The sequence below is a fragment of the Epinephelus lanceolatus genome, chromosome 20 (assembly GCF_041903045.1).
Source record: "Epinephelus lanceolatus isolate andai-2023 chromosome 20, ASM4190304v1, whole genome shotgun sequence".
Lineage (NCBI taxonomy): Eukaryota > Metazoa > Chordata > Actinopteri > Perciformes > Serranidae > Epinephelus > Epinephelus lanceolatus.
Window position 1 is genome coordinate 37,736,914 of NC_135753.1, and position 72,089 is coordinate 37,809,002.

Genomic DNA, 72,089 nt, shown 5'->3' on the forward strand with positions numbered 1-72,089 from the left:
GCATGATGGGAACCATGGGTATGTGCAGCAAAATGTTGGCAGTGTACATTCCTGCAACCCATGAATTCATTAACATTTGTCAGGCTGTACCATTTGAACGTTTTCTACAAAAAGTAATGCCCCAAAATTTGTACATATCCCACATAATGATGAGCCGGTAATCCGTGCATAATCCATGTACAGTAGTTTGCAAGGCGGCAATCACGTGATTGGTGCACTGACAGGAGTAAAGAAAGAAGCAGTCCTGATAGGAGGCAGTTCAGGGTGGTGGATGGATCACGAAACAGAGCTTTCCCCCAGGAGACTGGTTTTTGGAACCGTGTGAACTTTGCACGACTGTTGAGTCATTTTAAAGTACGACTTTACCAGGATTTTTTTCCAAAACGTACCCTCCATGAATCTCATTGATTACATAACTTTACATTACGGATATTATGTCATTCATTCGGTGCTAATTCGTAGGATATCATACCAACTGTTGTATGAGGTTACGTTGAATTTGTACGTCTTACACAAATCATATTAGCATTTCTAAAGTGTCATAGTATATGTGTTGACTTTGTCCGGTGGGAGGTGGAGGGGTGAACTAGGTGAGACTTTGTGGGTGCTTTGTGGTGACTCGTCACTAGTTCCAGCAGCATTTTAGCTATGAATCAGGGGTCGCGTTAACCGGATATTCTCGGTCATTGACCGGTTTTTTACAACAATGACCGGAAAATCTGAAGGCCATTGGTCATTTTGAGCGGTTGCAATTACCACCCCTGCCCACTTGGCGGCGGAGTGCACAGTCAGTGGTTTAAGTGGCTGCTGTTTTCACACTGCAGAGAAAAAGTCATTCATCTGCTTCATGTATCGTTGTTGACATAACAGCCTGGACACACCAGATGCGTTAGTGCCACTCGCAGGCGCCTGACTGTCCACACAGGCAGTGCATTTCTCCTGCGCTCTCCACACCGGTTAAACATCGACTCCACTCGTCTGTTCCCATCAGTACTCGTTTTTTCACATCAACAGGTCATTTTAAACATGGGTAAGTCCGTATTTTAATTGTTTTTTATAACGTAATAAGTTAATGATAGTTTGTCATTGCATGTCCATGTATTGAGCGTGTTGGATGAACACTGAATGAATAGGGCATATTGTTCTGACCATTTTATTTATGTAGTTATGCCTGTAGGCTCGGTGACACAAAATTAAAATTGTAATGAAGTGATTATGGTATTGAAAAATGTGTTCGGTTATGTACTGTTGTGTTATTTTAAATTATAAACATGGTATTTTCTCCTCATGTTCCTCAGTGCATGCTGTTGTTATTTTATTTTGAAAATTGGCCGGATTCTCTCGTCTTTTCTGTGTCCGACTTCCTGTTTGGTAAGATCCGCTCTATCCAGCTTGACAGAAGCGCTCGCGGCTCGCGTGAAAAATAGACCAGATGCCGAACTGAAGCGCTGCGGTGTGTGGATGTGACTGTTCATCTTTTCGTTCATGTCCTTATTAATGCACACTTTATAACTTGCTTGTTGGATTTATTAAAAACAAATGAATGAAAACTAAATGTCTTTGAATATCTTTATTATCATTTAAAAACAAAAATTAAAATGACCGGTAAAAATAGATTATGACCGGATTTTTATGACCCTGTCGGTCAAAATGACCGGCGACGAAAAAGTCTAGCGCAACGTCTGCTATGAATAGTGACTGTCTCTTACCGAAACATTGCTGCTTTTCCTGCCAGGATTGTGCCACTGCTGTCATTTTGACACAAACATGATCTTTTGATAACCATAACCAAGCTGTTTTTGTGCCTAAACCTAATCATGTTAAACACAGCATTGTTGAAATGTAAAGTTGTTCCATCAGCATGAAACAATGACACTTTATCCAGTCATATACAGATATTTGTGGTGTAATGAAACCTGTAGACATGCAGGCAAAAAACTCAATTTTTAAATTGTATAGAACAACCTTATCTGCTTAAGATAGCTGCAAGATGCAGCTGAAAAAAGTCAAACTGTGTAAAACGACAAAAAATCTTTCAAGGCTCATTTAGAAGTTCTTCTGGAGCTTTCGATTAAATTACGTGAGCTTCATCAGCAAACACATTTGCTAAGTTGTCATGGAACTGTTCATGTTCAAATATAAGTTGAGTACCAAGGACTTCTTCTACATGTTGGCTTTACAGCTAAATAGACCTTAAACCGTGAATGATTTCAAAACAGCTGTGTGTAAGACTTGTGTTATCATTCAAACTGGTAGTACTCTTAATAACTTCAAGGTCCAGTGTGTAGGATTTAGCAGGATGTATCAGGATAAATAGGGTTACTGAGATCACCATGTTGCACCGCCATGTTTAGTAGCCAGTAGCCAGGTTCAGACAAACCAGACACTGGCTCTAATTAGGGCCATTCATGCTTTCACATTTGCGCATACGGCTCACGGTAAAAATCTCCTGAACAATAAGCACAAAAAGAATTCTGACCAGGAGAAGTTTCAGCTGGTTGCAATCTGTAATCTCACTGCTAGATGCCACTTTATCCGCCAAAGTCTTACACAATGGGCTTTTAATCTTAAGATAACACTGTGTGACTTTCCTAAATAAGATGTGTAATGGATTTGTTACAAACCTGCAAACAGAGTTAAAACTAAGCAAAAACATTCATGGGTTCAAAGGGTTACAAACCACCACTGGCTACCAGTCTGTCCAGTTTTGTCCTGATTGTTGAGAGTAACTTAGTCAAGGTTTCAAAATTAGCCAGACATTGACATATCAATGGTTCAAACCACCATAGCATGTGACTGAAAAGCACAAGACTCAAATATCTGTAATAGGACTCAACATTTCAGTATCAAATCTTTGTTGTTGAGAGAATCAAAGTGAAGAAAGCCTCTCTTTTCTTCCAAACTCTGATTTAGTCAGAAATGTGTTGATGAAGACCTTGCTCCATTTCTGCGTGATGATTCATATCAAAGAGTGAAGCAATATCTCACTCACTACAAAGCCTCTGACAATAACCAAAGCTGAGTAGCTCGACGAACACTCCATTTAATTCAGAATCAAAGCTGATGGTGCAAGGGGAAATCGCCGGCCAAACAGCGAGCCGGCGGATTATCCTCTGAGGATTATTAAATTTGCTGGATGATTCAATTAAATAGGTTTTTATGGTGGAATAAGGGGTGGTGTCAGTACACTTGCAGGCATGAGCAGGCCCTCCTCTGGAGTGGAGTGTTGGCTATAAAATGTTGAACCCCACTTGGCTGATGGTTTCACTGCGCTCTTGTACTCGGGCACTCACAGCTGATTTAACTGCAGAGTGCACAGAGGAAGAACGTGTTGCACGAGTGACTGCACTCCTGCCGGCGGTGCAGAATTAGCAGTGCACACAGTTGTGGAGAGGCTCTCAGTCAGAAAGAGAACTCAAATCAGAGTGAGATAGGTTCAATCACACAAATGTAAACATGTATTCACTTGCACAGGTGCTGTAATGTGAGTATATACACAGATACACATTGGTATTGTAGCTCTGATGCATTTTCACACAGGTCAACAAACCATGTTCAGTCAAATCAACCACTCTCAACTACACTCACATTGTTGACAGAGTGGAGTGAGATTATTGTAATGCTGTTAATCATTTGGAAACTGAAGTGCATCAGCAGTTAGCTCAGTGTAAGACGGCTGGAGATTGTGGAAAGCAAGGACTTTCTCCAAAGTATTGTGCTTAAAGACAAGTTGAAGTATTTCACTTGAGGATTTCTGTTTTGTGCTGCTTTATTCCAGGCCTGCCTTCAGGGGGGTCAAAGGGTACAGATGATCTTGGCCTAAGGCCCAAGGGGGACGCATGCAAACATCTATGGTTGACCCTTAAATGGGATCATGTAGCAACAATTAACTAAATAACTTCCATCACTGATAATAAAGTTATATGTGCTTAGATGATAAATACAGTTACGACCAAAAGCCAGTTTTCGGGACAGCATGATATGACGGGCGGTGTCAGTTTGGATGGCACCTGATATGCAGTGGCATCAGTTCATAACGTGGCTGGTCGGCACCTGTTGCTGTTGTATGACATGCTGCTGGATCAAGTTAAAATGCTGCCAAAAAAAAAAAACAATTTAAGTGGTTGGAAAGAGCAGGTGGGAGGGGAGTTGGATAGGTCCAAAAAACCTGGACTTTCACCTATGAGCCTGGTGTTCACTTCCCGTATGAATGTAGAGCCAAACCATAATGTTTTTTTTCTAACCCTAATCACATGCTTTTGTTGCCCAACCCTAACCAATTGTTTTTGTTGCCCAACTCTAACCACATGCTTTTGTTACCCAACTCTAACCACATGCTTTTTTTGCCCAACCCTAATCATGTGCTTTTGTTGCCTCGACCTAACCACATGCTTTTGTTGACATCCTGGCATTGGTTGCAGTGTCCTTGAATGTCAGCAGCAGACGCAGGAGGACACCTGGTGTGTAATATGTAGACATTATAGGTCATTGCCAAAGCAGCAACATGTGACAACTTGGGATGAAAACATGTTAGCGCCACTGATGTTCCAACTCCACAATCTTCTTGTCTTTTCAGCAGAAACACAAAGTCTGACAGTAGCCGGTCAGACAAGCAGGTCAGTCGCTGCCCATGCCACACTGAGTGGTGGTCAGTCAGCCGTGTCCCCCAGACCCTCCACGCCATGCCTCCTGCAGCTGTTACTCCCTCACTCCTCACTATTTTTGAAATATGCTGGGAGGGAATTTCCTTCACTGTACCTGCATACTTCTTCCACTCCTAACAGTGAAAGCACCTTGGTAAACACTTGGCACAAGCCTCTTTGTATGCACATCACATTTTCCCGCTACATTTCCGCACTTCATCCTCGTATCCTATTAATCTCTAGCAGTGCATTAACAACTTGAATTATTATTTAAAAACGCAATCATTCAGCCACATTTTGAGTGGCCTTCATTAGACCGTAAGTTATTGAACAACTATGAAACGTTGCTGTTTAACCCTATGGAAAAACTGCAGCAGACAAGTTTAGTGCTTACATCAATGAATCTTTGGGTATTTGCTCTCTCTGTGGTGATGAATGATCTACTTTTGGCCACTGATTAAAGGGAAATTCTCAGTTTTAGTTATTTCAAAGGTCAGATTCATTTTTGATTCATTGCCATAAACTAATTAAGAAAAAAGACATGTATCATTCATTATACTTCATCTAGAATGTATGGCTCCAACTTTTAATTCAAACGTCTATATGCCCTACAGCCATCATGAGCCTATAGTCCTGTCAATCATCGCCGCTGCAGTCAAACAAACAACCTGCCTGCTGTACGCCGCTGCCCAGAGGGAAGCTACTGTAGCTCGCCAGCTCAAAAACTCTTGCCAACATGCCTTTTCCCAGTACAGTAATGCACTGTTCAGCAGTGAGTGGACAGACAAAGACTTGTTTCTGCCAGCTGGTACAAACCCTGTGTGTTTATTTAAGTGTGAGACATCCTCTGTGATGAGGGATTACATTTTAAAAGAGCACTTCAAGACAACACACTAAAATTTTGACACGCGTCTCTGATCACGATCAAACCTCTTGGTGCGAACAGATTTCCTGGATTTCCACCAAGCATGTTACGCACCTGATGGTATACCATCATTCAGGTCACTTTTAACAAAAGTGAGATCACAAAAGCGTTCGTGCATCCTTCTCAAACAACTCAGGGTGAGTTCAGTGCAAGTATTAGCGTTTTTATATGTTTATTTATTCAAGAAATTAAATGTTAGTTAAGTATAGCAAATTAGCACGATGTTTCCAGATGAAGTCTAAAAGTTTTTTTTAGGAGCAGATAATGTGCAGTGACTCTGCTGTTCTCACTTAGTAGGGAGTTCATTCCACCATGTTCAACCAGGGTTTGGCAGCTGGTTTGGCTGTTACCAGGCCATTCAATGACTGTTATCACTGTGGATAAGCCTCACAGATATATGGGTTAGTGGGGGCCTGCAACACCTACTATTAGGTTCAGAAGGCCATTGTCAGGCCGTGAAATTCACTTTTCATGGGACTTTCTACAATGCGTGAGAAAGCCAGAGGTGGTGGAAGGCTTTAACACCAGACTCTCACCCAAGAGACTGAGGGTTGAGTCCCATCTAAAACCAATATTTATGCCTAACCATGATCTTTTTCTGAGACTAACGAGGTTGTTTTGAACCCTGAATCTGAGGAAAGTAAAAGTGAAACCTAAGAATTGATGCGTTCTCATCCCAACTCATCAAAAATCGCCCAGTGCTGTTCCGTCTACATATTATGTGCTCGGTATCCTTCTTTGTTTGTTGTTGACATTACCGGATGTCGTGTCAATTTACGCCTGTTAGACGGTCCATGTCTTTTACTCTCTCTAAATACACTTCAGTTTTCACAGGAAATGTACAGTCATTATTTATTTATTTATTTATTTATTTTTATTTCATTTATTGAATAAAAAAGAAAAAAACAATACAATATAAACACAACATTCCCAAATCTGAATGAAAGGGAGCAGAAAGAAGAATAATCTTATTTAATCTGCCCCTTTATCCCAAAAAATCAATTTACAAAGCACTTAAATTAAAACGGTATGTCATTAGATGCATACCGTCTTTTAAAGTAAATTTAAAACTTAAGAGTAACACCTCATATTTATGTTAATTTCCTAACAACACAAGCATGTGGTTAGGTCTAAAAAAAATCATGTTTTGGCTCTGCATCCACACAGGAAGCAAACACCAGGCTCCCAGGTGAAAGTCAGGGTGTGTTTGACCCATCAAGCACCCCCTACTGCTCACCCAATAGGAACTTTCCAGCTCCTGATATTCTGTTGTTTCTGTCAGCGTTTCAAACTGAAGCTGTCCACCTACCAAGAAGTGTCGCAGGCCCCTACTAACCCACATCTCTGAGGCTTTTAAGAACAGATAATGGTCATTTAATTGGCTAACATACCAATCTAGCCAGCAGTGTGGAGGTAGCAAGGTGCCGTGTCCTTCACAGCTCTGTAGGCTAACGCCAGGTTTGTCGTTTTGTCTGCTTTTAGTGTTCCATGCATATTAGGCCATATGGAAACTCATACCTGTGGGGTTATAGTGGCTAAGGTTGCTAACCCACTGCAAGACGCTGATAACAGACGAGAGCAGAGTGTCATCTGCATAGAAATTAGTCATTTCAGATCAAGAGCATATCATTTTTGAATGTAATTGATCATTTTTGTTACATAAAAGGGGTTAAAAGCCAAAAACAAGTATGTTTCAGAGAGGGTTCCAGATCCAGACACAATGCGTGGCTGAAACAATGGACTCTGACTTCATAATATAAGAATGAACCTCTGTGCTGGGGGTGGATAAATTCAGCGGGAGTTTATTTGTTAGTTTTATTCTGGAAATGTCAGATAATGCCTTTCTGATTACTCAAAGTTTGTAGCGTCAGCTAGATAAATAGAGCTACACTTAGACATGGGTGTAAAAGTGAGCTTCTTGTTTTTAGTGTTACTTTATTTAGCTGTTAAAAGCTTTCTTAAATGACTTTGGTTTATATTTGCCTCCTTGGTCATCAGTTCTGTTGGTAATGATGAACACCATGGATATCTCTGGGTGAGGTGACAAAGCTTAAAAACAGGTCTGACAAGGAAACAAACATGAGCAGTTAGACAGTCATAAAGGTTGTGAACAAGCCAACTGTTTAGTCAGATAAGGTACCATTATAATAATAATCCCTTATTGAGCGGAGCAGTGTCACCTGTACAACCTCTTCTGACTGCCTGCTTTTCACCACACTTATTGTATCCTCAGGCCTCTTGCCAGAAGCTTGTGAAAAGGCCATTATGCACAAAATAACAAGTTTTATATGCATGGATGTGTGACCCCTTGGCATTGTTTCGGGAGAGGATTTTCTGGATAATGACACAACTGAAGCCACAATATAAAATGATTTTATATATATATTGTAGGTCACAGTTGAGACAGGAAGTCAGGCCCGAAGCTCTGGTGAATGATTAAACCTGACAGTTTGGATTGTAAGTTGATCAACAAACTTAATTGAGGGCAGTTTTCTTTTTTATCAAGACATGTTGTACTATCAGTCTAGCATACGGCTGCCTCAAGCCCTAGGGAAGGGAAGGCACTGTAACAGGAACATAAGGCTTGTAAACAGAAGCAGAAAACATAGAGGCTGAGCGGTCCAGGATCTGTGCAGCCATGGATTTAGTTCGATTCAAAACAACAGATTGAAGCAAACATGAAGACAAGGAAAAGACCCAAAAGTTGAAATACATATCTTACAAATTACTGGTTCATGATGCTTGTTTGATCATTGATTATTGATTATCCTGGTTTGTGTGTGTGTGTGTGTGTGTGTGTGTGTGTGTGTGTGAGCAGTAGTAATAACAGCAGCAGCATTATTAGTCGTAGTAAACATGAGGACATCTGTGCCTGCATCAGTTTCTGATGATATAGGAACTGTAATACATTATGTTTTACCTAAACTTGGCTAAATCCTGAAATACCAGACAGCCTTACACCAGGTGACTCTTTTTCAATATGCTAATCTGATAGAGCAGAGGATTCTGGTGAGATAAGGGGAGGAGGTGTCACTGATGACATCAATGAATTCACTGAGTCTGTGGTGGACTCAATCTGTAAAACAACAGAAGCAGAAAAGGAAAGTCTTGGAACGAACAATCTGGCAATGAGAGTCTGCCAAGCTGGAGTCTTTATAGGGGCAGGGAGTGATGAGCCACAGGTGAGTGGAGTTGGCTTGATGAGGTGGGTGTGGCGGACCGGCAGAAGGGGGAGATGTGTGGACAGGAGATAGGAAATGCAGTTAAATCATCCCACAACCAAAAATCCATGAACCACCCAGGAACATGGAGAATTACAAAGCAGCAGCCAACAATGTAAGAAGATGCAAACGGGACTAAATTGCAATGCAAAAGTTGAAGGAGCTGATGGGATCGTGTTTTACTGGAGCTGTACCTGGTATAACTTCATGTAACAATTGACTGATTGATCGATTGTGAACGTAAAGAGATCGTGAAGGCAGTGTAGCGTAACTTAAGATGCGGACACACCAAACCGACATCAAAGAACTAGCAGTGACTAAAGCCAACTGTTGCGTCGTCTACGTCGCCTCACGTCGCCCTGTGTCAGTTGCATTTGAACACACTACTCGGACTACATCCGACGGCCAAGTAGCACGTACGTTCTGCGCCTGCGTGAGAGAGAGCAGAGTGAGAGAGTGGTACATCCTGTCAGCCGAGGGGTTTCCTATCTGTGCAGCCGAGCACCGCAGCACCTCCACGGACTATTACATCCAGACGGTCCCGGTGTTTCCTCCGCAGGCTCCACTTCACTCAGCTGCCCGATAAACCCGCTGCTTCTTCCCACTTTAACCTGAATAACAAACCAGGGCTCGGTGCTCCGGTTGGATCCACACGGAGAGCCGGGGCTAGCTCAGAGACTAGCGGAGGCTAACTGGCTGTGCTTCCCTCCGGTCATGCTGCGGCTAACGCTCCGCTAGCCGCTCCCAGCTAGCTCCGGTTTGTTATTCAGGTTAAAGTGTGAAGAAGCAGCGGGTCTGTGGGGCAGCTGAGTGAAGTGGAGCCTGAGGAGGAAGCACCGGTTAGCCCCGGTTTCACTACAGGCAGATTCACTCGCTACAGGGGCGAGGAAATAAAACCTGAACAGCCAATCAGAGTGATCTCTCTCTCACTGACAAAGTGCGTGGTGTGTCAGGGCCTTTAAGCGAGATATGCTCATAGGAGATGACGAAGAAATTGAAACAACGGTGGAACGGAACAAATCGGTAATATAGTGAAAAGAATTCTCTGATTACGTGTCATGTATTCAATGGCCGCACAGACCACCACCGCCTTTGTTTAGAAGTACAACATTACGACCTCCTCCATTGTCATCTTGTTTGTTGTGAAACTTTTGACTCTGCCCTCTAGAGCCATCCAACGGCTGCATCTGTGCTATCGCAAAGAATGCATTGAAGTATGAAATTTGAAACATTTTTGTGTCTAAAGAGAGTATAAATGAGCCTTAAAGCAACGTGGATTATGAGACATCCACATTTATGCATGTGTTTTACATGCAGGTTTAAGCAGCTGTTTAATTCACAGGAACCCAGGATGCTTGGGGTAGAAGTGCTGCTTCTTTATGGTGAACTGAGCCAGCTGAGGTAGTTCAGCATCTGATCAGCAGACCCTCTGGACAACTCCCTGTGGAGGTATTCCCAGGATGTCTAGCATGGAGGAGACCCCAGGGCAGACCCAGTACATGCTAGAGGGATTACATATTCTATCTGTCATGGGAGCACCTTGGCTTCCCAAAGGTGGAGTTAGGCATGGTCAGGGAGAAGGACTACCGCTGGGTTACTTTTGTTAGCATGCTGAAGATCAAATATATTAACCATTATTATTTGAAAACTATTTCCTGGAGAACTGACATCACCTTGTCCAAGTTTTTTCTGTGTCTATAAAAGCATTAGAGTGTATGAGAGCATCATGTTTCCTCCAAAAGACACTTGACAGGCAGTTACACGAGGGGATTGAAACAATTAGATGAGAAAAAAAGGCAAAGAGCAGGTGAAGAGGAATGAGCATGAAAGTACAACACAGAAAGAAAATGTTGCATAAGTAATCTGTATGTGGAGTGGTGAGCTGAGGGCTGGGGCCAGGGCGAGCAGCGCGCTCCATCATGCACTCATCACTATCTGCTGCTGGGCGGCTGTGAGGGATTAACAGGAAGATTTCATGCTCCATTAGAGAGGCCGAAGCAGGTTCAAGAATACGGACACAGACTGTGATGCAATCTAGAAAACCACCTTCTAGAGCCAATTATCAAATCTGTCTCATTCCTCTACTCCTCTGCCTCAGCTTTGAAAGGGAAATAAGGGAAGTATTCAGAGTCATCCAAGTGGCCTTTCACACCTTACTGGTCACAAAAACACGATGGCTCATTAACGTCATTGACAATCCTTTCTCCTAAATGTTACTTTCATACACAACTTGCTTTGGCAACTTTGCCTGAACTGTTTTTGATTGATGTTATGCAGGAACATTTATATTGATCATGTCTGTGAGCTGTTTATTACCAACACAACACATTTCAGCATGATCAGTAGTTTTGGTTCCAACTTGGTTATGGTTAGAGACAATGGTGGTTTTGGTTTGGGAAAAGTCAACCCGACTTCAAGTCCTGAGACTGGATGCTTTGACTTTTCCAATGCTGAACTACAGCCACCATTAACACCACATCTGTCATTAACTGTTCTGGTACCTTAAGGAGTTTTCCTGTAACAATTTACATTCAGTGTTTCACATCCTTAAAGGAGCTATATGTAAGAAATCTAAAGCAAATTGTAATGTTCATATAACATACTGATCTCACCGACAACAATAGTACAGCCAGAATATTTGCATTTAAAAAAAATTTTTACGGTCTGCAAATCATGTTTATGTTTTGAATTTGTGTTTTGGCCTGTAGCGCTACCCACCGCCGTCTACCAGTCACGCAGTCAGTAGAGTCTCAACATCAGTTACAGTTACGACTGAGCTACAGCAGCACGGCAAGCAGCATTAGCAGTGTCCCAGTACATAGCATTAGCAGTCTCCTCAGCCGTACCCCGGCAGCAGCGTTAGCAGCAGAGAAGCCGGACTTACTCGAACAGTCCGCTGGAAAACCGAAGATCACGGACGCGGCGACGCAGCAGCCGCCCGCGGGCAGACAAATCAGTCTCCAGCATGCCGCTGTCCAGCAACCTCGAATCTGTAGGGGAGGGGGGGCGGACATGACTCGCGGCAGTATTTTGAATTTGAGTGCAGTAACCGTTTTGGCTACATTCTTACATACAGCGCCTTGAAGGCCAACAAACACACTGAATGCACCTCATGAAAGCATCTACAATGAACTGAAAACTACATTTCTTTAAATTCACGTTTGAACTCTGAAAATGTCAGCAGGAATCTGTATCTCACAAGGATGCATACTGGAGATGCAAAATAGGGACCTGCTCATAAGGCATTGCTCCAGAGCACTAACAGTGATTAAAACTCCATGGTTTGCTAAAATGAAGTGCCTAAACAACAAAACCCAACAACACCATCGCCTTTGCCTGCTTCCTCATGGTACCGTTGCACGTGATTAAACTGTTTGCTGTGTGTGTGCGTCTGGTGGACACCGGTTCCTCATCTAGAACCCTGGACTGAACCTGCTTCTCAGAAGGCTCCAAACCAGGATATTGACTCTCCCAGTTGTTTCCCCTGTCTGCTCACTCTGTTTATCAAAACGGTGCATTCAAGTTCATTATAAACTGTCCTGCTAGTCATGAGTGCAGCTCTTGGGTCCTACACTCAACTGTTACAAAAAGAAACGTGTGGAATTCTAGCAAAGAGGAAAACCTTATGAGATTGTGGCAGCAGAAGCCTTGCGTATATGACGTGTCCTCCAGCTCTTACCATGATTGACGAAGGACGAAGCATGGAGGGAAATACTGGCAGAGTTGCAGCTGCCAGGTGAGCAAACACACAGGGACACAGCACAGTATATAGCGCCCACAAAACTAACTACTTATTTAATAATGAGCCCCTCGATGTTGTGCTTCACAGTTGGAGAAGTCATAACACAACAGCATCCTTGCACACTCAGAATGTTAAGCTACTGCATTGAATGTTGTAGCCTGTGATTCAGAAACATTCCAGATCAACTTGTTTATTCAAACCAGTATAAATGCTATAATTTAGGGACTGACTGAACAAGAGCTATCATCAGAGATAGTTGGCTTCAGCCTCAACAACTTTTTTCATCACTTATTCCCATCTGGTGTGTGTGGCACGAACATTTGAGTTTTTAGCCCTGAATGGTGTAAAATCAGTCCTTACACCTTTTTTTCGCAAAAGCCTCCTGGCGCTCCGTTAGGTCAGGAGAGCCACAAACATTAAAACTCTCAAGCCTGGAAACCCAGACAGGACAAGATGGCTGCCTCAAATGTCTACAGCCCTTGATCCACGCATCAACAGCTATCAAGTAATCAAGCTCCATTTTGAAAACCATGCCAGTAAGCCAAATGACAGAGAGGCCAGTGTTGTCATGGAGGGCAGAGCTGGGTCTATCCATTGTGATCTCTTGGGACATCCAAATAACAGTAAAAGTACACCATTATATACTTAGTGGATCAAGATAAATTCAAGGCTTGAATTTGGGGCCATTATGTCACAGCATCACACAAAGAAGTGCATAGCTCTGCTTCTGAACATGATAAATCATATAATTTATGTGTAAACATTAGTTTTTTAGGATGTTCCCTCACATATAACCATCAGATATGACCTTACCTGACTGGATATGTACAATTAGAGGGAACCCTTAGCCCAAAATGACCTACAGTTAGGTTATAAAGCATATTATCATTTTATTTTCTGCACATACAAATTTGTTTGTCCATGAAAACCAGGATGCACATCAGCATTCAGACTGAGGCCTTAAATGAGACCAAACATGAAACATGCCTTCGCTTTTTCATTCTTTGGTTTCACTGTTAGTGCCACTGACGGTTCTGTGACTAAGCAGGGAAGGGTTATTTTGTTGAAATACCATCTGTAGAAAGAGTTTTTCAGAATACCAAACTAGAAAATGCCACTAAATTCTGACCTTAACTGGACCCATCAAACACGATCACCACCGATTTCTAGTGATGGCCAAATGAAGCCTCATGAAGCATTTTCTTTATTTTCTGAACCCACTAGATGGCACTCATGGTTTAAAGAGAGAGGCTCAAAGAATGGCAATTCAGTGTGCTTTTAACCTTTTGTTGAACAAAAAGCGCCATCTAGTGGGCTCATAAAATTAAGTAAGTGCTTCATGAGGCTTCATTTGGCCATCACTACTGATTTCCCATAATGTTTTTGACCATAACAAATAGAAGTTTTCAGGATTGCATCATATGCGTTCCCTATCCCATCTGAGACGTACAGGATCCCCATGAGGCACAGCATTTCATATTGCTTTTGCAATTTATTTAAATTTAAATAAATTGTTTTAAGTGAATGAAAAAAACAAGATGATGACAATAAGGGTAAAGATGCTAATAGAATAGAATAGTTACTGAGAGAACCAGTCTGCTCACACACACCCTCTGTATCTACATGTCAAATCAACCCTTCACCTCCCCCGCACTACAGTCCTCTGCATAATTCTCAAACTTTCAATGAATGATGGTGTTATAGATACTAAATATATACCGAATAATTTATACCTAGCTTCGATGCAGATACACCCATAGGAGCCCATAGGAGAAGTGTGGCACAAACTGTAGGTGAAAAATTTTAAAAAAAAATTGGTTGTTGGGTAGAAGTACCCCAAATATAGGTCATTTTTTGAAAAGATTGACCCCAAAAACTAAAGACACCAAATATGTTGGAAAGGTGGCTTTTGACCTTGAAAAAATTATGTTCCACTAAATCCATGAAGGTAAACTTTTAACATATGATGCAGGAAGGTATTAGAACCAACAGGAACTATGACACATTATTAGTACAGTTTCTCCTCTGTTTGGCCCATTTTCGAGTTGAACTGACTGGACTCATGGCTCCGTGTCAGATGAGCCCCGTCACCGACCCTGACAGGAGGCTCAGCACATTTATCAGTCACATAGGGGGATTTAGGGGGATTAAGGGGGATTTATACTTGTGCGGCAGACCCTACACACGTGGCCTAGGCTGAGCATTTATACTTGTGCGTTGGTGTGTCTGTGTCACTCTGCAGTTACACCTCCAAAACACTAGTTGGCGACAGAGTTTCTGTGAAGTGCTGTAAAGTTTAGTTGATTCAAAGCACATATTAAACACACATTAAACACACACTAAACACACATTAACACACATTAAACACACACTAAACATGGCTTAATAGAGACAGTTTCAAACACAAGTACACAAATCAGCTTCACTATAACTCGCAGCATTCACAGACAAACACTTGTCTTTATCTGGACACATCTTCCCCACAAATACAACATGCTAACGTTATTAGCACAAGCCTATGGCATTTTACATTGTATAAATTAGCCCAGTGACTAGCAAATGTGTCCTTAACTCATATTTCAGCCAGGATAAATCACACACAGTGTGTGGAGGCTTTATTGTCTTCACAATCTATTGTTTCTTATCTGTGAAATTAAAGTAAATCAAAGCTTTGTTTCCACTGAGGGAAATGGTTTCAGCTTACAGAGACAGCAAAGCGTAGTTAAATTTCTGGGGGTGGGCATGTCAGGTTACAGCGTAGGCTCTATGTCGACGATTCGACACAGAAATCAAATTCTGCTATAGTCTTCTTTCTTTTCTTCAAAATCTGAACTGAATAAAATCCGAGCATCTCACAGCAGGAGGTGAAGCCACACACCGAAGTTATGATGCAACACGTGTTCACAACGCAGGATAATGTTGTTTTTATTAGTACGAGTAGTAGATAACATCTAAATGGTTGAATGTGTGGAGATAAACTGGGAGTGTTGCTCTGGTATCACAGGTTTCAGCTCTCTTATGTCAAAGATTTGAATTAAACGAGATGGCAGGAGGTACAGGGAGGAGAGACACAATAAAAGACAGACCGATTGAGCGAACGTCGTAGGAACTGAGCAGGAGAGAGAAACAGAAAGAGAAGAAAAGAGCTGGTGGACTGGAGTGGCAGCCGAAAGCCGGAATGTTTCACTTCAGATTGACACTTCAGTGAGGGCAAGCGAGGTAGAGAGACAGCACGAGGGGGGGAGAGAGAGACTTTTAAAGTAGTATCCTTAGGCGAAGAACAGAGTTAAGTGTTCCCTTGCAGTCTTCAGTGTGGAAATGAATGGTTGACTCTCCTTGAAAAACAGAGTTGCTATGACAACCGGCCCTTTTCTCCATTTCTCTTTAACCCCCCCCCCCCTACACACACACTTCTCTCCCTCTGTCTCTCACACGCACACACACACATAATACTACAGACACACACATGGCCATACAGGTAGAGTTTTAAGTGTCATTGTGTTTAAAGTGCAGCAGAAGGAACAGGCTTACTGGGTTTCATTCAAACCAGAACCAGTTTTTATCAGACGGCCGAGGGCTCAGATCCCTCATATACAAACAGAGCTGATATGGCGTCAGCACCAGGCATGGGCATTATCAGTCATTTCCATATTAGAGTACTTATAATAAGTGATTATCAGTAGTTGTGGAAAAAAATATCTATCAAAGTAACAAAATAGAAAATGCTTCGGACATAGAAATACATAGATACTGGGATAAAACTGGAATAAAATCCTCTTTGACTCATACGTGGAAATGTATTAAAGTGAGAGTATACATTTTATTTAGGAAATGTAGTAACAAAAAACTTGTTAACACTAATCAGCCAATCAAACGGAGCATCAGAGTGATGAAGAAAGGTGATTGAAGTGACTTGAACGTGAACGTGGCATGGTTGATGGTGCCAGACGGGCTGGTCTGAGTATTTACTGGGATTTTCAGCACAACCATCTCTAGGGTTTACAGAGGATGGTCCCAAAAAGAGCAAATATCCAGTGAGCCAAAATGCCTTGTTGATGCCAGAGGTCAGAGGAGAATGGCCAGACTGGTTCAAGATGATAGAAAGGCAACAGGAAGTCAAATAAGCACTGGTTCCAACCAAGGTGTGCAGAAGAGCATCTCTGAAGCAACAACACCTTGTCCAACCTTGAAGCAGATGGGCTACAGCAGCAGAAGACCACACCAGGTGCCACTCCTGTCAGCTAACAACAGGAAACTGAGGCTACAATTCACCAAAACTGGACAATAGAAGATTGGAAAAACCACATTCAGATGGAAGCATGGATCCATCCTGCCTTGTATCAACGCTTCAGGCTGCTGCTGGTGGTGTAATGGTGTGGGGGAGATTTTCTTAGTACCAACTGAGCATGGTTTAAACACCACAGCCTACCTGAGTATTGTTGCTGAGCGTGTCCATCCCTTTATGACCACAGTGTACCCATCTTCTGATGGCTACTTCCAGCAGGATAACGCACCATGTCACAAAGCTCACATCATCTCAAACATGACAATGAGTTCACTGTACTCCAATGGCCTCCACAGTCACCAGATCTCAGTCTAATAGAGCACCTTTGGGATGTGCTGGAACGGGAGATTCTCATCATGGATCAACTGTGTGATGTCATCATGTCAATATGGACCAAACTCTCTGAGGAATGTTTCCAGCACCTTGTTGTATTTATGTCAAAGAAAAAAAAGTGATTTCTCTAAACGAATACTGACGTCCAGGATGAGTGCCCGAGTGATTGTGCCCGTCTCTCGTCAGCACCACAGCTGCTTGCTTCTTAGTTTAACTGCATATGCTTTAACAAGTAAAATATTTATTTTGTACATTTTGCTACTGTCTCAGATAGTAATTCAGTTCATTACAAATTTTCTCTTATCAAACAGCTGTAGCATACACTGGATGGATCATTTCATAACTGAGCTTAATGACTGATAACAGGTTCAAATGTGGACTTTCTGATGATATAAGTTTTAGTCACTTACTCCGAAAAGAAGAAATCCTTATGCAACCCCGAGCGTGGGTGTGTGGTTGTGGTCTGGGACGTCGGCTCTAATGAGCTGAGAGAGTGAATGGCGCATCAATGGAATCAATAGCAGAATTAACACATTGACATGTTAGACTCATTTGCTTTTTGACATTTCCCTCCATGCAATTAAGCGGCTCAGATATGCAAGTCGGATCTGATTAATGCACAGCGACCGACCGCTCTCGGCTTGCTTTAGCATTCAGAGGGTGAGGCGCCTTAGAGCCTCTCTGACCAGAGGAAGACAGTGTCTGGGTGGCTGCTGGTTTGCTGTGACCGCTGGGAACAGACTGGAGGGTCACATCTGTGGAGGTAGTAATGAGCTTAATACAGAAAACACACTTTAAAATACAAGTTCGGTTGGAGATCGTGCAGTTGATGACCGGTTGGATTATGGAAGCTGGATTTGGGTAAAACATTTACAACCAACAAATTTTAAATACACCAGTTCTAAATCAGGTGGAAACACTCTTTTATACAACAGCAACCTAAAAATACAGTCATCCACGAGCAGTACTGCGGAGTAACTAGTTACATGTTACATGTAATGGTGTTTCATAATCAAATTAAATGCGAGAATACATAATTAAATTTCCATCATGAGGGACTGTTTTTTTATTTTGGATGTGTATCTTCAGGCTGCTCTCACAAATCTTTTTTCCTACGAAAAGTAATGCACCCAAAGTCATACATATCCCACACATTTTGAAAAGCTGCGATCACATGACCAACACACTGACGGCATTAAACAAGGAAGCAGTCCCGAGCAGTCTGTACGGAGGCAGGTTAGGGTGGTGGAACGGTCATAAAAAACCCAACTGTCATTGGGACGTTTTCTCTGGAGTCGAATGTTCCGTGTGAACTTAGAGTGAACTCTGAGCCATTTTAAGGCACGTCCTCACCATGTTTCTTTCCTTAAACCGAACCTGGATCTTTTCTCGGCAGACACTGTGGGGGCCAGACTCTGAAACTTTATATAATCACAATTTTATCATAATTTCATAATTTGAAATTTATGTACACATTTTATATATTTTTTTGAAGTTATATAAATAAAAGTTACGAGTTTATCCCCATTCTGGCATGAAGTAACGTATAGACGTAATAGAGTGGTTTGTTTGATTACAAATTAGCACGCCACAACGTTTCATTCTCAACGTACAGTTACGTAATTAATGTAAAGTTACGGAGGTCAGGTTTAGGAAAAGGAACATGGTGAGGAAGTACCTTAAAATGACTCAGATTTCACTCAAAGAACACATGTCTCGAGGGGAAAGTTGCGGGTGAAGTCTGTGTTTTTGTGACCCATCCACCATCGCCTTCCTGTTTCCTCCCATCAGCACACTGGTCACAGGAGTGCAGCCTTTTTAAAATACGTGGAATATGTACAAATTCAGGTGTTTTACTTTTCGTAGGAAAACGTACAAACAGTTTTTGAGCACAGCCTGCATGAAGATCTGACCCAGGCAGCATTCCATTTATAAAAGACGGGAATTTGTTTCAGCTTCACTCACCCAACCTACAGAATACAGGTTAATCAACCACCCAAACCCGACCCGACCTGCAAACCACAAACTTCCAGCATTATAGCAGCACAACTGTCAGAACTGAGGACAGCGATACAGAAGGTGGAGGGTAAAATACTGCATGCAGTGTTTTTGTAAGTTATTAATAACTCATTTAGGACCCTGTTTATCACTGTTTTGTGTAAGCTAACCTGAACATGCCACATTAGTACTGCCAATAACAGGCTGACAGATGGGCTTACAATGTCTTTAGTTGCCGTGGGTCAAATGCATATATTCGGGGTTGGTTAGTCATTCCTAATAAAATTATTTCCATCTCAATTGTTTTGCTGGTTGCTTCATAAGAAAAATATACGACCAAAATATGAATGCTTGTTTTTAGTCCCTCACATTTTTTAGAATTAATAATCTGCAGGCCGGATGGAAAGCTTTGGCGGACGACATGTGACAGCCACTGGCCTGGACTGATGTTACAATAAAGTGGAATTATCCTTTAAGTATTTCGATTTTAATTTGTTTGATTGTGTTCAATGGAACAATGAAACAAAGTGGGAGATTAAAATATGGAATGAGGTAGTGTTGCAAATATTGTAATCTTCAAAGGAAAAAGTAGGACTGATTAGAGATGTGATGCTGGGTAAAGGGGTTAAGGGTTGTCAGAGTTAGAATACACACGAACTGTTGGTTTAGAGTGGCAGTTTGGCGTGGGCCAGGTGTGTGTGTGTGGCGCAGGTGGCTGAACCACCTTGTCCTTGTCACAGCAGGAAGTGCTCAGGGATGAGTTTGAGGGCTTTTTGGGAGGCAGCCTGAAGTCTTTTGGAGCCCCACGAGAGCACATATGGGCCCAGCCAGAAAACGTCTGGCCATGAAAGCAGCTCCAGCAATCTCTCCATGGCTCTGCTTGGCCTGTGCACTGATCCATCCTTCCATGAATGACTCTTTTCAACAGCCACCGCCTCATTCCTCTCACTCTGTCTACCCAGCCCTCTCATCCAAATGCCCCACCACACTCCCACTCTCGATTGTTCCAGCCCAGTGGTATCATCTGTCTCAGTGCCACTTGGCGACGCCCTACACGATTTGTGGCTGGGCAAACATTTAACTAAATGTATCCCATTCCAAATCTAGGATTACATCCTGCTGTTTCAATATTTGGGCGCTTCTGAGTAGCCATGGCTTCTGAGACAACAGGTCAAGTTGGCCAAACATCCCCCTCCATCGAAGGGGAGCACAGGCCAGGGCTGCTACAGAAACCCACTGAAAGGCAGCACAGCAAAGGCAAAGCAGGTCAAGTGCCTCAGATTGTGGTTTGCACAGTTCTGTCTGTACAGCAGATTATGTCAATAAGCCTCTGGACATAGAGGGAAGACTTCCTCCTGTAGTCAAAGGAGAGGACAGACATTAGATGGACCCAGTCCTGTCTTGATTTGAGTGTCAATGCATATTACGTGAGCAACAAGTTTCCTAAAGCCCTGTGACGCAAATTGTGATTTCTGATATTGGGCTTTATAAATAAAATTAAATTGAACTGAATTGAATTAAAATGTCATCTGGTCAGTATCATCCATCTGATAGATACAATGCAATTTGACCGATTATATATTATTCAAGCAATCACTCGTGGTCTCTGGGAAACCCCAGATTAGTGCTAATTCAAACTTTTAATTGGATTTCATACAGAAGAATTAATATGCATTAATATTGTATTTTATTTTTATAGTTTCTGTGGTGAATATGAGTTTCCTATGATGGTGAAAGTAAGAAAAGTAAGAAATACTACCCTGACAGCAGTAAATTATGACAGGAAACCACTTGATGATACTATTACAGCCTGCTTTTACATTTAAAAAGTCTTTCTTATTTTCATCTGCACATTTTAAAGCAGATTAATGATTATTAGAAGGACTAATCACCCCAAAATCCCACTTACAACAAGTGTCTGTATCACATTTTGAACCACAGATCTGTTTGGAATTTTTAAAAAGGCTATCTGACATTAATAAATAGGTGATTTATTCTTAATTGATGTTTCAGAGAGCAGGGAGAGTGCTCATGTACGGAAAAAAAACATCTACTATCACACAATATCACGTCCTATTTCACCTAAGACATGAAAACATAAAAGCCATATTGATTTAAATATATTCTGTTGAAAATGACAATGGCAGGAACATTGTGGAATTGTTGAGTTTATAATATAGTCATTTATAACCATTACCAATATCAAACACCGTCCTCACTGCTACCATAAACTGTAATTACCGCCTTGTGATGAAGTTGCACCTACAGTTAACATCCATGTCTGTAAAAACATGGATGCTTCACACACATCTTCCTCTCGACAACACGGAAGATCTATACGAGCAGCACAGCGAGGTCAAAGTGATCTTAACCTTCAACCACCAAATTCTAATCAGTTTATTCTGGAGTCCACGTGGATGTTTGTGCCAAATTTGAGGGAACAACCTCAAGCCGTTCTTGAAATATATTGGGTTCACGAGAACAAGCATGTGCAAGATCACAGTGACGTTGACCTATCACCACCACAATCTATTCAGTTCATTGTTAAGTCCACGTGGATGTTTGTACCAAATTTGAGGGAACGCCCTCAAGCGGTTCTTGAAATATATTGGGTTCACGAGAACAAGCATGTGCAAGATCACAGTGACCTTGACCTATCACCACCACAATCTATTCAGTTCATTGTTAAGTCCACGTGGATGTTTGTGCCAAATTTGAGGGAACACCCTCAAGCCGTTCTTGAAATATATTGGGTTCACGAGAACAAGCATGTGCAAGATCACAGTCACCTTGACCTATGACCACCAAAACCTTTTCAGTTAATTGTTAAGTCCACGTGGATGTTTGTGCCAAATTTGAGGGAACACCCTCAAGCCGTTCTTGAAATATATTGGGTTCACGAGAACAAGCATGTGCAAGATCACAGTGACCTTGACCTATCACCACCACAATCTATTCAGTTCATTGTTAAGTCCACGTGGATGTTTGTGCCAAATTTGAGGGAACACCCTCAAGCCGTTCTTGAAATATATTGGGTTCACGAGAACAAGCATGTGCAAGATCACAGTGACCTTGACCTATGACCACCAAAACCTTTTCAGTTCATTGTTAAGTCCACGTGGATGTTTGTACCAAATTTGAGGGAACGCCCTCAAGCGGTTCTTGAAATATATTGGGTTCACGAGAACAAGCATGTGCAAGATCACAGTGACCTTGACCTATCACCACCACAATCTATTCAGTTCATTGTTAAGTCCACGTGGATGTTTGTGCCAAATTTGAGGGAACACCCTCAAGCCGTTCTTGAAATATATTGGGTTCACGAGAACAAGCATGTGCAAGATCACAGTCACCTTGACCTATGACCACCAAAACCTTTTCAGTTCATTGTTAAGTCCACGTGGATGTTTGTACCAAATTTGAGGGAACGCCCTCAAGCGGTTCTTGAAATATATTGGGTTCACGAGAACAAGCATGTGCAAGATCACAGTGACCTTGACCTATCACCACCACAATCTATTCAGTTCATTGTTAAGTCCACGTGGATGTTTGTGCCAAATTTGAGGGAACACCCTCAAGCCGTTCTTGAAATATATTGGGTTCACGAGAACATGAATGTGCAAGATCACAGTGACCTTGACCTATGACCACCAAAACCTTTTCAGTTAATTGTTAAGTCCACGTGGATGTTTGTGCCAAATTTGAGGGAACGCCCTCAAGCCGCTCTTGAAATATACTGGGTTCACGAGAACAAGCATATGCAAGATCACAGTGACTTTGACCTATCACCACCACAATCTATTCAGTTCATTGTTAAGTCCACGTGGATGTTTGTACCAAATTGGCCGACAAATGAAATACTGCATGAAAACTATGTGAGTCACTGAACTTCACAACGAGCTCCCGCAAATGTTTCACAATAAAAGCCTGTTTAGAAAATGGAGGGATTCTCTCAACCGAAGTTATAAGGGGAGTAATAAATAACGACTATTTCTAATGTAGTGTGTTTCCTTTATATCCTCCATTATGAAGAAATAACATTCTTTGCTAGCTTGATGCTAATAGCAGTATTCACCAGGGTTGCTAAAGTGCCTCTGCTGTTTCACTCCATCATTTTTCCAGTTTTACTCTGTGCACAGTTTCCACGGCAGCAGATCGCTCTGTGTTCCTATTGCTCAAAGTGATGGCTGTGACGGGAGAAGTCATGGAAGAAAGAAAGAAACTCAGACATGCTAGACTTCCTGTCAGGATGTCATGAGGCGTCCCAGACGTGGTGTCAGTTGTCGTCTATTATGACACACTACACGAGATAAAATAATGGATTAATAGCATACAACACATCGTCATTCACAAACTGAGCTGACACCAAACAACGCTGCATTGGGCTGTAATCGGGCTGACACCATGTGTGAACCTGGCAGGAATTAAAACATTATATCTTTTTGTTTAATCTGTGTGAAGCAGATTAACCAAAGAAGATAAAATATGTTAATGAAAGAGATTCAGAGGAGCTGGCAGGTAGATTTTGTGTCCGTTGGTAAGGGCCAGGCTTACTCTTGCCTGTTGTCAGTCATTGTGCTAAGCTAAGCTAACCAACTACTTGCTCTGGCTTCTTATTTCATTATATGATGTCACAGTTTTTGGTGGGGCATTTCACAAAAAGTGAAACCATTTCTGTAAGGGGTGTGTTTATTTTCATGATGTGGCTCTTTCTTTGCAAAACTAATCTGGTAACATCTGACTTTATGCCAACAACAATGACAAAGCAGTCTGAACAGAGCCCCTATCACAGAGCAGGAGATAAGACAGACAAAAGCCAGTGTACTACATTAAACAGAGTCCACAGAAAGCTGGATAGCTTCCTTTTCCTCAGAGGCTGGGGGAGAAAATTCAGTATCAACACTGATCCACACTTCCATCAACATGCTCTGTTATGGTGGCTTTCAGAAAGAGATGGCTTTCCCCCTCTCCCATCACAAAAATCAATATTTATAATTTTACAAGATCAGGACAAATCCGCTGCAATGCCGGCGTTATTATCACAATAAAAACATCACAGAGACAGGTATTTGCTGGGAGCCCCGACTGGATTAAAGGTCCTGTTTTCTCCTTATCTCTCTCTTCCTTCCTTTTCCTTCCTCCCCCTCTTTCTAATTCCCACTTTCTCCTCCCAGCCATACAATAAGCCCCGCTGTAAAATAGGTTATATAGGCCCTGCTTCTTAATATCACCGGCTGGTTTTAAGTAATGACATAAATAAAAAGGATTGTGATGTATGAAGGGGTTTGCACAGGGGTGGGTGGGTGGAAGGGCTCATGTCAACCCTCCCCCAGGGAAGGAGCAGAGAATCATGGGAGAGAGCACAACCAATTGAGAGCATCTATCTGCTGGAGGCTACTTGCTAGGATTCCCTATAGAGGTTTGGCTTCTCTGCAGATGAACTGATTTTATTTACAGGAGCCCTTCTGAGGCCCTTTCAGTGTTTTGTGGTGCTGCAAATTGAGAGCTTTTTCCCCTCAAATTCTAATTTTAGTCATTGTTTTAACTTTTTACTTTCTGCCTTCTCTTTAGACTCAACATGCTGGATATTGGAGCTGTAGGTTTTGATCAGTGCTGTGTGAAGGCGCAGAAACTAAGGCCCAATCCCAATACCCCCCTTGCCCACTACCCCTTAGCCCTCGAAATGAAGCAACGAGGGGTAGGAGTTGAACTCTTTCCCTAGGAATTGGGACACCACTCACTACGTCACCGCGTCGGTTACGTTCACGCATACGTAACTATTTTAAACAGGAAGCTGCGAGCCATCTACATTTCCAACCGGCATCTACAATGGAGTCTCCAGTTGAGTTCATCCTACCGATCACGTTTGCCGCATTCATCATGCTTCGTTTGATGAACGACAGACAACAGGGGACTTCTGCTAGCTAGCTAGCTAACCAGCTAACCTTACAAGGCAGCATAGTTATACTAGCTGGCGTGTTATCGTAATGTGAAAAGTCCAACAAATTTGCAGAACAGGACAGATGACAGACGCCAGATAGCGCGAGCTAGCTAGCTAGCTGACAAGCAACCTGACGACGGTAACATTAGCTATGTATGAACTTTTTTCCCCATCTCTTGCTCGGTGGTAGCCATGGTGATGTCTACCCCTCGCTGGCAAGTCAGCATCTGAAATCCCTCGCTCCAAAGGGCTAGTTTCATACCCACTACCCCTCGTTATGCCCCCTACCCCTACACGCAAAAAGAAATTGGGACACCACTACCCCTCGCGGGAACGTGCAAATGTAGTGGTAGGGCCAAGGGGGGGTATTGGGATGGGCCCTAATTCTGTCAGACTTCTACAACTGCTGCTGACACTGGTTTTTATTCCTCATCGTCTTTTTGATGAGTAACTTATAGCCTAAGTTGCCAGAAGAAAATGTTATCATCATACATTTCTACAACTGAAAACATAACCTTTACACATTTTATACATTCATACTGAAGTTTCTAAAGTGACATAATACATGAGTTGACTTTGTCATCGAGAGGTTGAGGGGATGGTGGATGGCATGATGCCTAGGTGAGACTCCTGCCAAGCTGCAGACCACTGTTCCCCAACAACAAACAACAGAACCAGTTGTGTTGTAGGGACCCATCACTGTGTTTCCAGCAGCTTTTTAGGCACCAAATGTGGGTGTCGATGTTTTTACACTGGGGATGATGTCACAAAGTGCGATTGTTTTTTAAATGTGTTACCAGGCAGAACTGTGCCCCCAAAACTGGGTATTTTAACCCTTTAAACTCTGCAATAGAAACGGTTCCCCAGGGCCTACATTGGTATTTTTGCTTTTTGTGATGTCATTTCTTTGAGTGTCTTCAAATGTTCTATAGCTCTGTGATCTGTACAACTCAAGCTAAAAGGTTATGTAAAGCATTAAGCCATAATAATTGATAAAAGTACTGAACATGGCAACGTGACATAGTGCAATGACGCCATTACAAGTTTACAGCGGGATGACACAGAAGACAGGAGCTTTGCCTTTCTGCTGCAAAAAAGAATGAAATTTTTAGCTGTTCTGTTTCTTATTTTATATCAATATATACAGAATTATGCAAACTTCCATCTCCCATGGCCATCACGGGGAAAGCGTAATTCCGTTGATATACGACATCTGCACCACATATACTGTAAGGTAAGGTTACGTAAGGTATTGACATGATGATGGGGAAGGCAGGGGCCTTAGCTTTCTGCTGCAAAAAGAATGAATGCTCAAGCTGCTATGCTTTTCATTTTAGATTGATATATATACAGGATTATGCAAACAATGATATCCTGCGACCTTTACAGGGAAATACTGGTGTAATTACAGTGAAATACCATGTTTGCATAGCATGTAAGGTAAGGTAATGTGAGGTTATGATGTGATGATGAAGAAGACAGAAACCTAAGTTATATTCTGCTGAAAGAATGAATGCTCTGGCTATTATGCTTCTTACTTTAAGTCTATTTTAACATGGTCACGCAACTGTCTGCGGGACATTTGTTTTTAAAGGGTTAAGGCAAAACCAAGTGTTGTTATACCTTAACCTGACCACACATTAATCTCAGAGCTGTTGAAATGTAAAGTTTCAATTAGGTACAAATGTAACGTGTCCATGGTTTGCAGAAATGTACAATGCTAACATTTATTCTGGTGGTTGGGTTAATGGACTTTAGCATTTAACAAGTGATGGTATCCCTGGGGCGGATCCTTGGGTTGCAGCCACGCGCATCGTTGTCGACCCACAGTGCAATTTTGGCGCTCATTGCTGGGTGTGTAAACTAAAAGACGAAGCTCAACAGAGGGGCATTTGTTGTTCAGAACTCGTCCAGCTGAACTGGAACTTTGGGGGTTGAAATCAAAAATCAAATTAAATATATATATACACATTTTACCCATTACACAGCTTTTTGTTGGTGACCCGACCTGGTGCAGGACTCTGCCTCATGGAGTGATGAGCAATTTTAATTCTTAAACCAGAATATTGTCGCTCAGTGTGTGACATGGAGTGCTGATAAAATGCAACAAAGACCGTCTGCATCTAGTTCAAGGTAGCTGCTGTAAATACATCTCTGTGGGTTGTTTATTGTTATAGGCCATAATAACAGCTTCTAACATACAATGTCAAAAGCTTAGAAATATTATTATAGTTTCCTGCAGCCCTGAAGCAAATGTTCTGAGGCCTTGTACCAGTCTGAAGTTTGAGGTTCGGGAACAGAGGTTGGAAAGAGTACTGAGCAATTCTTATAAATAATGTCGTCCATGTGTCCCTCAACATAATCTAGTGTTTTGCAAAGTTGAAAATGTTTAAGGTACAGTGTGTTATGTTGTGTATTCCCAGGTCATCAAAGACCAGTGCTTTGGGTTGGTAGTCAGACTGTACGACCAACGCAAAGTGTTGGTATTTGGCGACCTGGGAATGAGACGCAACAAATATCTTTGATACACATATTCATGTTCCCTGGAGGATGCTTTTCCTCTAGTGCCATCAGCAGAATCATTTGTCAGTTATCCTTTGAGGGGTCGTCACATGAACGACACTGAATGGCCCAAAATTTGTGCAGACATTCACGGTTTCCAGGCAATGTACCCTCATGACTTTGGTTATTTTCTGACTTTTCATGTAGAGCGACCAGCATACTAACAAGCTAAAATAACATGAAGGGAACATGGTGAACATTATCCCTGCTAGATATCAGCATGTGGGCGCTGACAAAGCAACCATGGACAGCCTCATAGAGCTGCAAGCATTGGACTTGTTCCCTTTAGGGTCTTTTAAGGACCAAACCAAGGTTCAAACTAAAGTTTGCACTTTGCTAAAGTCGGTTCATTGTCTCCCCATATGTGCTACCACCACTCATTTTGTTATATTGCATTGTTCACAGACAAACCACTGGACATTGACTACCACTGAACAGCTTTACTGCTGAATTCTCTTCTGCTCCAATGGTGAATACCTGTCCACTCTGAGCACTGCTTCCATCATTCTTTCTGTCACACACACACACACACACACACACACACACACTACATACTGAGGCGCTACACTACTCTCATCATTTGACGATAGCTTGCCAAACTTCCTGTAATTGCTCCAAAAGTCTCAACCATCCAAAAAATGTTTTAACACCAAAAACAAACAGAACCATGGATCATTTTGATCCTGACTGAGACTGCCTCTTTTCATCGGACCAGAGTTCAGCTGTGTGGTCCAGACAGTGGCCTGGGCGAGGCTGCAGACCTGGAACTTTGGATTGGATCAAAACAAAAAGTCCAAAATCCTGACCACATGAGGTCGGTGTCAGAGGGTAATGTTTGATGATTTTTAGTCACATGATAAAGACCCCCAGCTGCAGGTGACAGCTCTTTGGGCAAGCACAAACAGAACAACTTCACAAGTAAGGAAAAGGGCTTTTTCTTCTGTCTGAGCTTTTTATCGTGCCTGAATAGTGGTGCAGAGATTTGGCCACTTGTTTCTGTCTCTGCTGCCAGCTTTTAAAGACAGTTAAATGATCTGCAGGAAATGAAGAGAGTGTTCCTGACAGAACTGCAGGAATGTTCAAAATGTTCACTCGCTACCACAGAAACTGATCAGTCTTTTCAAATGTCTTGGTCTTGTGAGTCATGCGTGCTTGAGTAAATTGGGTGCTTCAGTGCAGGAACTTCATGACAGAAAAGGCTTGTCATTGAAGTGTGGGTGGTATATATGAATGAACTGTTGTAAACTTTCCTCCATCAAACCAGTACCTTTATCCCCCCCTAGTCATTTGCTTCATCCGGCAGACTTTCACGGACTCTCTGAATAACAGGCTGTACGTCCGCATTTTCATATCGCCCCCCACCAATGGCACCACCATGGACACAAAGTGCATAAAGTAGATCAAGAGATGACCCTGCCCCTCTTTCTCTTAAACTCAGACCAAATTCCACTCAAACAATAAAACTAAGCAGTGCTGATCGAATTCCACCACAGAGAGTGTCTTGGTATGTCATTGTCTGACGCCAACATCCACTGACAAGGCAGCAGTATTTGACCACTGCGCTTGTTGCTGGCAGAGTTAGAAATAGCCGCTGTCAGCTGTGAACGGTGCCTCAATGTGTTGCTATCTGTGACTGAAATCATCTGACTAAAGGGGAACTAATGTTTTTTTCAACCTGGGCCCTATTTTCAGATCTCCTTTTGTCTAAATGAGTGACAGGATGTTCAATATGTGACATGTCTCCAGTATGAAGCTAGGGCTGACCTGCCTGCAGCCTGTGAGCGCGCGCTATATTAAATAATAGGGCACTCAGACGGCGTCAAACAACGTCAAAATACGTCCACTAAAAATGCATTTTTTTCACACAGATAGGCTCGGATTGTTAGTATAATTATCCGATGACATAACGGAAAGGAGAAATGAACGTGTGTGTTTACCTTTAGCTGGATTCAGACATGTTCCTCTGCCTGTTGCTGCTCCCTCTCTCTCCTCGTCCGCTCTTCAGTTTCAATGAGCTCTGCGTCCGTCAAATGGCTCATCCAGATCCAGTTGGTCAAAATCGGGTATAAATTCGGACATGACAACTCCAAACAGAGTAACTCCTCGCGTTTGTAAGGTCACTCCAGCGGTAACTTCCTGCAACAACTCAAGTCTCGCGAGACGTGAGATTTCAGAGCCAGACTTTCACTCTCTGAGTGAGTGTTTTGACTTGCCACAACAAACATGTCTGAAATTTTACCTGATTTTGACCAACTGGATCTGGATGAGCCATTTGAATTTGATGAGCGCCCGTATTTATTTGAGCACGGAGTACACGGACGTACACGGACGCAGAGCTCATTGAAACTGAAGAGCGGACGAGGAGAGAGAGGGAGCAGCAACAGGCAGAGGAACATGTCTGAATCCAGCTAAAGGTAAACACACACGTTCATTTCTCCTTTCCGTTATGTTGTCAGATAATTATACTAACAATCCGAGCCTATCTGTGTGGAAAAAATGCACTTTTAGTGGACGTATTTTGACGTTGTTTGACGCTGTCTGAGTGCCCTATTATTTAATATAGTGCGTGCTCACAGGCTGCAGGCAGGTCAGCCCTAGCTTCATACTGGAGACATGTCACATATTGAACATCCTATCACTCATTTAGACAAAAGTAGATCGGAAAATAGGGCCCAGGTTGAAAAAAACATGAGTTCCCCTTTAATCACGTCCACCATAACATGAAACGTTGCCTGTTATGTGACGCCTCACAGAGGAGATAACGACACATACTGTGATGTCTTTTAGTGAAAAACCCTGTTTTCTCTCTCCACATGTCAACACTGAGATTCTAAAAGTTTTCAGTGACCTAAAACACAGTTAACATGTGATCGAAAGGCCAAAACACATAGAAAAAGCTACATCTTTCAACATACCCATGGACAAGGCCGCAGTGTAAACCTGGTGTTGGTTTGTTTGCTGTGACCCTCTGAAAGCTTCTCTCGACTCTCTTTGGGTCTCAACCCCGCCATTTGAGAAGCACTACATTAGACCATCCAGGCCGTTATGTCAGCCTTATGTCGTTATCTCCACACAGAGACATTGGCTAACAGGAACCTAACGACTTCCCTTAACGACACGTTTCCATGGAGATAACTGGACATCACCTGGAAACCATGACTGCAGCGCCTGATGGCCGGGAGGACAATTTAAGGCCATTTCATGTCCACACAATTACACACTCGCACAAACTCTTGTGTGGGCAAAGTGTCTCTGGGTTATACATTCTTGGAGGCTTGCTAAGGCACACATACACACACACACACACACACACACACACACACACACACACAGAAGCACGTATCTCTCCACCCTCTTGCCTCAGAGGTAATGACCACACACTTTGCAGTGCAGACAGCCACAATTGGGACTATTTGTGCAGGGCTCTCTCAGCTAATCTGTCGGCTGATATTGAAGAGTAATCTGCAGAAATGAATAGCACGGTGTCTTCACGGTTCATCCTGTCATTTCCCCTTTTACTGTAATTGAGAGGTGGCACTCTCCCACGTGTAAAACATGCTCAGCAGGCCTGAGTCGCTGCCAAGCCACCGAAAACGGACCGTAAAATGCCTAAATTGTGCCAGTGTCTGTCTGGGGAAAAAAATCAGTTCTGCTAAATCTCTGAAAGTTGATTGTTGAGGGCAAGTGGATGCTGGCATTTTCAGAGTGCAGTGAAACAAGTGACCTGGCAAAGTATGAGCCTTTGCCTCACAGTGCCTCCCCAGAAATCACCGGTTGTTTTCTGATTCTGATTCCTGATCCGCCTCCTCTGGTTAAGGGTTAGTTAAATGCTGAAGACTAAAACTCACTGGTTAAAGGAGCAATATGCCACATTCACAGCATTATTATGTACACAAAATGTGATGGTGTCCTGAGCAGAGAATGTTAGTTGTTCTCTAACCAATCAGAGGCTAGGAGGACTTTGACTAGGTAAATGTTAGGTAGATTATTTATGATTATTGTCACTGATGATATTGATTAAAGTATTCAAACATGTCAATATATAAATAATTAACAACATAACACCTTTAACCTTTAACACTGGCCACATTGGTACTTTTGCTTATTGTGATGTCATTTTTTAGAGTATCTTCAAATGCTTCGCTATCGCTAACCTAAACTGAAAGATTAATAAAATATAAAAGTTGAAAATATTTTTAAATGTACAAACATGAATATTTCGTAACACTTCAGAAGTTATTTGACCTACATTATTTATTTTGATGAGTACAGCTGATAGTAAACTCAAGATTAAACAAACATTAACTGAACTTTAACAACAGCTTTGTTGTCAGTCTTGATTTAACTCAAACATGATGTAACTGATAAACATAATGTTAAAAACAAGAAAGCCTGACATAGCATGTTCTTGTCATGCTACAGATTAACACGGTATACTAGCTACACAAAATGGCTGTCAATGGTGAGCCCGGTCTCACTCCGAAGTCGTCGAAATCCGGCGCTTGGGCAGTGACTTGCAGCATCAGAAGTTTAACGGCGGGAAACGTTGCTCAAGTGATAGTCAAGCAGATTGACACAAAACTTTTTCATTGTATTTGGAGAAATAAACCCCTTTATTAGATTCTACAAAATCCAAAACTACATTTAAAGTCAAGTGGATAAAAAATGATAATCAAGAAAAGGATAAGCTGTGGATCATTACTCCAGAACTTGTTTTTGAAAAAGTAAGCAGTACTGATATTAATAAGAACTGTCTAACTACCGTAAACGCACATTATTATCCTGCTTAAGTTTTTATAAACACATTTTTTTCTCCACGGCGTTAGCTGTCCGGGGAGCCACACACAGAGGCCGCAGGTTGCGCAGATTCACCCTGCGCCAGCGGGAACGAGGAAAGCAGAGGCCGTGGGGCTGGAACACCTCATCCAGGCCGACAACAGGTACCAGCCAGGCATCGACAGGGTCCAACGAGTGCCGAGAAATAAAGAGGCGAGGCACCACTCCATACTCAGTCCAAGAAGCCGTGGAAGTGCTCGCCAAACAGGCCTTCAGCCTTACTAGCCAACCGCTGCGTTTACCACGGCGGCGGTGGAGCTGGGGCGCAGCAGAGGTGAGCTGGGATCCCCGATAGGAGCGGGGGCAAAGTTTTCCCATCTTGTTGTTTCATTCATCCCCAAAACAAACACATGCGCGAGCCAGGTAAGCATCTTTACGACAATACGCGCTAGAGCTCATGGAAAATGTAGGCTTCATTCTGGCAAAACACTACCGCTTTTGTCCACAGGGTCGCCAAAATCAACTCAAAATGAAAGTTCCTTGTAGGGGCTTTAATGTGGACTTGTACTCACTCACACAGAATTTCTCAATAAATACAGAGTTCCAGTTGCTCCTGCAGTTTTTTTAATGCAGTACTTTCTGCTCTGTTGAGAGTAACATGCTTGATGTAAATCCGCATTTTAGATGTAACTTTATTTTAAATGGTGAACAGGAATGTGTCACTAACAAAAAATGAACCAATAGTCAGAAGACCCTCGCTGCCAAACTGTTTTGGAAGAGTTAAGGTTTGATCATTAAAAATTCAAAATAATATATTTGATTTATCCTGTTAATCAGGTGTTCTCAACATTTAGGGATGACAGTGATGGAAAATGTGTGCTTTGTAATAACAGAATTGAAACTATTTGTCGCTTATTTTATGAATGCTTATGTACATGGCTAGATCTTGAATATTTCTTTCAGACATTGGCTCAATTATTATTTAGAAAGAAGAGGCATTCTTTATGATGAGAATGATACTAATTGCAAAGAAAGTTCATTTTGAACCTCTTTATTTAATATGTCAAAGTTTCCATTCATAAATGCAAACAGACTAAAACCATGTCGCACATACACCTGAAAGTAGAGAACAGAATAGAACAGAAGAGAATAAAAAACTGTACAGACTCTAATATTTTTCATGATACGTATGTATATAGTTTTTTGTCTTTTCCTTTTTTCGTTTTCTTGTCAAATTGTATAATTATCTTAGTTTATGGACTGAACACAACAGAATATTTGGGGGAGTTGTAGGGATGCATCAGAGCAGGAATCGGAAACCAAATTCGAAAATGAGGACACAACAGGATTTAAAAAGTAAAGAAAGAGGACTAGCAATTTAAGCGATTGAGGAAACATATCGTGTTGAAAGAGATGATGGGATTTTCCAGGATCCACGTGTAGTCGGAAAGTTTGTAATAGCAAAACTTGTATTTGGAGAGTATAACTTTGTGAAATGCTTCCCACTCGGATCAGAGGTGAAGAGGAAGAGAGCAATGAATGAAGTGTCTCTGTCAATAAAGGCCGAGTTATTCCTGGATGTTGTAAATGTATGTAAATCACCAAGACTGACAAGATTGTGACAAGAAAAGAAAGAGGACAGTAATTCAGTGTGTTTGACATCTGAAGGGGAATTACCATAATGAGTGTACTGTGAATATGTGTGTTACAGATCGAGGCTGTGTGAGAAGCCCCTCCCAGATGTTTCAGCTGTCAGGGATACGGACATGTTGCTGCAGTAGAGCAGGATAGGAGGTTGGAGATGGGAGAAGGAAAACTGTTGTGAGTGCAATGAAGGCAAAGAGAAATCAAAGTGCCTGCACTGTGAGGGATATCATGATGCAGGGTCAGCACAGAGTGAGAGGGAAAAGAGTCATCGTAGAAAGAGGATTATCATGTGATGAAGCTACCAAGAGACAAAATGACAAAATGGTGGGAGGAAAAAAGGAGCCGTAGAAAGACTTTTATTTTGGACGCCGCTGTTGGCTGTCATTGTGAATGTTGAGCCAAACCATGATGTTTTTTTTGATGCCATGTCCGGGACGCCTTATGATGTTCCAACAGAAAGTCTGGCATGTTTGATTTTCTTTTTGTCGTACACGACTGCTCCCGTCACATCCGTCACTTTGACCACTCGAAACATTGTACGACAACAACAGCGCAGCCTTTTAGACATTTCCTGTAGGGACGTTAGCACACAGAGTAAAAAGGAAACAGCAGAGGCACTTTATCAACCCGCTGAGTACTGCCATTAGCATCAAGCTAGCAAAGAATGTTCTTTCTTCATAATGGAGGATATCAAGTAAGAAAATTAAAAAATAGTGGCTTTTACTGACCACAGCTGCAGAGGCTCCCAGCAGATTACATTATAAACAGGTCGTTATTTATTATTCACTCTGTATTTTGCTATTTTTACTTTTTATCCTCTCCAGCTTGCCTTTATAAAGTTAATGCATTATGCCGTCATTCCAAACTCAACACTTCCTGTTTCTGTTTCAAATTAAAAGCCCCTTATATCTCTGTTAGGGAGACTCCCTTCATTTTCTAAAAAGGATTTTATTGTGAAACTTTTGCAGGAACTTGTTGTGGAGGATTCAGTAACTGTCATAGTTTGCATACGGTACTTCAAATGTAGCTCCTGCTGTCTGCTGACACTTTTTAAGTTACTACAGCAACAGTTCAGCTGGCACATGAACACACACAGTGACTGAAATAATAGTAAATGTAATAAAAATAGGACAAGAATAACCTGATGACATCACACGCATCGTGAAAGATGACCAGGGATGATTGGACGTGAGCTATGGTGTAGTGTGTCATGTCTGTCGGCCAAGTCACGACACGATTTTATGACTCCACAATCGTGTAATGTGACATAGTGACTGTTGGAACGGACAGAAATCTTGTGTCATGTGAAGCAGTCATAACTTAACCCAACCCAATCTAACCTAAACTATCCTAACCAAGTGCCTTTAATCCCAAAACCTACTAACCTACGTACCTGCCTAACCTAACCTAACCCAAACCTAAAAGACTATATGCATCTAACAAGTAGTGATGGCCAAACGAAGCCTCATGAAGCATTGTCTTTATTTTCTGAGCCCACTAGATGGCGCTCATGGTTTAAAGAGAGAGGCTCAAAGAATGGCAATTCAGTGTGCTTTCAACCTTTTGTTGAACAAAAAGCGCCATCTAGTGGGCTCAGGAAATAAAGAAAACGCTTCATGAGGCTTCATTTGGCCATCACTACTAACAAGCAGAAGATGTACATTACATTTATAAAGCATACTAAGCTTATTTAATAAATATCAGTCTCCAGTCACATCACACTGGCACTCGTCTGAAGTGTTACAGTAATTATTAGGTATTACTTAGTATCACTGTCAAGTTTGATTAATTACTTTATGGATGCTGGATTTTGAGTGAGGTTCTGGGTAAAACAGCTGATTGCAACATGGGCTGATTTGGGTAAGTGCATTTGGGAGTGCTTGTGTAACTGGGAGGTGTGTTTGGGGAGAGACAGAACAAAAATTATCCTTCACTCTTTGGGCTTTTTGGATATTACCTCCCCTGCTTCAGAGACTTCCTCAGAAGGAACAGAGTCGGCTGGTGTACACAAAAACTGTGGTGCCAACTGATAGAGATGAGGGTAAACATGTTTTGTGTGTTCCAGTATTTAGGGGGATCTTGTAGTTTGTTTGCTTTAGCTAAGTAGCATTGCAGTTCAGCACTGGCATTTGTACCTGAACAAAAATGACACAAGTGATCGACAACGACTGTACTTCACATTGCTGCATTTTATGAAGGAGAAAGGAAACTGGGAAAATATGGTAATACAACTAAATTTCAGTTTCAGATAATACAGTATTCTGACGAGACAAACATAAGCACACGTGGTAGATACATAAATTCATCCCTCCACAATGTTTAGCAGATTTTCATTAGTGACCTTTATTTGTTCCTGTTGGCCATCATTTGCATACCAGACCATCCAACACATTCTCATCCTGACTCATCAGATACTGCCATTTGTCAGTGGATATACACCTCAAATTGTGATGCCCTACGTACTCTCCTGCAGCTGTTACATGCATTATGTCTTTTCAAAATACACCGCAGTTTTTACAGGAAATTTACAATTTCTGACTGTTACGTGCATACGGTGTTTTTCCAAATTGAACTTGCAGTGTTTGTAAAACCAACACGTCGTCACATACTGTCTCTTTGTCAGTGCACTCTTACATCTACACATTACATGCTAGGTATCCTGCTGCATCTGCTGTTGACGTTCTGGGATGCCACAACCAACGCTGGGACATCACAGAAGCACATGGTTAGGTTTCGGCAACAAAAGCAAGTGATTAGTTTTAAGGAAAAAAGAACAGGGTGTGGCTTTAGGATCGCGAACACCGCTCGCTCAGGTGAAAGTCGGTGTTTGTTGGACCCGTGCATCACACCTCGTATGCTCCTCACTCGGACATTTGCTGCCTTAACTTTCATCCTTGGCCCAACATGTTTCCCCCAGCGCTGCCAGGTGCCGTTAAACTGTAGCCCTTTTTAAACAGGAGTTGTGCAAATTTGCAGGAAAGCCCAATCAGTCTTTTTTCAGCATTGGCAGTATAAAAACAAAATCGAGGAGTGCAGCAAAATGCCGCCTACCTACTTTTGTTTATACAGAATGTGCCTTTTTCGGGGCAATGGGGGGCGTGAGCAAGTAACAAAACGTGTAGCTCAGCGTGTGACGTAAACAGTGACGTGGGAGGGAAGCCGCGGCTGGTCAGTCCTTCGGCGATTCTCTCGTAAGTCGGCCCGTTCTTCACCGTCCCCGTCATCTGACGGTTAATGGCCTCTTCGTTTGCGAGGACAAGGAGGGCGCGCAATTCCTTGTCTCCGCAGTTGCTCATCTTTACAGTGTCTGTCAGGTTTGTGTTTCCCTCTTGCTACTAGCTGCTCGCTAATTCCTGCTATCAGCTGTTTCCTGTTTATCCACTGCCTCTGTGTGTCTAAACGCTCGCAGCTTGCTGGCAAAATGGCCCAACATTCGCCGAAATCTGGCAGTGTAAAAGGGGCTGATAACAGCAAGCAGCTGTGTGTCATGCCAGCGTTAAAGGATGCCTTTTTTCATTGGTTTATGACGCTGCAAGTCACTGCCCATGCGCCGGATTTCGATGACTTCAGAGTGAGACCGGGCTCGATTCTACAAGGCATCTAACATTGCAAACCAACCCTCACTTTTCCAGTTTGGAGAATTACTTTATGACACAAAAGGCGTGTTGAACGCAGGTGGCAGGACTAAAAGACAGACGGAAAAAAGGACTGTTAACATGTTTATCCTTTTGAAAAGCCAAACGTAGGACAGGAAGCAACCACACCAATGAGAATATGCCACTTCCATTTCAGCACGGCGTCACTGGTTTACAGTAATTACAGAGAGGAGTCATGGTTAATTTGACGAGGATACACTGATGTCTAACAGTGACACATGTAGCGGCTTTAAGCTGCAGGTTTGTCTCAGGGCATGGATGGAGCCAGTGCCTTGTGAGGGAATTGGTTTGGAGAGCTGTGCTGAATGTGACAAACACCCCCACACCCCCCTCAGGGGTATGAGGCAGCCATAGCTGCTCATGCATCACACATACACACACACACAGACACACACACACACACACACACACAGTAGTCAGCCTTAGTTCATAGCACCCCATGCTTTTTGTGTTCAAATGAGACACATCCAAAGGCTGCTAATTTACAAGGAAACGGCGCACCCAGCTCTTTGTCCTGCTTCCATTAAGAGTGTATGAGAAGGTGGCGAGGAAGAGGGAACAGGCTTGCAGGCTGATCTGAAAACCACAGCTCTTTCATGCTCAGTCTGACAAAGTAGCACTCTCGCCGCTCAAGCAAATGGAAGATATCACAGGCATTATATTGCTGATGCTCATTAACAGCAGACAGCCAAGAGAAAAATCAATTGGCTCTCTGATACACAGTCGCACGTCTGTCTTCAGGAAGAGCAGAAAAACAAATCCTGGCAGAGAGATGTAATTTCAATGTGCCTTTGTTATTTGGGTTTGCCAAGCTTAAGCCAGGATGATAAAAACATGTCTGCGTGCATTAGTAGATATAGTGCACATTGGAAATATTTGTTAGCGCTGGAATGTCTGTCAGAGCACTAATAGGAATGTCACAGTCATTTAAAGTGAAATATTCCAATCTGTAGGAGTTATAAAAGCAAAGAGGGGGGTTGGGTCTGATTGATGGTCAGTCAGTTGGTTTATTTAACCCTTTGAGAACAGACCTCCCACGGACGGCCACAGGAGATTGTGCTTTGCATCATTATATTTAAAAAGATCTAAAATAAGAATCATAATAGATCGAGCATTCATCCTTTTTGCAGCAGCTGAACAAAAGCTTCTGTCTTCCCTGTCATCACATCATAACCTTATGTTAGCTCATCTTACATCCTGTGCAAACGAAGTTTTTCACTGTAATTACACCACAATTTCCTTGTCGTTGTTTGTATAATCCTGCATATATACTGCTCTGAAATAAAAAACCATAAGAGCTGGAGCGTTCATCCTTTTTGCAGCAGAAAACTGAGGCGTCAGTCTTCCCCATCATCATGGCATGACTAGGGGTGCAGCAATATACTGGTCTGAAGGTAAATGTGATATATGGGTTGGACAGTTTACTTGTCTACTATGTTGAAAAATGTCGCTGGACGGAGAATCACTTTTGTTTTAGTTATTTTCTGAGGGGAGATTTTTAACACAAACTTCCATCAACAAAATGGTTTCAAGTTTCAGTTATACTAATAAAAGGTTTGTTCAACCAACATCCAACATTGTTTCCATTCTTTTATGGTTGACTGATAATAACATAAATTAAAGATATCATACTGTGAAAATCTCTTACCATTGCAACCTTAGCCATGGCTTTATGTTACCCTACCCTGCGGTGTAGATTTGCTGTAATTTCCCTGTAACGGCTGTGGGAAATTGTTGTTTGCATACTCCTGTTAATATCTATCTATAATAAAAACCATAATAACTAGAACATTAGTTATTTTTGTAGCAGACATCAAAGGCTTCTGTCTTCCATGTCATCTCATGGCACACTCCCAATGACGTCACTGCACTACTTTAAATGTGGTGTAAAACTGCACGATAAAACGCAGCAGCGCCACAGGAAAAAATAAACGCATTTTCACTCTACTCATGAAAACTAGCATATCTCAAAAATTAAATAATGTTCATAGTTCAAATAACTGAGGGAGTGTTTGTTTAAGAAATATGTCCTTTATGTTTCTACATTTAAAAATATTTTGGATCAATATGTTTTGTGTTTTTATTTTTGTAGAATCTGATGAAAAAACATCTAATTTTTGTAATTTTTTTATAATGACACAATTTCAAGACTTTTATCAATCATTATGGTTTATTCACTAACATGACCTTCTAGCTTACGTTCTTCAAATTTTAGTGATGTGAAGCATTTGAAGATACACCAAGAAATGACATCACAATTAGAAAAAACAGCAACATAGGCACCGGCAGACCATTTCTACTGCAGAGTTCAAAGAGTTAAAAATATGATTAAAGTTCATCAACAATCCAAAAACCTCAGAGCTGCCAAAATTCTGCGAAATCTCAACAGTTTTGTTGACAGCAAGTTTCTCAGTCGAGTATTATTAGGGATGGGTAATATATCGCATATACTCAATGGCATGAGACTCTCACACACACACACACACAAAGAAAGACAAAAGTAATACGTTACACACAGACACACTTCTCCACCCATTCAGACTACGTTCTCCCAAGCGACAGTGTGTGAGCAGGGTGACCCATGTTTCTCATCTGCAGCACTCCAGACCTCTAACTTTACTATTTAGTCACATTTTGTGACCATGGAGCACCACTGGCACTTGCAACCGGAGAGCTGTTAGTCATGTCTAACAGCGTCACAACAACAGTTTAACTTAATGGAATTAACGATAGCGTGAGCAGAGGAAGCTTCTGTCTTTGTACCTGTAGAGCTCCATACTGACTATTCAGTCACATTTTGTGACCATGGAGCACTAGTGCGGCTTGAAAAATACTATTAATATAAGAACTGGAGAGCTGTAAATGTGTCTCCAGCTCACACTGAAGAACTCTTCACGTATAAATTATCAAATAGCACAAATAATGTTTAGGGCAAAAAATCATTTACTAGCAGCAAATATTCAAAACATGTTTACACAAAAAGAGGGAATTTATAATTTAAGAGGGCTATTCAATTTTAAAACCCCAAGTTTTCATACTACCAAGAAAAGTTTTTGTATTTCTGTTTGGGGAGTAAAGTTATGGAACAGTCTTGATGGGAAGCTCAAGAAATGTCCAAACATGAAGCAATTTAAAAAAAGATATAAAGATATGATTTTCAAAGGGTACAGTCACGACAATCCTTAGCAGTATATTTGTATATTGTTGCCTTATTTATTTATGGTGCTAGTTATTTTCTTAGATTACCTCACATTTCTTTTGTAAAATTGTATTTTGGTATATGTTGACTGTGAATTTATGTTTTTGAAATATTTTGTAAAACTTTGTTAATTGAAGGGAAAAGTTTATGTTGTTAATTATTGTAATGGGAAGCTAGTTAATTAACAAAAAATGGATTTATGGATAGGGGGTGGGATTAGATAAGTATGTACTTCCTCCCACTCCTTTTCGGAAATGTAAACCAAATTACGAAATTGTGTTGAGAATCTTTTGTTTGCTTTTTTTCTTATGACATTTCTGTTTACACGTTCGAAATGAATACGAAATCAATCAAATCAAAGCTATAAAGGCGCAGCAGCAACAACTTAGCTTTGTGGAAACTGCTAACATCTAACTGTGGACCCGAAGCTTCAAATTCACAGCAAAAACACTTCTGGCCAGAGATTAGCTGAAAACTTCATAATAAAGAGGGAGGTTGGGCGCTATACTTCTGATTCAATGCTGTAACTGCCATATGAGCACAAAATTGGGCTGATGATGGATGTAACTCCTTTAACCTTGGCAAAAGACAAGTGTGATGACGGCAAACATTTGTACACTGATCTCTAACACTCAGCTCTAATTCCCAACTCGTCAAATCTATATCCTCATATTGTATGGCGGGCAGGAGCCAGTTCTGGTGTTCTCTGGTGAATGATGGAGCTGCACGGTACTGGGCTGTGAGCACAGGTCCCACTAGAGGACGTGGGGCCCTCATGCCACCATCATGGAGTCTGTTTCTGACAGTGTGGTCAGAAACATGCACACCAGTAGCCTGCTGGAGGTCATGTTGTAGGGCTCTGGCAGTGCTCCTCCTGTTCCTCCTCACACAAAGGAGCAGATACTGGTCCTGCACAGCAAACCTTGTTGCGATCACACGTATGGATGTGTCATCCTGGAGGAGCTGGACTACCTGTGCAACCTGATTGGGCTGCAGGTACGGCCTCATGCTACCAGAAGTGACAAGGACACTAGCAGGAGACCAAACTAGAGAAGAATCAGTCAGGAAGGATAAGGAGAGAGCAGCTGTCTGTGGACACCACATGTAAAACCATTCCCTTTTTGGGGCTTGTCTTGCTTTTGCCTCTCCATTGCACCTGTTGTCACTTTGATTTGCACCAAAGCAGCTGAAACTGATTCACAGCTCTGATTTTAACTTGAAAAGGTTCCACATAGACACAAAGACATTTTCTGTAGTAAAACACGAGTCATCAAGCTGTGAGTCGGAGACAGCTGCCCTGTAAGCAGCAGTAATAAATGGCTGACAGGCAGTGTCTGTTAAACTGTGCATTGGTATCACTGTCTGCAGCTTTGGGAATGAAAGGCACCTCCACAAAGATATTTCTCAGGTCTCCGTCTGAGTAATTCTTTATTTGACCTGTGCTACCTCTCTGTGCACAGCTTTGTCCCAGTGGCTCTGCTCTCTAAATATAATAATTACACCTACGTACAGGATGATAAATGTAGTTATGTGGTGGGAGTAAACCCCGCAGCAGTGAGTGGTCTTGTTAAATGGATCTCAGCCAAGGCACAGGGAGGCCCTCTAACCAGGACATTAGGGCTTTCGACTTCATTATTTCTCTGTAGAACACCATAAAAAAATACGGCAGCAGTCATATTTTACCAAAACACCAGACGCAAACTCAATCAAAGCCGCTCTCCCTCTCTCGTCTCACTGCGAGGCAACTTTGAAGCTCAACTCTAAATGAGTTCTTTTCAAATTTAAGCTCACCAAAGGGAAAATTACTGTAAGTTGTGTCAAGTCACGTAAAAACAATTTTAAATTTCTAAGGAAAATGAAAAAAGAAAGAACGAAATGAAAAATTCAGTCAATACAACAGACTGTATTAAAAAAAAAGAAAAAGAACTAGTGCAGAGAGTCTGCACAGTTGGGCACTGGAGCCATTGTATCAAGGTCCCACCCATACAGCCGCCTGACCCTATTGCCAATCAGTCCCAGCAGTCAATCATGACGTCACAACCTCTTTTTATAGCATCAAATTACTAATTAAAAACAAACTTATCAGACTGGAACGCTTTAACACTATTACGCCCCACACCACCCCTGTGGGACGCACAAAACTCCAACACTGACCAAAATAACCACATAGACACCTTTAAAACACTCAAATCCATGGGATGTGTTAGAATGAAAACAAGCAAACAAGACAACACTTCCAGGCTGAGAGGCAGCAGGACCAGCAGTCCCCACACCAGAGGCCTCTCTCCTCTGCTGCTGCCACAGGAGCTCTGAACCACCTCCTCCATGCCAGGTGTGCTGCACCTCGTTAACTAATGCAGCACACCTGGGCAGACCTGCAAGGGAGGGAAAAGGGACAGCAGCAGAGAACACACACTGCTGTAACAAACACACATCAAGATCTACCTAAAATGATAGGAACCCAGGGGCGGCTGTCAGTGAGAGGGTGATGGGGCGCTGCCCTCTTTGAGCCAATATATATAATCACACAAAGTTTCAAGACAGTTTGTTCTACCTCTGAATATTGTTGTCCAATCACCTGCAGCGTCACGTCGTGTTCCACGAAGTACCGACCCTTTGGGGTAACTTTTGTCTGCTTAAGAAATCGCCCAGATCGCGCTCATACACTTTCATGTTGAGGCAGTGTTTTTTTTGAGCTGCAGGCACCACATCTTGGTAATCTTGGTATCTTTGGTAAAAAAAAAATTAATTGTTGTGTACTCTGAGTTTTTAGTTCGGCCCATGACCCATCCACTTACAAAAAGGGGGCGGGGTTTATGCCATATTCTGCAGCCAGCCAACAGGGGGCAGTCAAGATGTTTTGGCTTCACTGTTGGGGCACTGTCGTGTCTTCCATCTTTATATACAGTCATATGAGTGTGTCTCAAATCACATGCATATTTTACTACACTTCAACTTTGTAAACTATATAAACTATGCATTCATTGCGTGGTGCACTAATTTCAACGGGGCAGTGTTTTGTTTTGTTTTTTGTTACCGCCCTCTTCTTCATCATCTTTTTAAATGGTGAATTGCAAACAAACAATGGCTCATTATCAATATTTGACCGCTATCTCTGCCCACACATAAACCAAACTTATGCTGATTAAGGCCTAGTCCACACGGACCCGTATACTTGCCTGTGGATATTCTCATTCATCCAGGTCATAGTTATCTCAAGGCAATTGAATCGAACGCAACTGGACTTGGTTTTGTCTTAGAAGACGTTTCACCTCTTATCCAAGAGGCTTCATCAGTTCATGTTTGTCTGACTAGGCTGGAACTAGTCTGACAAACTGGTGTGGAAACAACCCAGGTATTTAACCTCTGAGGAGGTCTTCACAAGGCCAATGATGTCACTGGTTTGTTAGTGCTCCAATGGTGTGTCAACGACGGTCGTTGAAACTGCTGCAACGGTTGTCACTGGAGTCGTTAGAGTCACATGAGGCCATTTGTGAACGACCAGTCTTTTTAGAGGTTAAGTTGTTAAACCTCCTTCTGAAACCGAAGTTTTCTGGGCTCCAGTATCCCAAAAATATTCGTCCACACGAGTGGTGTGATAAAAAAAATATGATATCCACACAAAAATGCAAAACCCGCTACCAAGTGATGTAATACACATGCCAAAGCAGTAGGAGACGATGTAACTTCTAACGGGAGCAGCCTCCTTCGTTGGTCGTTAGGTCGAGCAGCTGGATATGCCATTCAATGAGAGCAGATAGCATGCTCACAAATAAAGCTAGTACCAGCATGTTTGTTTGGTCTGCCATTTCACTAGCTATATACCGTCGCTCTGACGTCAAACAATGGAGACAGGTAATAAAATACTGAGCTTATCCTATCTATGCACATTTTTACTTTCTGTCACTCTTGTCTGTTGTTTTTATTTATTTTAATTATGACTTTAATTGTGTTTTTAATGCTCTGTAAAGTGTCCTTGAGTGTTGAGAAAGGCGCTTTTAAATAAAATGTATTATTATTATTATTGTTAGCTAGCAAGCTAGGGTTGAGAGAATTTGAGAAATTGCGCTACGTCACAAACATGGCGATCATTTAGGGTGAGAGGTGGCGTCACTGCATTTCTCCACACTTTGCAATTGGAATGCCCTTAGCGCACTTGTGCACTCAAAATATAGAGTGTTTAGTACAGGAGTGTGCAATGTGAGACAGAATTCATGGTTAATACACTAAGAAAGTACACTATTGCTCAGGTTTCAGTGACGTCTGTAAAACCTGCAGGCATGATGCATTTTACTTTCCCCAAGAATTTCTTTGCATCTCTCATCAGTGGGGAGGGGGCATGTTGGTGACTTGCCATGTGCTGCAGGTGTGAGTCGAGGCACAGGGGTGAGAGTGTCACCAACAATCCAGCAACATGCAAATTCAAGATTGTGTTTCATGGTATCCACCTTCTACCTTCTTAGACCTAAGACTTAATTCACAAAAGGAACTGTGGGCTTACAGTTTTTTACAGTGCAGTTTCTCTGTAATTTTGCCTCTTGTGCATACTTTGAGTCTTGACTCTAACACAGTCTTTTAATAAAAGTTGTGTCATTGCTAAATATTAAATTCTGTTTTTTACAAGTGCAGTATTGAGTTGTTTCAATGTTTCATTTGTACAACGGAAGAAAACTGACTACAAGTCCACTTCAGGTCTAACAAGAGGGAAACTTTGATTAAAAGATGCATTCTTTTCTGTCTGACACAATGACGCAGGAGGGTGTGTGCTGAGGGTGCTGCAGCAGCCCCTGTTGACAAAGGGTCGAACAACACAGTCTGTAAATAGTAGTGATGGCCAAATGAAGCCTCATGAAGCACTTGCTTTATTTTCTGGGCCCACTAGATGGCGCTTTTTGTTCAACAAAAGGTTGAAAGCACACTGAATTGCCATTCTTTGAGCCTCTCTCTTTAAACCATGAGCGCCATCTAGTGGGCTCAGAAAATAAAGAAAATGCTTCATGAGGCTTCATTTGGCCATCACTAGTAAATAGGCTATTTTACCATAACCCCAGGCTCCCTCTGAATATCGGAGCTCCTACGCCTGTCTGTAAAGTGGAGCCCACACATTCTGTGAAGAAAACCGAATTTGCCCGCTTGTATCTGTGATCATGTTCTTTTGGTCACTAGAGTTCATGATCACAGTTAAGGTTCTGGATGAACATCAACACATAAGTCCATCAGTTTGACAGCTGCATCACTTCGAACGTTGCACCAAATGAAATCACCAGCTTATAATAGAGAGTAAATTCTGCATTTGCTAATGTTTCTGCATTCAGTTATCTGAGGTAAATGTTCCTGTACTCCCATTTACAATTTCAAACACCTGTGTCTTAAAACAGCCTCGTTGAGGAAACTGAGGTGACATTATTACATTTCTACATTACATTTTTATATAACTCGGAAGACAGGGAGCCATAATTAGTGCTAATTACTACTCATTTGCATGTCTGTGATACGGCCCAGCATGACCACAGTGTGAGTTCAGTGTGAGTTCGGGCTTTTATCTGGGAACATGGTGCCTCGTGTGTGCTTTGGCAGTTAGGCTACACACCGTGTCAGTGATACTGCATCAGTAATATGTGGTGGTAGATGCTTTCAGCAACTAATGATTATATCAGCTCTTAAAAGATAATTGTTATTTAGGAAACTCAAGGTTTGTCTGACCTCCTGAAATTAAATGGCGAGATAGATTCATTTCAAAATCAACAAAAACCTGGTGAAATACTTGAAACAATATGTTATAAAGAAGAGTGAAACTATTTTATGGCTTTAATATAATATGTGTTTAACAATTTGACATTATAAATACTGTGTAATACTCTAAGTCTCTCCTGAGTAAACTAATGGATTAAAGATTGAAGCGCTGTTTGTGCGAGACACTACAGTACAGGTCTCTGTCGATGGCGCATGAGCTGGCTCCACCAGGTCCAAACAAGTTATCATAAATAAAAGACAGTTTGTTCAAACCACCAAACTCAGTAGATCTTTCAAAGGAAGCACTTAGAGCATCACCACAAAATGTTTCCATAATCAACTAACAGGAAGCAACAGTGTTCTTAAGAGAGAATTTCTGACTGTTTCTACAGCCCAGGAACCTTTTGTTGCTCTGAGGAACACTTAAATATGAGATGGAAAGTAACTGATCTGCACAGTGCTTTGAAAGGTTACCAAAGATTTTATCAGGGCCAGGGTTCTTATTAGTCTGGGTTTGATAGTGTATTTGCCCGACACCCTGCACATCCATTTGTAGCTGCTGAGTGGATGAACTTTTCAATCTCATCTCTTTAACTTGTTCTTTAAAATCATTTCTCAGATAAAAACATATTAAAATGATCAGCTACGTCCTTGTCTGATATGAAATCATTCAATTATATAATTCTATTACTTTTCTTCTGCGTACCTGTCATGATTGACTTACCACTCCAGACACTTTTTAAATCCTTACTTTTTCACTTTTCCTCAATTTTCTTCGAATACACAAGTTTGGTTTCTTCAACCTCGGCTCTGACAGGTCGTTTTGCCTCTTGATTCCCTTCATCACCGACTCTTTTTGTTTATTACGGTTTATCTGGACACAGTTTACAGTTCATCAGTGTCCTCGTTGCTTGTACACGACCCCTCTGATCCATTTGACTGTGTACTCCAGACTGCCTTGTAGACATTTTTAATACAATCTTTTTCAGATGTATGGTGTTGTGGTCTGATGATCCCATGAGAACTTTCATCGTTGATCTGTATGCTCCTTTGATGGACCTGTAACAAACCCCACTTCCATGCTCTGATGTGCGTAGAATTTCCATCAGGTCTATGACTTAAGTTTATTTCAGTTATTTTGCAGGTGATGAACCAGTCAGTCAGGTTGATTTAAATGTAGTAGGAATTCCCATGTGCATCGGAGTGTGATGGAATGATGCCAGAGTGAATTCAGACCCAGTCAGATGGTGATTGTTTTCCACTGCACAAGTACGAAAAACAGTTCCATTTGCTGTCGTCACTTGATGAAGCCTACACAAATAGAGTCAATCAAAAGACACTGGCACTGTCCGTCTGCCTAGATCCCCACTGTTGTTGACTTTTTCCCCCCGAGTAAAGCAGGCCAGCATGTTCTCAGCCCAACGCAACAAATATCACGGTGTGGTCAGTGGACTTTCACGTCTACATATGACGTGCTCATGGGAAACATAGAGTCTTTTTAAAAATTAAACTTGCAAGTAAAACACCTCATATTGAAGTTAATTTCCCTGAGCAACGAAAGCATGTGGCTTGGTTCAGAAAAACACATTATGGTTTGGCTCAACATTGACGTACAGTAGGAGGCAGCTGGAGGGACTTTCCAGCTCCTCATATTACGATGTTACCATCGCCGTTCCAAACCGATGCCGTTACACTGCCCTGTGGCTTTTCATACCACCACAAAAGGTGTTTTTTTGTGTCGGTGTCTGATGCCAAAATCACTAAACAAATGACAGTTTTTAACGAGTTGGGACTGAGAAGGCAGGAGCTGCGTAGACGGACTTTTGGTCAGTAGCTGTTGCAGCTCAAATTCAGCCAGCGCAAACCCCAGTCTAATCAGTGTAAAGGCAGCAACATAAAGTTTATTAAACCAGTGCGGGAAGACTGTTGCTGACTGCGGGTCCATCTCCAAAGCTGCTGGCCACCCTTCTCCCAGTGAGGTGGTTTGCAGCAGCAGGGACTGAGGTGGATACACTGTGATTCTAGGCTCTAGCTAGCTACATAATTAAATTAAACCAAACATGTCTATAGTCAGACTCTTCTTCAGACTCTCTTTATGATAAGTCTGTCTTCCTTTTTTGGGATGCTTTGCAGTGTAGGCAGTCATTGCCAGCGCTGGAATAGCAACTTTCTCTGCAGGAATCTCTGCAATTGAATCACTTTTACCATCTGATGGAACGTGCATGCACATCTGCATTCGGAGAACAACCAGGAGGAATGCCCTCACTGTAAATAAATATCATAAAATAATAGAAAAAATATGTAAAGGATGATTTGAGTGTGTAACTGACACTATATGAAACTGTCTGAGGAGGTTTCATTTTTAAAAGATCTGTCTCTTGTTAGCCCCCCAACTTTATTGATGTGCAACACATGCATTGAGCGGAACAACCCTTTAAACTTCTGCACTTAATGTGCTATGACTTCTCCATATTTTCAACTGTGAATCCTTAGAATTATTTGAAAAATGATACTTTGCAACACAACTGAAGGGGACGGAGCAGTTTCTCAAAAATTAAATGTCAAGTTCACCTCTCCCGTGTCAGCGCAACAATTACCCCCATACTTTGTGAAAATAGACTCAAACCTGCTTGCAGTCTGCACAGCTCAGGCACTAATAGGGGCTCTGTCATATTCTGTCTTGTTGATCCCACCATCAAGGTTTTTGAACCTCATCTCTATTTGTTCAGGAGGGTTGACTGAGCAGCTGATGAGGCCTGAAGTTGACTGCTCTATTTCACACAGTTAAGACATATTCACACTAGGGAGCTTCCACAGTACTCTACTCCGGCTATATAGGGCACATATAAACTCACACACACACACACACACACACACACACAGAGCAACACAAATTATGAAGTTCACCCAAAGTGGTAGAAAATCCAATATGGCGTTTGCTTAACATCAAAAACCTGTCATTGTTCCAGCTTTTGGGCCATTTTTTTTCCAATGACTGGAAAGTTGCCCTTCAGGGAAATTACTGTATTTCCTGTTAACTTTGAGTTTATGTGCAGATGAACAGGCCGTCAGCCAACAGTAATGGATGACGTTTTCTGATCCTTTATCTAGTTAGTCCATTACAAGTAAAGGTCCTGAATCAAACTCCTCATTTTAAGTCAAAGTACAGAAGTACGTTGCAGTGTGCACCTATTTTTCAGGGTGCTTGAGATAAACAGTGTTCAACTTTTGTTCATGTAACAAGAACCAACCGATCACAGCCAACAGATATCCGTCCCTCCATTTGGAAATATCAGTCGATCATTTTAGTGCAGAGCTGTCAGAGCTTTACATCTGTCCCACATACAACAGGCTGCACACAAACAGCACCTGGAAGAAGATCAGCTCTGCACTCAGGATTTGAGATGCAACCTTCTGCCACGCTCTTGAAAGCTGGCACAGAAAAGGCCCAAAAGTAGCGCCCAGCGCCCAGTCTTGCATTTCCAGGTGCCATGTGTACAGCAGTGGCGGCTGCTGGTCTTTCAAACAGGGGAAGCTCACTTTAAGTTTGCATCATAAAAGTTGTCATATTGTAGCGAGGCAGTAACTTATAAAAGGAGCATTTAATTGAAGCTGTTTTTCAACCACACTCATGCCATAGAACCACAGCAAAACACACCTCCACAAGATTTTCAGATGGGTGAAAAGACCTGTTACTTTTCCCCACCCTTTGCACCAAATCAGTCTGAGGTGTTGATCTGCCCTGCTGTTTAACTCTAAGTTTCTCCTTCTAAGGAAGACTATCAAGTGGCTTCGCGAAATCCGGTCGACAATATTCAAATTGTCTGCCATTATGTGCAGCTTGCTAGCTCGCTCGCTAGCTGGGGCTGCTGCGCGAGGCTAGTGTGACCGCCGGTGAGTGCTTTGGGACGGTGGAGGGGCTCCCAGCAGCACCCACTGCTCGTTGGGGACAGTAACTGCAGAGCGACAGAAGTCAGAGTCTCCAAACACGAGCACAGTCTCCAATAACACCAGAAAAAGATGCTAGATTTGTCGCTAGTCGTTTTTAACAAAGAAAAAGTCACTAAGAGGATTGGAAAAGTCTCCAGATCAACTCGGAACAACGGAATGAAACTTGGAAAAATGCTCCGGTGGTGGTTTATATTTCAAGATCGCTGATTCGCTCATTTCACTGTCAATCAAAAAGGGAATCAGCCTCAGACAGATCATCCAATCATCATGCAGAAGCCCAGCGTCCAGGCCAGCCGAGGCCAGCCCACTGCCCCATAGACCCCCAGAGACGCTGAGCGTCCGATGGGCGGGACAAAACCCAGCATTTATCCAATGACTGTGTAGTTTCGCTGCAGTGGATCAACCCACTCTATGCTTCCCCATTGAAGTCTTTGAGCTTCGACACTGTTAAATGCACTGTGACGCTACAGGAATGAATGGGAAGAAAGTCGCGTCAGTGACCTGTGATAAGTAGCTGATTCTGAACAAAAGTTGAACGTCTTCTAGTGCATATTTAGTCAATGAAATGTAAACACAACAGTACATATTTGACCACTTATTTTTTGACATTTTAGGGGAAGCTGAGCTTCCCTTGCAGTCTTACAGCAATCGCCACTGGTGTACAGTGAAAATATCAGCAAAATGTAATGAAAGTACCAAAAGTTAAATAAAGTGCAACACACACCGCCGCCATACGCTGCGCGTCAAAACACCCGCCTCCATTATATTCTATGAACCAACCCACACTGGCGCCGGCCGACGCGCCGTGCCGCTCTGCTTCAGCCCACCGCTCTATTTCCAGCGTGGCCGGCGCTCATGGCGGCGCTGCGAGAAAAGCCTTTTATGTACTTTTCGGCCGCCGTAGTATCAACTCCGGTTGTTTCAAATTTTTAATAAGACGACTTTGATAAGAAACTCGAACTCACCCGTGAAATCCAAGTTGTTGTTGCCTCAAAGTTTTTCCTCTTCTTTTTCCGTTACTAGCAGTTGGCAACCGTTGGCAACTAGTGTAGGTACAGCCACCTAGCGGGCTGGGGTGGGAAATAACAACAACCCCAATTCCAAAAAAGTTGGGACAGGGTCATGTTGACCACTGAATGACATCACCTTTCTTTCAGCAACACACAGTAAGTGTTTGGAAACTGAGAACTCTAGTTGTTGAAGTTACGAAAGTGAATTTCTTTCCCATTCTTGCTTGATATACAACTTCAGTTGCTCAACAGTCAGCCATTGTTGTATTTTGCGCTTTACAATGTTCCACACATGTTGAATGGGAGACAGATCTGAACTGCAGGGAGGTCAGTCTAGTACCGTCACCCTTGTGCTACGAAGCAACACTGTTGTAACACGAGCACAATGTGTCTCGTTGTCTCACTGGGTTAAGAAGGGATGTCACTGAAAAAGATGTCTGGATGGCAGCATATGTTGCTCCAAAACAATATTTATTTACAAGACCTTTTCCCTTATTTCGCATCTTTATTTTTATTCATTTATTTATTTATTTTTTTACTGTTATTTATTTTCTTATGTGGAATCAGTGTCACTGTGTGTTGAGCTTCTATCTGTATGGACTTTCAAGGAAGATGCGGGAGGAGATGGTTAGGAGGTGGGGAGAGATCAGGCCCACAGAAGGCGCGCCAGGCTTAAGGTGCGGACACACCAAATCGACATCAAAGAACTAGCGGCGACAAAAGCCAAATGTTGTGTCGTCTACGTCACCTCACGTCACCCTGTGTCAGTTGCATTTGAACACACTACACGGACTACATCCGACGGCCAAGTAGCACGTACGTTCTGTGCCTGCGTGAGAGAGAGCGGAGTGAGAGAGTGGTACATCCTGTCAGCCGAGGGGTTTCCTATCTGTGCAGCCGAGCACCGCAGCACCTCCACGGACTATTACATCCAGACGGTCCCGGTGTTTCCTCCGCAGGCTCCACTTCACTCAGCTGCCCGATAAACCCGCTGCTTCTTCCCACTTTAACCTGAATAACAAACCAGGGCTCGGTGCTCCGGTTGGATCCAAACGGAGAGCCGGGGCTAGCTCAGAGACTAGCGGAGGCTAACTGGCTGTGCTTCCCTCCGGTCATGCTGCGGCTAACGCTCCGCTAGCCGCTCCCAGCTAGCTCCGGTTTGTTATTCAGGTTAAAGTGTGAAGAAGCAGCGGGTCTGTGGGGCAGCTGAGTGAAGTGGAGCCTGAGGAGGAAGCACCGGTTAGCCCCGGTTTCACTACAGGCAGATTCACTCGCTACAGGGGCGAGGAAATAAAACCTGAACAGCCAATCAGAGTGATCTCTCTCACCAACAAGCTCCACCGCCAATTCAACGTGCTCAATTGGCCGAAAAAGCCACCGACACCAAAGTGCCAACAGTGTGGGACACACCGCAAAAACTAGGGCGACAGACACTCACCGACGACCCGACAATTGGTCGACGGCCGACAGTCGGCTTGGTGTGTCAGGGCCTTTAGAAGCCAATTTTTGTAGTGGCCAAACAGTGGTAATGCAATTTCCGGAGTCCGTCATTTGATGCCATTGGGCCCAAAAATACTTTTTCCATGACTTGCATTTGGAAAGAGACATCTATAAACCAGATGAAACATTTTGTTTGAGTGTCACCAGCCCTGCAAAATCAACCTGGTCTCACTCCAAAGTCGTCTAAATCCAGCATTTGGTCAGTGGGTTCTAGCATCAGACACTGACGAGAAAAGCTGTCCTTTCACGTCAGCATGATACACAGCTAGCACTGGCGTCAAGGGGGAACGTGGCAGGACTTTCATAGGTATGAACAGAGCCTCACCGTCAATGCCCTGTCCAGGTCTCTTTCTACATTCATGGGACGGATGCTTGTTAAAGGAAAGAAACGGAAGGAAAAATAGTGCTTTAATTGTAACCTTGTCTGACTTGCAGCTGCCCTTAAAAACACATTTAAAAAACGCACACAGTGGATTGAAAAGTGGAAGGAGAAGCTGCAGGGCACATTATCACACACCTCTGAGTTAAAATGACATGTTGGATCGGCCTAGCTGTTTTTGTCATCTTTCCTGCCACCTTAGGAAGTGCCTGGTTTCTCTCATCACCATGCGCCCTTCCTCCCTCTCCTTCTTTCTTCATCTTATCCTTAATTACCTTCACCACTCTCTCCTCCCACCTTTCCAGTCTGCTGCCCCTCTTCTTTCTTATTCTCTCTTTGTCCTTGATTTCCTTCCTCCGATCCCCACTCCATCCTCCATCCACCCCCTCTCCCTGTGTCTCTCTCCTTTCTTCCTCCATCTCTCTGACTCTCAGTGATCAGGGGAGGTCAAGAGCGTTACATAGAAGTGAAGAGGAGATAATCCTTCATATTAAAGCCTGTAAAAGCTGCTAATGCCAGATCAAATAGTGAGGTATTCACAGCCGGAGAGGCATGGCCGACTACCGCTGATCACTATCGCAGACATGCTCAAAAGATGGGCACACTGCTCGCAGAGTCTTTGTCAGTCACAAAGAGACAGCACAGTCCTCCCATACAGAGCATTGTGTCTGGATTGAAATGTATCAGATAGCTGGTCTCAGTGCTGTTAATGAGTGTTTACAAGTTGTGTCCACAACATGACATGTGAATTACACCAAAATGTTTGGGGGAAAGAACAGAGAGACTACTCAGGTTAAACAGTGTAGGTGTTTGATGACCAACACCGATTGGCTTTGTGAAAATGATTAAGAATTCTGTTATTAAATTCCGAAATATTACATATTCAATATTTCTCCATATTTGGCTAACTTTGTCTAGAGCATTCGTGGGGTTGTCAAACCTCTCTAATCTAGGACCACTCCTGACTGTGAACATGAAGCCTAATGCATATAGCTATATCTATCTTGTGATTCAATCTGATTTTGATTCTCAACGTCACAATTTGATTCAAAATCATTCTTAAGCTCCTTTTACACTGCCAGATTTTCGGCGAATGTTGGGCCGTTTTTCCGGCAAGCTGCGAGCGTTTAGACACACAGAGCCAGATTGGTGAGTTGATCCAAGGTGCCCAATTTTCCGCCTCGTAGGGTAGACATATTGGAGGAACCCTTTTAGTTTAAACAGACGGAGGCGGCCTTCTGCAACGGGAGGAGCTGTTGATGACTTGTGGGAGGAGCTGTTGATGACGCCGCACGTGTGACCCACTGGCGGTGGATAAACAGGAAACAGCTGATAGCAGGAATTAGCGAGCAGCTAGTAGCAAGAGGGAAACACAAACCTGACAGACACTGTAAAGATGAGCAACTGGGGAGACAAGGAATTGCGCGCCCTCCTTGTCCTCGCAAACGAAGAGGCCATTAACCGTCAGATGACGGGGACGGTGAAGAACGGGCCGACTTACGAGAGAATCACCGAAGGACTGACCAGCCGCGGCTTCCCTCCCACGTCACTGTTTACGTCACACGCTGAGCTACACGTTTTGTTACTTGCTCACGCCCCCCATTGCCCCGAAAAAGGCACATTCTGTATAAACAAAAGTAGGTAGGCGGCATTTTGCTGCACTCCCCGATTTTGTTTTTATACTGCCAATGCTGAAAAAAGACTGATTGGGCTTTCCTGCAAATTTGCACAATTCCTGTTTAAAAAGGGCTTTTGATTCAAAGATCAACTCTCCAGTCAGAACATAGGAGTGCTTATGTCAGGATCTACTCCGACCAAACACATTCTGAGCCCAATTCGTCGAATACCACCACTTTGTCAGTTGGTCTACACGTCTAATTATGACGTGCTAGGTTCCCTCGTGCATCGGTTTTTGACCATCAGGGACAGTGTTTCAGTTTATGCTTGTTACATGCTTTGTGTCTTTTCAAAATACACTTCTGTTTTCACAAGAAATGCACAGCTTGTTGCGTGCATGCAGACTTTTTCAGAATAAATTTACAACAGAGGTAAAACACCATTTTTAGGTTGATTTGCTTGGGTTAAGGCAACAAAAGCACGTGGCTAGGTTTAGGAAAAAAAACATGGTTTGACTTAAAATTCGCGGGAGAACCAAGCAGCGGGGCCTCAGGTGGCAGTCGAGAGCTTGTGTGACCCATCCAGCGCTCCTCCCGCTCGCTCCCTAAGTACTGGGTTAATATTTAAGTAGTTGCCAGCGGTATCACAAACTGATGCCACCTGGTGTGTATCATACCCTTAAGACGGGTGCCTCTGTATCTGAGGCTGATATCCACTGACAAAGCGGAGGCATTTGAGGAGATGGGTTGTAGCCCGCTGCCTCTAAAACTAAAGTGTCCAGTGTGTATCTCACCATTGCAAAAGATGTCTGTGCATCGGTGTCTGACACCGACATCTGTGACAAAGCAGTATTTCAGAAGTTGACAGTCTGTTGTGTGCTAAGAAATGCAGTGTGGCAGATAATGGCCTAAATATATTCATTATAATACTTTGCAGATTTATAGATAGCTTGTTCAATAATAATTATAATTATTCATTTTATTTGTACAGCACTTAAAAGGTCCTCAAAGGCAATTTACATGGTACTAAGAACAGGAACAAAAACAGTAAAAGCAATGACAGTAAAAATGACAAAAGCGGGCTGCCAGCCTACTACTGTGGCACACAGGAAATAGGACGCTAGCTCAGAGCGCCCTGTGATGCGGCACAGTTTGAGTTCATCAGTGGCTTTGAACACCACCTTTACTAAAAACACTGAGGAACTCTCATCCCTGTCTTTAGAGTCAGGACGTTGGGTTATGACTCCGCCTTACCTCCTACCTCCCTCATGTTAATCTGTTATTACTAACAGTCACTGAATTTGAGTTTTTACAGCCATTAAATGGAAACTTTACACATTTTCAACAAGGTCTGTCATCGCAGTGTGGGCACATTCATGCTGCTCCCTCAACGTCAGATTCTTCAAGTCAAGTTGTCGTTTTGTTTGCTTGTTTTTTGTCACGGTACAGTGTACTACTGGGGACATTTCAGTCCCCAGATTTAGCTGCAAAATGTGCCCTTCTCTCTTTTATGCTGCTCTCTGGTACAGGCAGCTGCAGACACAGACCCAGAGCGAGTGTGACTGAGATGGAGGCAGCTGCCCAGAGTAAGAGTGGCTCTGCCCCGTCAGGCTCTGTGGTGTTATCCTCTGCTCTCTGCTTAGAAGTGATGAATTTACAGCTCACAGCAGCCCCCATGCCGCCAGAACCCACACCTTCCCACTCGTTTTCCGACGGAGGTCAGCTGGACTTGTGCCTGTACACACTGCACACGTCTGGTGACACAGAGCTGGTTGAAAATCAGCATGGTTTCCCTTAAACTACCCATAATGCTATTTTCCAAGCTTTAAGCCTTGATAATGCCATTGTTGTGTTACATGTACACGGCCGTCACACCTCTTTTGATTCCGCAATGCTGGCATGCTGTCTAAAATCACTCACTGCAGTGGTTCTGTGGTTCTGTGTAAAACTGCAGAGGTGGCATGAAGAAGCGACTTTGCAGCGACCCTACAGCCCAAATAGGGCCACACACAGCACCTTTAACCTTAGCCATTTCACATTATATTATGTATTGATTTTTCAACAGTGATTTGTTACATCCTGCAGATAGGAAAACACTTCTATGTGCCTCTCTAGAGGACAGGGACAAACACTTTGCAGGCGACATCACTAGTTAGCTAGTCAGGTGTAAAACTTACAAAAGTATCTGTAGATGTTAAGATGCACCATCTCTGAGGTGCAATGTTGAGGGTTTGTTTTTTTCATCAGGATCTAAAAGGGGGTGGGCGAGCCCTGGAAATGCACACATCGTTCTGAGCTGTTAAACAGGACACCATCAGTCCATTTTCTTTACAGTAGGAGTGTGTCTGTGCAGTTAGCAGTACAAGAGGATCGGGAGCTCGTGGGCCCCATAATCATACAGAGTGGCCCCAAAGTCCAGGCATTAATCATTATAAGCAGCCATGACAGGAAAATCAAAGACTTGGCCCCTATAGCTCTGCTCTCTGCCTCGCTCGCCCCGATGGACCCCAGATGCTCCGGCTTACTGACTGTAGACTTCACAAAGATGGAGGGAGAAAGAGAGGAGTCACGCAGCAGTTTCTACCAGCCGGGAGCATCATTCATCTCTGTCGAGTGTACATGTACCGTTTGCTAAGCCATCATTAAATGATGATGTGTGCTGCTCTGCCTGACCACACACACACACACACACACACACACACACACACAATGCATACACTGTATAAACTGTATGCTTAGACAGGCACACACACACACACACACACACACATACACACAGAGCGGTAAAATCAACCGAGTCTTCAGAGTTTGCAAAAACACGTTCTCTCAAACAATTAAAAGTACTCGCCAGTAATTTTTTCTGTCAAATATAATTACATTGGTTCCACGTGTTAATTACAGCATGTGCTGTTTTACAGCATAAATTGAATTAGGCCGAAATAACATTAAAATAAATGGGTATTATATTAAAACTGATTGAACTATTCTGAGCATTAGCAGAAGTGAAAATGTACGTACTAATTTGTCAATTAAGGACAGTTATGAAGCAGCTTTTTATGGGTTTAATCATATCATATAATAACATATTGCTATCAGATTAATTGTGTGACTGCAGAATTTGACAATTTATATTTTAATTTCAGTGTTTTCATTCTAAATTTGAAATATTAATAATTATAATAATCTCAGAACTCATGCAAGGTTACACATTTTGAACGAACATTATCAGTGTTAATGCATGTTTTAGCCAATTTGCTGCAAATAACTGCAGTAAATAAGTGTCACAAGTGTAAACCTCCACAATAACACTGTAACATATTCATTTTTCATAACCACTTGTCCTGGTAAAGGGTCACCAGTGTGCTAGAGCCTCTCCCAGCTGTCATTGGGCGAGAACCACAAAACCAGAGGAGTAGTAGGAAGACATCTGGGTGCACCTCCATGATTAACATCTCCTCGTCCATGGTGTCAACGGGGTGAAATGACGTCTGAAAACCTCTGACCTGTTGACTTCAGGCCTGCCTCCGCCCATTATGACGTTTTCAAGGTGTAGTGCAGGGAAATATGATCCACCGTGAACACTGTGTATTTTATTTTGAAAATTAACCGGATGTTTTATTTTGTTTCTGTGCACGACTTCCTGCCCCGCACGATCTGCTCTGTGCTGAATTGCTGCGTTGTGCTCCGGCGTCCGGCAAAAATAGAAGTCCTGCGTATCTGCAGCACAGCCGCAGCCGGTGGAAGCACACACATTGACTAGAATTGAAACGTATCAGCTCCGTTGCCGTTCCAGTGCGCAGACGCAACCAACACGTATCTGGTGGAATGTGGTGGTCAGTCTGCCCGCAGTGTGAGAGTCTGGTGCTTGTTTGACCCGTCCACCTCCCCTTCCTCCCTCCCACCTTGAGCAGATTTGCTCGCTCTTTATTTTGCATCACCTCTTCCTCTGCTCGTATCATAATTACTATAGCCACTACAGGTCGCTGCCTAACAAAAAAAAATTTAAATATGGGTCGGAATTTCTGCTGGTAAAAACAGCCCATATGGTCATATTTTGGAGGACAGCACCTCTCTCGTTTATTTTTTTACACTCATATTTCTTGTTCCAATGGAATATCCTCCTGGACAAAAGTGTACAGTGCACTTTGTTATGAAGTAACACAGCCCAAAGAGGATGAGAATAAATAGGATACTTTAAAGTATCTCAGTACACAGTGGAACAGTCAGTTGGTAAGGAGGGAAGATATGACTACAGACATCCAGCTGATTTGGACAGGACAGTATCTCCACATCCAGACTGTGGAGGTCGGACACAAAGGGTAATGTCATATTTTACAAAGCCCTGTGTCAGAAGCAATTTCAACCGTACTCTGAGACTGAAGGCTACCTATCTGTCAGAGAGGGCTACAGCCCGCTGAGTTCTACCCAAATATCTGTACTTCCACTTTCAGCACAAATGTCTTCAGTTTGACTGTGTTTAAAATCTACTGTATGTTTTTCAAAAATTAAAATGCATCTACTGCTTTTCACTTCCTTGTGTACACAAATCAGTTGACAGACACTTGAACATTCCTTATGTGGCGTGGCCCAGCAGATGAAGTGCTGCGTGCTTTGAAATTAATTAAGAAATTTAGAATGAATTAAAAGCCGACAACGCCGCCTAGGAATTTACAGAGGCTAGGACCTTGGACAAAGTGGCTCACAGGTAGTGATGGCCAAATGAAGCCTCATGAAGCATTTTCTTTATTTTCTGAACCCACTAGATGGCGCTTTTTGTTCAGCAAAAGGCTGAAAGCGCACTGAATTGCCATTCTTTGAGCCTCTCTCTTTAAACCATGAGCACCATCTAGTGGGCTCAGAAAATAAAGAAAATACTTCATGAGGCTTCATTTGGCCATCACTACTCACAGGTACAAAAAAAATCAGAGATGCAGAGTTAAAAACCAAATAGGAGAATAAGTCTAAAAGTTAAATTAAAAGAGAATTTATTACAGTTAAACATAAACAATGATGGCACCATCATTCACCACCACCTTCATTATAAAATCAACACAAATTATAAAATACTAAAAACAATAAAATACAGTTTGGACTCACTGAAACTCTAAAGTTCAGCAGTCCGCTAAAACCCTATTAAGCAGTCCAGTCCTATTCAGCAAATCCTTCTGTGTCAACGTCCTCCCTTTCCGCATCACGCCAACTCCAGCCTTACACAATTTTCACGCCAACCCCAAAGTGCTCCAACTGTCAGATGGTCTTGCTGGGTGACAGACCTTTTGCTGCTGACCCAGGCCTGAGTAGAACGGCGTTGGCGGACGCTGTAGGCTGCACGTCTCCTTGCTGCAGTTCTCCTTGTCGTGGATGTGGCTGTTGGCTCTCGAGGGGACCGCTTCTCTCTCGCTGCTTGGTTTAGCATCAGCTGTGACCCGCGTGCTCTGTTCCTGCCTCGCCTTTCCTCAATAAAAGCCCCTCTGATTGGGTCCCACCGCACCTGTTGCTCATCGGGTAATTAGGTCATTTGCCTCAGGGTGTGGATGTGTCCTTCACTAGTGATAGCCAAATGAAGCCTCATGAAGCACTTGCTTTATTTTCTGAGCCCACTAGATGGCGCTTTTTGTTCAACAAAAGTTTGAAAGCACACTGAATTGCCATTCTTTGAGCCTCTCTCTTTAAACCATGAGCGCCATCTAGTGGGCTCAGAAAATAAAGAAAATGCTTCATGAGGCTTCATTTGGCCATCACTATGTGGCAGTTGAACCATTTTGGCTTTATGTGGAAGCTTTATGTGGAAGCAGCACACTTCCACATCATCAGGCCCACAAAGGAGATGGACTAGAGACAACATTAGTGATGGCCAAATGAAGCCTCATGAAGCATTTTCTTTATTTTATGAAGACTACATTACTAGTTAACTAGTCAGGTGTAAAACTTACAAAAATATCTGTAGATGTTAAGATGTACCATCTCTGAGGTGCAATCTAGTGGGCTCATAAAATAAAGAAAATGCTTCATGAGGCTTCATTTGGCCATCACTACGTGGCAGTTGAACCATTTTGGCTTTATGTAGAAGCTTGAGCACCATCTAATGGGCTCATAAAATAAAGAAAATGCTTCATGAGGCTTCATTTGGACATCACTGTCCTTCGCACCTCAAAACAGGCTCAAAGAAGCAAAGCAATTTAAAATAAAACAAACACAGCAACCTGGGTAAAATCATATAAAAACACACAAGGTAAAATTAAAGCACAGCACACTGATAAAAACATGCAAATTCATTCTTCACATTAATGTTATGAAGACTTATTTTAACTGCATTACTATGCCACAATAATGAAATATTAAGAAAGGCCAGAGATGAATAAAACAACGATGGCTTTTAAATCTCAGCAGGCTTTTTAAAACAAAAGTGAATGGTCAAACACAGGTCGAAACACACCGTCACCAAAATATAACCAGAATGTTTTCTTGGGTTTTCAATAGTTGAGGCACGTTGTGTAGATATCAAAGTTTCTCACCTGAAACCAGTGATTTCTACCTCCACTGGTCACACAAGCACAGCACTGACTTAAATATCACCACTCACACCTAAACACACAATTAAAAAGTATTCTTACACACTGCCTGGCAACAAACTCAAACTTTCTGTTCTAATCAAACAAAGGCCGTGACATTGTGTATTTAGAGGATGCCTTCATCCCCCTACTGGCATTATCTGTATACTTGAACAAATGTCTGCTAATAAGTTGTAGAGTGACTCACTGCAACCCTGTTTGTCTCTCCTTGTGGTGAGAGCGTAGGTGGCTCAGTTCAATAAGCAGCAGTACATGTGAGTCAAACACACAGAAGAAGAAGAAGAAGAAAGCAGAGTACGGCATTATCTGCACTGGTTAGCAGATCTTTGTGAGATAGGTTGTAGAGTGATAATCCAGCGGACAAGAAAACTTGACAGAGTACCAATGTCCATTCTACAGGAAGTAACTAAGTAAAGTTTTAACCATTTAACCATCCTGTATGCAGTGTTGTGAGTCCATGGACTGCAGGGTTGATGAGGTGGCAGAAAGACATTTACTTGAATAAAATGACAACCCATTCTCATTCCCAACTCGTCAAATACCGCTGCTTTGTCAGTGATTTCAGTGTCAGGTACTGACGGCAGTATGATACACTGCTGGACAGTGTCAGTTTGTTAAGCCGCCAGCAACAACATCATATAAAGAGATGGAAAGTCCCTACTTGGCGGTCAGGAGGGTTGGTGGATGGCTCCAACAAACCCCAGACTTTCACCTGGGAGCCCAGTGTTCGCTTCTGAATAGATGGATGGGTGGAAAACTCAAAATGTCTTACTGTGAATAGAAGAGTAAAGTAAAAGATAAGCTGATCTCGAAGACATTAAGTTACAGAGAAATATGTTTTTTTATCTTTTTAAAGCAAGGTTGACTGTATTCATTTTTTAGAGTGACAAAAAAAAGGAATGCCATGCAAAAGTTTGGGTGTCCTAAGCTCTCAGACAGCTTTCCCAGGGTCTTAATGAGCTTGTTAGGGCTCTGGCTTGTTCACAATCATCGTTAGGAAAGGCCAGCTGATGCTAATTTCAAATCTTACTATATAATGAGGAAAACTCTGTGTGTGTGTCTGTTCCACGTTTTTCTCCTCACTGACTTGGCCAATCCATGTGAAATTTGGCACAGTGGTAGAGGGTCATGGGAGGATGCCAATGAAGCAATATTACATCAATTGGCCAAAGGGGGGCGCTATAGCAACCCATTGAAATGTCAAACTTTGAATGGGCATATCTCATGCCCCGTATGTCGTAGAGACATGAAACTTTGCACAGAGATGCCTCTCCTCATGAGGAACACATTTGCCTCAAGAACCCATAACTTCCACTTATATAGATTTTCCGCCATTTTGAATTTTTTGAAAAACACTTCAAATGGATCTCTTCCTAGGAAGTTTGAGCGATCTGCATGAAACTGGGTGAACATAATCTAGGGACCAATATCTAAAGTTCCCTCTTGGCAAAAGTTGGAAAACTTACTAAAACTGAGCTTCTATAAGGCAATGAATATTGTGGAGGGCGTGGCTCATCACATAAAGGTGTATAACATCTCAAGGGTTTCACCCATCACCACGCAACTTTGTAGGCATATGACCACACATAATCTGAGGGGACCAGGGGACTCGCGGTGGGCGTATGGTGCACCGCGACCGGCTTGAGGCGGAGCTCATGGCTTATGTGTTTGTCACTTTCTTTTTCATTTTAACCCACACCATGATCTTTTCCTGACCCTAACCAAGTGGTTTTTGTGCCTAAACCTAACCAGACCTTAACCACAGGGCATCATGATGATTTCGGAACAATGAGTTTAATATGGTCGGAACAATGGGCAGTTCCCACATAATCACGGAAACTGTCAGTGTGTCATTCTGTCAGTCAGTCATTCTGTCTGTCCCACGGTTTTCTACTCACTGACGTGGTCAATCTATGTGAAACTGCACATAGGCATTGAGGACTGGCATAGGTAGAAGATGACAAAGCTACCAATGGGTATGGACTAGTCTTTATAAACACTCTGACTCCTGAAACCTCGTCCCAACAATCAGCAGCCATGGGCTCCTCTAAACAGCTGCCTAGCACTCTGAAAACTAAAAGACCTGATGAAGACTAGAAGAAGATAGCAAAGTGTTTTCAGGGAGCTGTTTCCTCAGTTGGTCATGTCAGTAAGAAATGGCAGTTAACAGGAACTGTGGAGGTCAAGCTGAAAACTTTGTGAGAGAGCTGCTCGTAGGATTGTTAGAAAGGCAAATCAAACCTCTGTTTGACTGCAAAAGACCTGCAGGAAGATTGATCAGACTCTGGAGTGGTGGTGCACTGTTCTACTGTGCAGACACACCTGGACAAATATGAGCTTCATGGAAGAGTCATCAGAAGAAAACCTTTCCTGTGTCCTCACCACAACATTCAGCGTCAGACGTTTGCAAAGGAACATGTGAACAAGCCTGATGCTTTTTGGAAACAAGTCCTGTGGACTGATGAAGGTAAAATAGAGCTTTTTGTACACCATGAGCAAAGGTATGTTTGGAGTTTGCCTCCTGTTGTTACTTTAGATATCTGCTTTATTTTACAGTTCCATGTTTCAGCTGTAGCATCGTGTTACGTTACTGCTGATGAAAACATGATTTTGTACAATAGAAGCTTTTAAATAACGAAATATTGGCAACTTTATTATGAATTTATAGGAAATGAAATGTGTTTAGCATTAAATTAGAGAAACTTCATGGGCTGCTTTCCTTAAATAAAAACAAGTCTCCTAATACTGCAGGGAGTACAAGCAGAAACAGATGATGAAGCCTAAAGACACACCTGTAAGCAGATAGCGCTGTTATAATGGAGAAGCAAATCCCTGCTGTGCTGGGCTGATGTGCCGAGTCAGACTGAGCCAAGCCAAGCCAGTGTGTGTGTGGGAAAACCCTCCAGGTCCCCACATTGTGTCTCTACCAGTCTGCCTGCAGCCAGTGATTCTCCTCATGCCACTCCACACATCCTTTGTGTTCTGCTGGAGCTTCTGTTCCAGCTTCCTCCCTGTAGCCGCCGTCCTTATGTTCTCTCTGAACCCGTCTCACCTCCTCCATGTCCCTGTATCTGAAGGCCCTCTTTTTCTCATTCAAGAGGACCTGGATGTCTCTGGTGACACATGGTCTGTTGCTGGAGGAACAGTGTACAGTCTGCGCTGGAACAACAAAAGTTGACGTACCCTGTTATACAATCCATGAGATCATCAGTGTCCTCTCCATGTGAGCACAGGCTGTTGTTCCAAAGCAGCCCTGCAGAGCCTCATTGGCCTCCTGTGACCATCTTTCTCATAGGGTTAGTCAGTGGAGTAAAATACTGAGGACACAACTATACCTCACAGGAGGGCATTTAATCATTCTGGTATTCCTAATTAATGGCTCTGAATAGTGATCTTATCCACCTTATTAGAAGACTGACTGGACACCATCTGTTAATTAATAAAAGGTTAATTACCGTATAAATTGAGCAAAAGAATGATTTCCTATACAAACTGCTGTCCATTGAATAAATGTATTAGAGTGTGCATCTGTTTGTGATTCCTGCAGATGGTGCCGATAGCAGCCGTGACAGTGAGAGCCGCTGCTAATCCTCTCTCTGAGCACCTGGCTGTCTGCGATACAAAGCCAACGCACCTCTAGTCCATTCCATCTGACCAACAAACATCCAGCATCTGGGTGAAACCTCTTTGACAGCTGGTACTTATCTGCCAACACACCATCTTTGTCACCTGTTTATAAAGCTCAACCTGCATCGCTCGCTGTCTTACTCTTTATTCTCTGATGCTGCATCTCTCTTTCTCTCGATCTCAGGTTGTCACGAGCAGTTTGTGTTTTAATGCCCGAGACAGATTGTGATTTAATAATAATAACGTAAAGTTTTGAGCTGTCTAACACTTCCATCAATCATGTCAATTGTTCAATAAACTTCGGTCAAACTGTCGAACTAGGTGTTGCTGATCAAAAATGAATCAAGAGTCTGTCACAGTCTATTTCTCGCCACAAACATTTTCAGAAACATATTTTAGTGTACTGTTTAGTTGTAAAACTTTTTTTTTTCAGAATGGGTGCTCAATGATATCCTGAAGGTTTTTATACTTTTATCTTTTTAACCTCTTGCACTCCACCCCCATTTTGTAGCGAAAATGCCTAAAATGACATACCCAAATTAAAATGACCGCTCTGACTACATGCATGCATGAGGTCTTGCTAGAAAGATAACTCTCTGAAGTTTCTTGTGAAAGTGTCAGAAACACTCTAGGTGATACAGAGACAGAGTAATGGGCCTCTGAAGTCAGTAAAAAATTGAAGATTTTGCCTAAAATAAAATAAAAAATGTGTTTCAGCATGAATAACTGTCTGTGGCTTCATCTGAGCAGGTAAATGACACTTCAAATGTTTCAAATTTGAAGAAGACTGCTCAAAGTATGACCATTCTACAGTGTTTTTACCATGAAAAGATCCAGGCGGAGCTCACTCAGCTTCAAAGCAGTACTATCAGTGATCAAACAACACTCAGCCAGCTTCAAACATTGTACCTTATTGAAATCAGGTGTGATTATGATAGCTGATGTTGTTTATGACACAGAAACACCATAAAATATCACCAAATAAAGCCATATGAAACGTGAAAGTTATGATCCCACTTTCTAGATGGTATATCTCAGCCAACAATAGTGGTAGGAGTGAGACTCTTATTTATAAAACAGCTACATGCCTGCGAATGGCTCCACATAAGATCGCGAGTAATCCTTTAACTTTTCCTGTCGAAAAATGGCATGACACGACTTGTCTCCACTCATCGCGATATTGGACTTTGTGTGTTTAGGCTGCTCTGGTGCGAAATACAGAATAAATAAAAGAAAAACAATGTTATTTTTGAAATCCAGCAACACCAAACATCACATGGTTTGATGACGTAGTGCACCTGGGAGATACCATTTAACAGAGGAGGGGGGGAGCGAGGACGTCGGCGAGTTCTTATAACTTTCAGGGCCAAAAAATTACGTCTTGATCATGAACCAAACATTTTCTATAACAGCTCATGCTGTAAAATGTGCGCGACTGACATCCATGGTTGAAACTCAGATTGTGACATGTGGATTGTCCAAGTGGTGTAGCCGTAGGTAGCTGTCAACGCATGCCTCACACCATGTATTGACATGGTTTAGATCAGTGTCACTTGCTTAACAGCCACAAAAGAGTGAGGAAAAGAGGAAGTGACCTCATCTAACCTGGATATTTATATCTCTAATTAGCGAAATGATTGTTGGCTTTTAACCTGAGTTACACATGGCAGTAAAGGGCAGGGCCCGGTAAAGATATGTATGAGTAAAACAAAACATCTCATAAAATGTGACCTTTGTGCAGTGATAAAACCATCATCTACATAGCATTTTTTTTTTGCTTAATTACTATTAATTAAGAAAGCCTGATATTCAGTTGTATGTTTTGCGAAAGACCTGAATGCAGAAATTGCACCCGCTGCCCAAACCAACACCCTCAGTATGAAAATGTCCCTGCTGAAATTCACCATTTTTAAATTTGACTTTACATGGCTGGATGTTGATGATGTTACGAGATACGCAGCTCTGACTGCTCCTGCACTATTACCTTATTTTGTGGCCCCATCCTTTAGACCAGTGGTTCTCCAAGTACTCCTTCACCAGCACCACCTGTTATGTTCCAGATGCATTTATTTGGTCAGATACTGAATTGGAGACTCTAATCTTGAAACTGTGCTCATTGTATAGATCTTCTGTGCGTGGAGCATCCATGTTTTCACTGACATGGATGGAGAAACTCAGAGAAACTAGACTGGTGCGGAGTCATACAACCCCAGGGTGGTAATTCTTTGTTACCACCCTGGTAACTTTTGTGTACTTTTGCCACTTCAGGGTTTTCCCTGGGTTTTTTCGAGACCAAGGTGGCAAAGGCCTGTGGCGGGGGGCATCTAGACAGCTGTACTTTTAGATAGGGCCCCCCTCTCTTAAATATAAAAGGAGGCCCCACATGCTTGAGCTTTACACTGCTGACTTGTATCATCAGAACAGACATGTCCTGTGATTTCAGCCTTCTATGATTATATTAACCCTTTACAGCAGGCACATCCTGACAGCTGAGAATATTACTGTCAGGTATTGTCCCCCCTCTATTAAATATGAAAGGAGGCTGAAAATCACAGGACATGTCTGTTCTGATGATACAAGTCATGGTCCTGAAATGTGTGTTTCTCTTCTATAATACACATTCTACATCTCGGAGGCGACGTCTTTCCACATACGGGCTTCCTTCGCCTTTCAAACGGGGCAGAGCTTCGTGGGAAACAGTAGGAGAGACACAGCCCGAGGAGGAACCAGGAACTGACACAACACCGGAGGGAGAAGCAGGTCCGTGGAGCTGTGCGCCGGACGAAAAAACAAGCATGTCGCACTGAATGCGCGCAGCTACAGCGTCACTTTGGGTTGTGAGCGCACATGATATGCATCTACACTGAAAGTAATGGCTTTGCGCACGCAAAAGTAGCTACATCTGAACGGCCCCCATTCACACACACACACTCTTTAACCAAGGTGGCGGCCAAAATCACCCATTTGCCGCAGGTGACGGTCATGTGTACCACTGACTTCGGTAGTAGAACGCGTGCCCTGCAACGGCTTATTGACGCTTGTTGTTTACTGGTTATCGTGGCGATAAATATACTGCACCACGCTAATGTATCATCCTATTATTGTGTTTATTTCTTTGGCCCTTTGACAAAACAAAACACAAATAGTTGTACCAAACAAGTACATGTTAATGTTTTATATTCATATGAAAAATCTTCTTGTTCTTCAGTCACAGAAAACACGATCAAATCATTTCAACCATCCTTATTTGTACAAATTCACAGCACATGGCTGAGACTAGTGAAAGAATATCAACACTGTGTGTGTTTGTAGGAGGGACACACTGATGCAGTATGACACCTGTACACAGACACACACACACACACCATCATACTGTACTGTAGTTGTTCTGCTGCTATTTGAACTGGTGACAAAGTGCCTCTGCTGGAGACTAAATAAATGAGCATCAGAGCACAGGAGACAACTGTGTGTGTGTGTGTGTGTGTGTGTGTACATGGTCTGATATAAGTAGGTGGTGATGAATGAAGAAGGATATTGTGTTTCAGATGCAGCCATTATTCGTCCTCAGCATCCAGACCTTTCCTTCACTCCTCCTTTCATCCTCCCATTCATCAGTTCCTCCTGACACAGCACACACCAACACTTCCTCCAGACATTCAGGAGAAAATCTCAGGCGTGTTTCTTCATCACGGCGTGTGTGTGTATATGATCTCTGCATATTCCAGTTTCTTATATCTCACGTGTGTTGTGTAAAATATGCAGATAAAAATTACACTGATGCCAAGTGATACCTGATATATGACAGATATACAGTGTAATGCACAGGTAGAATACTCTGTGTGCAGAACAATGGAGCTTTCTGAATGCCTTTAATCACTGTGTGTCAACACGCCTGCGAGAAGCAAGGACATAGTTCTAACTAGGGATGTAAGATAATACCGACACTTCAATGGTATCGGCCGATGTTGGCTTTGAAATGGACTATCAGAATCACCCATGTATATTGAAATTACATAGATTGAAAAGTGTTGTACTTCATGTCTCCATCATGCTATGAGTATGCATGCATAATATCATGTTAATTCCACAACAGAAGAGACTTGACGATTACTAAAATTAGGTGGAGAAAAAAGTGGTAAAAAAACAATACCATGCATCCATAGTTCGACCTGAACATGGATGTGTGGCTTGTATTACTTCCACTAGTCCATAGCCATTGGTAGCTTTGTCACCTTCTACCTATGCCAGTCCTCAATGCCTATGTGCAGTTTCACATAGATTGACCACGTCAGTGAGTAGAAAAACGTGGGACAGACAGAATGACTGACTGACAGAATGACACACTGACAGTTTCTGTGATTATGTACAGCATACCATACCATGACTTAGACATGACATGACTTACTCATACCAAACATTAGAAAACAACACCAACATTGGTCCACAGGGGGAGCCACAGCGATCGGTCGCATTTTAGCCATTTTGAAGCATTTTTCTGTTGTTATAGCGCCACCCAGTTGCCAATTAGAGTTAAATTTCTCCAGTCACCTTGAGGCGTCCTGTTCTACATATCTACCAAGTTTAGTAAAAATCCATTTGGCGGTTAGGCCTAGATAAGAAATGAGCTCTCTAGCGCCCCCATTTTGTTTGATGGGCTCAATAATGGAAAGGGAGTCACACAGGTAAATATGCACAGAAAACTAATCACAAGAACAAGACACTGGGTGTTTCTCAAAGTCAAGGAAGGATTCTCAAACAGCAGAATGTGAAGGATGCTACGTCATCAACCCCCGTCGAAGGACTGTTCCAACGTCAAGGATCCTTCCGAGTTTCACGAAGGACTGAGTCCTTCTTTTGGAGAAATTCGAAGGACGCATGTGTGGATCCTCTGCGGGTATAAAATCCCTACAATGCTTTGCACACATTTGCTTGAGAAAAGTGGGGCCTCTTCAATGCACCAGCGGAGTTCGGCAGGAAAATATGTAATTTATTTGGAGTAATGTCTCGAGGAGTTTTTTAATCATACATTTAGAACGTTTTTTGTTGTTTTTACTTCATTACTCCACTTAGTCTTAAATATGATCCAGAAATATATTCTTCCTAAAAGTCAAGTGATTTTGACAATAGTGATACATTTGTTTAAAACTGTCCAACAACATAAAATGATCACAGTAAGTGAAACCTCTTCAGTCTGCTGAGGGTTAATGATGATCACCTGGGGACACTTATTAGCCTGTTCCAATGTGTGTTCACTGAATGATAGGAAGGACTCTTGCCTTGCCTCTGCAGGATCCTTGACTTGATCAGGTCGACATGGACAAAAGGAGAGAACTGGAGATTGACTAACAACAAGTGTGTGGAGGGGAACACTAGGGTGGAGCAGACAAGACTAATACAGAACAGGTGTGAAGGGAAGACTCTGGGAACAGGGAAGGACTAACGAGACAGGTGTGACAGAAAACAGGCGGGAAAACACACAAAGACAGGAAGTAAAACCAGACACGACACATGAGGAGAGAATCTACAAAATAAAACAGGAAACAGATTAAACATGACGGAACAGAAACCTCATTAGGGTAAGAGAATATAAACAAACCCAGGATCAGAACAATGATTTATTGCCATGATTAACACATGCATGATTGTATATGAGTGTGAGAATTTTGTTTGACACATGGTAAAGTGAAAATGGGTGTATAGAAAATTGCTAAAGATGCAGTGATTGTAATTGCTTTATTGTTGGTTTAAAAATAATAAATATTTGACTGTACATTTACAGTAAATTGCTGGCTAATTGCTGCACCACTGTCACTGTAAATTGCTGTATGTTTTTTTTACAATAAATTATTGTGAAATGACAGATGTATACTGTGATCTCACAGCAGTCATGCCTGCATATTACTTTGATTTAGCAGCACGCTCCTGTAAAATTACTGTATTTAACTGTAACCTCACAGTTCACTACTGTGAAATGTAATATGTAATGTAATATGTAATATAATAATATAATGGAGTAAATGTAATTCACATGAACCATATGATCCTGTAAAAGTACTATAAAATTACTGTATTTAACTGTAACTTCACGGTTTATGTAAATTAGATTACTGTGATTTAGCAATGTACTTCTGTAAAGTTACTATATTTACCTGCATGACCCTCAAAATTAAATTCTGAATGTGGTTAAATATCACAGTTGTAGCCTTTAGGGTGATAATAATGTAATTTATTGTGAAATATTTATTCCACAAATAACTCTGTGGAAAGAATTTGTGCCAATGCCATTTTTTTTTTGGCTAATTCCAATTCTCTTTCTTTTGAAAAACTATATTTGACAACATACAAAAGCATTTGGAACTTTTCTTTAAAAACATCTGAAACTTGGTGTTAAATAGTAAAAATGCACATAAAATATCAAAGATGAATGTTTCATTTGTTTTATTTTTGTTCTATCCTTTACAATATTATACTCATGTATTTCGCTGCTCGGGGGGGCACTGCCATTGGGGCAATGGAGGAATACCAGAACCAAAGGTTTCCCAGCAGAACACTGCATTGTTCTAAGATAATTAAAGTGATTCTCTTCACCCGTAAGTGGTTTTAATGCTTTGGCTGATCAGTGTATAACATGTATCAGCTCGGTCCAACTCTTCGTTAATGCTATATGATGTTCATGAGTGAAATATTCAAACCCAAGACATTGTATTTAATGGCTGCACTAAATTGTAAAAGGTCATTTTAGACACATTTACCAAAATCTCAGCCTGGTGTAT